Raw genomic sequence first — 72,089 nt, forward strand, 5'->3', positions numbered from 1 at the left:
GCCCAATCATGTATATACCACTTCCATTTAATGATGAAATGCTGCTGTGCACAACCAACTTTATGGCTAGATGGGTCAGAAAGCACCCAGTTCATGATAGGCAGTTCAGCTGTAATGGTGACTTAATGATCCATAATCAAACGTTCAGTTTCCACCAAAGCCCAGTAAGAGGCCAAGAGCTGTCTCTCAAAAGGAAAATAGTTATCTGAAGAAGATTGCAGGGCCTTGCTCCAAAATCCTAGAGGCCTCCGCTGTGATTCACCTATGGGGACCTTTCAAAGGCTCCAAACAGCATCCCTATCTGCCACTGACACCTCATGCACTATTGGATCTGCTGGGTAATATGGCCCAAGTGACAGAGCAGCTTGCACAGCAGCCTGGACCTGTTGCAGAGCTTTCTCCTATTCCGGACCCCACTCAAAACTGTCAGCCTTTCAGGTTACTTGATAAATGGGCCAGAGTAACATACTCAAATGAGGAAGGTGTTACCTCCAAAATCCAAATAGGCTCACTAGGCATTGTGCCTCTTCCTTGGTTATAGGAGGGGCCAAATTCAGTAATTTATTCTTCACCTTTGAAGGAATATCTTGGCAGGTCCCACACCACCGGACTCCTGGAAATTTTACTGAGGTAGAAGGTCCCTAAATTTCAGTCAGATTTATTTCCTGTCCTCTGGTATGCAAATATCTCACCAATAAGTCCAGCGTGTTTGCTACTTCTTGTTCACTGGATCCAATCAGCATAATGTCATCAATGTAATGGACCAGTGTGATATCTTGCAGGAGTGAAAAGAGATCAAGATCTTTCTGAATAAGATCATGACACAAAGCTGGAGAGCTGTTATATTCCTGAGGTAGGACATTAAAGATATATTGCTGGCCTTGCCAGCTGAAGGCAAATTGCTTCTAGTGGGCCTTATGAACAGGAATGGAGAAAAAGGCATTTGCCAAGTCAATGGCTGAAAACCAGGTACCAGGAGATGTGTTAATTGGCTCAAGCAATGAAACCACATCTGATACAGCAGCTGCAATTGGAGTCACCACTTGGTTAAGCTTAAGATAATCCACTGTCATTCTGCAAGATCCATCTGTCTTCTGCACAGGCCAAATGGGAGACTTGAATGGGGATGTGGTGGGAATCATCACCCCTGTGTCTTTCAAGTTCTTGATGGTGGTGCTAATCTCTGTAATCCCTCTAGGGATGTGATACTGTTTTTGATTTACTATTTTTTTAGGTATAGGTAGCTCTAATGGCTTCCATTTGGCCTTTCTCACCAAAATAGCTCTCACTTTACCAATCAGGGAACCAATATGGGGGTTCTTCCAGCTGCTAAGTATGTCCATGCCAATTATACATTCTGACACTGGAGAGATGGCCACGGGATGAGTCTGGTTACCCACTGAACCTACTGTATGTCAGATCTAGCTAAAACTCCATTAATTACCTGACCTCCATAAGCCCCTACTTTAACTGGAGGACGACAATGACGTTTTGGGTCGCCTGGAATCAATGTCAGCTCAGAACCAGTATCCAGTAGTCACCGAAATGTCTGATCATTTTCCTTTCCCCAATGCACAATTACCCTGGTAAAAACCTGGAGGTCTCCTTCAAGAAGGATGGGAGAGAGATTCACTGCATAAATTGTGAGTAATGTAGTGGGGTCCTTCCTCAAGGGGACCTGGCCTCCTCTTCATTCAGGGGGTTCTAGGTCTGTAAACTGGCTCAAGTCTGGAAATTGATTGAGGGGCCCTGATTCTCTGTTTTTATAATTCAAATTAGTCTTTGGCCCATTTGACCTAGAAGTTTTCTCCTTGTATAAATTAAGTAGGAATGCAGTAGGCTTCCTATCAATTTCACTTCTAGGAACACTGTGATTAATTAGCCAATACAAGAGCTCTACACGAGTCAGACTATTCTGGTTGCTCTTTTGTCTCTGTTGTCCTTTACAGTAGCCACACCCACCTTGCTTCTGATAGTTGATTGCCACCACTAGGCTTCTGCTACCTCATGATCCAATTTTTCCCATTGTATTTAGATTTTGTAGTTGAGTGATTGTGGTTCCCACTGTTAGATTTGACACACAGAAAAGAGCTTATCCCATATCCTTAATATTCATTCTCATGCCTGTTTTCCAGATTTCTGTTTATATAAATTATGGAACTCAAGCAGTTCTTTTCTAATGTGGCACACCTTCTCATGGGTCAACCTCATCTCTAGAAGTCCACCGGGACTTCAGTCTAGTTATAGGTCTAGAAGCAAACAGGGGTATTGGGGTGGCTCCTGAGGAAAATCAACATTATTTTGCCTGGCAACTGCCTCAGGGGAGGCCATCACTGTTGCTTCAGGCAGCACAGAGTTTATCTCCTCAGATGGAGAGACTGATGGAGGTGGAAAGACTGATGGCGGGATGAGTTGGGGAGGAGATGCTGCCTCTACTGGGGATGGGGAAGGTGTTCCTTCTGGCAAAAAAGGTTCATCAGAGTTTACAAACTCAGTGTCCCCAAGTCCATCAGGGTCCTCCCACACAGCCCCATTCCAATTTGCAGGGTCCCATTCTTTTCCAATCAATGTCCTCACTTTAACAATAGACACCTGGCAAGGCCGTGCATGCATCTTTCATTGCTGGTCAGCCACTCGCATAATAAGAGCTTGAGTCTGTTTTTCCACAATTTCAGCTCTTTCTCTACAGGAGATAAGACTCTCACTCAGGGCAATCTTAGCAGATTTGAGGCTCAGTATCTGCTTCTGAAGCTGGGAGACAGAATCCTCAAGTTCATCATTTTCTTTCATCACTTTGTTCACTGAACTTAGGAGCAACCAACCAGCTATATTATATTCCTTGCTTCTCCACATATGGTCAAAAGTATTATGTATAGAGTCACTAAACACTAAATTTCTTGCCTCTCATGAGCAGTGAATCAGAAGTGTCAAATGCATTTATTTTGCATAATTCTCCAAACAGTTTATGCCAGGTACTATCAGTGTTCTCTATACTATTAGAAGTAGAGTCCTTAGTATTTTTGGGTCTATTCATAAGCAGCCAACTCCAGAAACCCCAAAACCAATGAAAGAACTTTATCCTTAATATTCTGTTCCTCTAGAACCATTCCTAGTGCCAAAATCTGTATTAGTCAGGGTTCCCTAGATGGAAAGAACTAATAGAATGTATTTTATATATACATATATATATGTCTGAGTTTATTAAGTATTTACTTACACAATCACAAGATCCCACAGTAGCTGTCTGCAAGCTTGAGGAGCAAGGATAGCTAGCCTGAGTCTCAAAACTGAAGAAGTTGGAGTCCAATGTTTGAGGGCAGGAGGTATTCTCTGCAGAAATATGTAGGCTAGTAGGCTAGGCCAGTCTCTCTCTCTTTCATGTTTTTCTCCCTGCTTTATATTCGCTGGCAGCTGATTAGATTGTGCCCACCAGATTAAGGGTGGACCTGCCTTCCCCAGCCCACTGACTCAAATGTTAATCTCCTTTGGTAACACCCTCACAGACACATCAAGGATCAATACTTTGCATCCTTCAATTCAATCAAGTTGACATTCAGTATTAATCATCACAGGTATATACTATCGATGTGATTTATGATTATTGGTATTGACCCTGGACACATAACTAAAACAGTGTTTGTTGTGTTTCCTTACTGTAATCTGTTTTCTTTTCCATTGTCTAGGCTGTAAACTTTCTGTGAAAATCCCTATGAAAAGCCAACATTTATGGAGTGGGAAGCTAGGCTTCCCATTTTATGGGATGGATTATCTTAATAAATTATTTGGATTGTTTTCTGCAGGAAAGATTTGTCTTTTCTCTGACATTTATTAATTTATTCAAACATTTATGCCAATATGGACTGATATTTATTTTATACTGTGAGTTATGATACAACACTCTTTGATATATTGTTGCTCAGATTGTTTCAGCTTCAGCTATTGGGAACTTTTATAGCAGTTGGCTTCCTTTGACATAGATCTACAATGTATATGGTGTTTCTCGTTTGGGTTTTTAAGAATTCTTTTTGCATGCACTTTTTACTCTCTGGCATTACAAAATGCTCCAGGCTTATCTTGTATAGTTCCTTCTCTGGCCTAGAATTAGCCATTTATCCAAGTATCTGTTTATTTTTATTTTTTGAGAATGGTTTTAGAAACCAAGATCTGGACACTACCTGTGCTCAGTTACTGGACTGCTGTTTCTTCTAGGCCCTCTGATGTGGTTCATCTGTATCCCCACCCAAATCTCAACTTGAATTGTATATCCCAGAATTTCCACTTGTTGTGGGAGGGACCCAGGTGAAGGTCAGTGAATAAGTCTCATGAAATCTGATAAGTTTATCAGGGGTTTCTGCTTTTTCTTCTTCCTCATTTTCTCTTGCTGCCACCATGTAAGAAGTTCCTTTAACCTCTCACCATGATTCTGAGGCCTCCCCAACCATGGGGAACTGTAAGTCAAATTAAACCTCTTTTTCTTCCCAGTCTCAGGTATGTATTTATCAGCAGCATAAAAATAGACTAATATAGTAAATTGGTACCAGTAGAGTGAGACGTTGCTGAAAAGATACCCAAAAATGTGGAAGTGACTTTGGAACTGGGTAACAGGCAGAGGTTGGAACAGTTTGGAGGGCTCAGAAAAAAAAGGAAAATGTGGGATTTGTTGAATGGCTTTGACAATAATGCTGTTAGTGATATGAACAATAAAGTACAGCCTGACGTGGTCTCAGATGGAGATGAGGAACTTGTTGGGAACTGGAGCAAAGGTGATTCTTGTTATGTTTTAGCAAAGAGACTGGTGACATTTTGCCCCTGTCCTAGAGATTTGTGGAACTTTTAACTTGAGAGAGATGATTTAGGGTATCTGGCAGAAGAAATTTATAAGCAGCAAAGCATTTGAAAGGTGACTTGGGTGCTGTTAAAAGCATTCCATTTTAAAAGGGAAGCAGAATAAAAGTTTAGAAAATTTGCAGCCTGACAATGCAGTAGAAAAGAAAAACCCATTATTTTGAGGGGAAATTCAAGTCACCTGCAGACATTTGGATAAGTAGCAATGAGCCTAATGTTAACCCCCAGGACCATGGGGAAAATGTGTCCAGGCCATGTTAGAGACCTTCATGGCAGCCCCTCCCATCACTGGCCTGAAGACCCAGGAGGAAAAAGTGGTTTTGTGGGCCAGGCCCAGGGTTCCCATGCTGTGTACAGCCTAGGGACTTGGTGTGCTGTGTCCCAGCCACTCCAGTCGTGGCTGAAAGGAGCCAGTGTAGAGCTCAGGCTATGGCTTCAGAAAATGGAAGCCCTGAGCCTCGGTAGCTTTCACGTGGTGTTGAGCCTGTGGGTCCATGGAAGTCAAGAATTGAGGTTTGGGAACCTCTACCTAGATTTCCCAAGACGTATGGAAGTGCATGGATGCCCAAGGGAAAGTTAGCTGCAGGGGTGGGGCCCTCATGGAGAACCTCAGCTAGGGCAGTGTGGAAGGGAAATGTGGGGTTGGAGATCCCACACAGAGTCCGTACTGGAACACTGCCTAGTGGAGCTGTGAGAAGAGGGCCACCATCCTCCAGACTCCAGAATGGTGGATCCACCGACAGCTTGCACCGTGTGCCTGGAAAAGCTACAAACACTCAATGCCATACCATGAAAGCAGCCGGGAGGGAGGCTGTACCCTGCAAAGTCACAGGGGTGGAGCTGCCCAAGATCATGAGAACCCATGTCTTGCATCAGTGTGACCTGGATGTGAGACCTGGAGTCAAAAGAAATCATTTTGGAGCTTTAAAATTTGACTGCCCCACTGGATTTCAGACTTGCATAGGGCCTGTAACCCCTTTGTTTTAGTCAATTTCTCCCATTTGGAATGGCTGTATTTACCCAATACCTATATCTGCATTGTGTCTAGGAAGTAACTAGCTTGCTTTTGATTTTATAGGCTCATACGTGGAAGGGGCTTGCCTTCTCTCAGATGAGAGTTTGTACTGTGAACTTTTGGGTTAATGCTGAAATGAGTTAAGACTTTGCGGGGCTGTTGGGAAGGCATGATTGGTTTTGAAACATAAGGACATGAGATTTGGAGGGGTCAGGGGTGGAATAATATGGTTTGGCTGTGTCCCCATGTAAATCTCAACTTGAATTGTATCTCTCAGAATTACCACGTGTTGTGGGAGAAACCCAGGGTGAGGTAATTTAATCATGGAGGCCGGTGTTTCCTATGCTATTCCTGTGATAGTGAATAAGTCTCATGAGATGTGATGGGTTTATCAGGCATTTCCGCTTTTGCTTCTTCCTCATTTTCTCTTGCCGCTGCCGTGAAAGAAGTGCCTTTTACCTCCTGCCATGATTCTGAAGCCTCCCCAGCCATGTGCAGCTGTAAGTCCAATTAAACCTTCTTTTCTTCCCAGTCTTGTGTATGTCTTTATCAGCAGCATGAAAATGAACTAATACACCCTCTCAGCTGACAAAGCATAGATATATATGAGTATGTGCTAAGTCATTTATTTATATATGTATCCATAAATATTACACTATGTAACCATCTTTTAGTATACTCAGATTAAACTGATATGTTTAACTCTAATCAATTACCACATGGATTATTCTAGCCTCCTCCCCTTGTTTCCTCCAACACTGAGAAACCTGCAGCCATCCACCAGGCTTTTACTTAATTGTTCAAAGTCAATGTAGATATGTAGCAGTATTAAAATTGTTAACACCTACCTTCATGGGGAACAGCTTTATCTACTAGAGCCCCATCCTTATGTCCAGTTCTTTTTGTTTTTAGTCTTATGAAATCCTCTTATTTCTAAAGTTACTTAAGTCAGCACTTTTACCTCTATCTTCAGAGTTTCATACATTTGTAATATACTTAGATTCATTTGTCAGAGTTTGCATTCCTTCCTAATAACCTTCTAAATTTTTATTAATTTGCAAAAATTATAGTTTTTTGTTTTGTAAATCTTTATGAGTATTGACAAGTGCATAATGTCATCTATACACCATTATAATATACAGAAATATTTCGCTGCTATAGAAAACCCCTGTGCTTCACATATTTATCCCCTCCCGTGCCACCAAGCCCTGGTGTCTTTTTAATGGCTTTTTATTGACCCTATAGTTTTTGCTTTTTCCAGGATGTCATATAATTGGAATCATGCCATATGTGTCCTTTTCAGATTTGATTGCTTCACTTAGAAATCTGCATTTCAAGTTCCCCCAAATCTTTTTGTGTTTTGATAGCTCATTGTATGTATGTGTCACAGTTTGTTTATACCTTAACCTATTAAAGGATATCTTGGATGCTTCTAGGTTTTGGTCATTATCAATAAAGCTGCTATGCATATTTGCATGCAAATTTTTATGTAGACGTAAGTTTTCAAATCAATTTGGTAAGTACCTAACAGCGTGATTTTTAGATCATATGTCAGTCTGCGTTTAGCTTTTTGAGCCAAGAAACTGCCAAATTGTCTTCCAAAGTGGCTGTTTCATTTGCAATTCCACAAACAAAGAATAAGAATTCCTGTTGCTCTGCATCCTTTACAGCATTGGGCATTGTCAGATTTTAAGTATGTAGTGATATCTTCTTGTTGTTTTAATTTGAAATCCCTTAATAACAAATTATATTGAATTTTTTTTCATAGAAAAATGTGATGATCAATTTTATATGTCAGCTTGGCTAAGCCACAGTACCTAGATATTTGGTCAAACAATATTCTAGATGTTTCTCTGAAGGTATTTTTTTAAATAAAATCAACATTTAAATCAGTACACTTTGAGTAAAACAGATTGTCCTCCATAATGTGGATGCACCTCATGTAATCAGCTGAAGACCTTAAGAAAAAGACTGAGGTCCCCAAGGAAGAGGAAATTCTGCCAGCAGACTACCTTCAGATTTGAACTGCAACTGTTCTCTGGGTCTCCAGCCTTCTAGGCTGCCTTGCAGATTTTGGACTTGCCAGCCTCTGTAATAGTGTGAGGCTATTACACACGTACACACACACACACACACACACACACACATCGGTTCTGTTTCTCTGGAGAATACTGACTAATAATTAGCTATCTGTCCCAGTGATTAACATGAAAAATAATGTAATAATTTATTGGTAAACCTGGGTCAGTTTGAGTGACAATGACACTTAGACATTCATTATAGCACATTTTTTCCTTATCAGTGTTAATAGCTCTTGTTTTATCTTTGTTTTTTAGTATCTGACACTCATATTCATCTTGGTTTCAACTCAGATATTCACAGACTCCTATCACAGTTTTAGAGAAAGAATATCCTTGGTGGTTCTTAATTTATGGGACTTGTAATTTTCTTTAGAGTTCCCAGAAGTAATTACTATAAAGTTCAAGAGCAATTTTTTATTAGGAAAAATGTTTTGGGACATTACCTAATGCTGTCCATTAATATAATACTGCAAAATACCTAATTCTATTTGACTTTAAGGCAGAATGATGAAAAAGAAGAATTAGGAGCTTTGAGAGGTAAACCAGAGAATGTCTCTTGGATCCCTATTTTATGGTGTGGCCTTGGGTAAATTTCTGTATCTATGGGTACTCCAGCTTCTTCACTTGTTTACATGTTATAATGGTTATTTTTATGCAAATGGGCGCCCATATATCTGCCCAAACATTATTCTGGGTATGTCTGTATAAGGTCTGTTTCTAAATTTATTTATTTGCTTGTGGATACATAGTTGTTGCAGCACCATTTGTTGAAAAATACTCTATTTTCTTTATTATGTTGCCTTTGCTTCTTTGTCAAAGATTAGTTGATTATATTTATGTGAGTCCATTTCTGGGCTCAAATTCTGTCCCACTGACAGCTTTCTTTATTCTTTTGCCAATACCACATTGTCTTGATTACTGTAAGTCTTGAAGTCACATAGTGTCAATCCTTTTTTTTTTTTTTTTTTTTTGAGATGGATTCTCGCTCTGTGGCCCAGGCTGGAGTGCAGTGGTGCAATCTCGGCTCACTGCAAGCTCCGCCTCCCAGGTTCACGCCGCTCCTGCCTCAGCCTCCCGAGTAGCTGGGACTACAGGCACCCACCACCATGCCTAGCTAATTTTTTGTATTTTTAGTAGAGACGGGGTTTCACCATGGTCTCGATCTCCTGACCTCGTGATCCGCCCTCCTCGGCCTCCCAAAGTGCTGGGATTACAAGCGTGAGCCACCGCGCCCGGCCTCAATCCTTTAACTTAGTTCTTCTCATTCAATATTGTGTTGGCTATTCATCTTTTGTCCCCCTATATAAACTTTGGAATCAGATTTTTGATATCTACATAATAACTTGCTGAGATTTTTATTAAGATTGTGTCAAGTCTATAGATCAAGTTGGGAAAAATGGACCATTTGTCAATATTATCTTCGAATCTATGAACATAGTATATCTCTCCATTTATTTAGTTCTTCTTTGACTCTTTTTCATCAGTTTATGACCTTAAATGTATTTTGTATAAATATGTATTCGATCTTACACATATTTTGTTAGATTTGTACCTAAGCACTTCATTTTTGTGGGTGCTAATGTAAATGACATTGTGTTTTAATTTCAAATTTCATTTGTTCCTTGCTTATCTGTTTTCCTGTTTAGAAAAAAAAAAATGCAGCTCACTGCCAGTGCTCATTTAATTCTATATAAACACACTCTTTGAGGCTGAAATAAATCTGACTGATTTTCAATATGAAAAAATATAAAACCTGTTCTTGGATTTATTTCTAAACAGAGCTAACATCAGAATTGTCTGAATTATCAGAATTGTCTGTTTCACAAAAATCAGATTCATCAAATTAATCTTTGGCAAACTACAACTCAAGAACGATGTTAATATCATGTATAGGAATGCTATATTTTCTAGGATTTGACATTTTCAGTGATCGAGATATACTATATTTTGTAAGTGGAAATACCACTACTAAAAAGAGAATGCAATAAATAGAATGATGTCTTTTGTTTCCAAAGTTGATATACTCGAATGATGTGAAAATAATAAAAGCGAGATACTTTGTGGCAAAGTTAGCTTGGAGTAAATGCTGCAGCTGCAAACCCCACCGGTGAATATTCTTTGGGCAAATGGGAAAAGGGTTATATATAGGAAAGTGATTGACATTTGTATCTTAATCTTGTGTCCTGCAACTTTGTTATAAACACTTATTTGTTCCAGGAGTTTTAAAAGATACATTTAGATTTCCTATGGAAATGATCGTGTCTTCTGTGAACAAAGACAGTTTTATTCTTCTTTCCCAATCTGTGTACCTTTTTTAGAAAAAGAAAATTTTGATTCAGGGATTACATGTGCAAGTTTGTTATGTAGGTATATTGTGTGATTATTTCTGTCATTGTGGAGCTAATGGTAGTTCTGTTTTAAGTTCTTTAAGAATTCTTTAAACTTCTTTCCTAGATTATTGACAGAAATAATTTACATCCCCACCAACAGTATATAAATGTTTCCTTTCTCCACAGCCTCACCAGTATCCGTTATTGCTTGACTTTTTTATGATAGCTATTCTGACTGGTGTGAGATATTATTCCATTGTGGGTTTGATTTGCATTTCTCTGATGATTAGTAATGCGGAGAACTTTTTCATATGTTTGTTGGCCATGTGCGTATCTTCTTTTGAGAAGTGTCTACTCATGCCTTTTGTCCATTTTGAAATAGGATTCTTTTTTTTGTTTGTTTTTTGATTTGTTTAAGTTCCTTATAGATTCTGGATATTAGGCCTTTGTCGGATGCATAGTTTGCAAATACTTTCTCCCATTCTGTTGGTTGTCTGTTTGCTCTGTTGATAGTTTCTTTTGCTACGAAGAAGCTATTTAGTTTCATTAGTTAAATAGGATTCACTCTTCCTCAATATTCTGGAACAGTTTTACTAGCATTGGCACAAGTTCTTCTTTGCATGTCTACTAGAATTCAGCTGTGAGTCCATCTGGTCCAGGGCTTCTTTTGGTTGGTAGGTTTCTTTTGTTTGTTTGTTTGTTTTTTATTAGTGATTCAATATCAGTGCTTGTTATTGGTCTTTTCCAATTTTCACTTTCTTCCTGGTTCAGTCTTGGGAGTTTGTTTCAAGAAATTTATCCATTTCATCTAGATTTTGCTATTTCTGATTGTGTTTATTTGGATCTTTTTTTTTTCTTTCTTAATCTAGCCAGCTGCCTATCAATCTTGTTTATTCCTTTAAATAACCAACTCTTGGTTTCATTGATCTATTTTATGGACTCAATTTCATTAAGTTCTTCTCTAATTTTAGTTATTTATTTTTGTCTTTTAGCTTTGAGGTTGGTTTGCTCTGTTGTGTTTTCTAGTTCCTCTAGGTGTCATGTAAGTTGATATTATTCTAACTTCTTTATGAAGGTGTTTAGCACTATAAACTTTCATCTCAACACGGATGGTCATCTTGTATCATATCTTGCAAGGGTTCTCTGTATTTCTTTAATGTGCATGTCAACCTCTCAATCTAGTGAGACTGGGAAAATTTTCATGGACTATATACTCAAGTGTTTTTCAAAGTGCCTACTCTCTCTCCTTCTCTCTCTGGAATGCCAATGAGTTGTAGATTTGGTCTCTTTACATAATCTCATATTTCTCAAAGATTTTGTTTATTTTCTAAAAATTCTTTTTTCTTTGTTTTTGTCTAACTGAATTGATTCAATGAACCCATCTTTGAACACTCAGATTCTTTCATCAGCTTGGTCTCTTCTGATGTTAATGCTTCTGACTGTATTTTAAAATTCTTGTAGAGAATTCTTTAATTACAGAATTTCACTTTGGTTCTTTCTTAAAATGGATTTTTTTTTTTTTTTGGATAGTTTTACTTGACTCCTTGGATTCCTTGGATTGGGTTTCAACTTTCTCCTGCATCTCAATGAACTTCCTTACCATGCAGATTCTGAATTCTATGTATATCCTTTCAGTCATTTCAATCTGGTTAAGAACCGTTGCTTGGGGATATTGTGTTCATTGGGAGGTAAAGTGACATTCTGGCTTTTTAAATTGTAAAGAATTGTTGTACTGATTCTTTCTGATCTGAGAGGGCTGGTGTTCCTTTATGATGTAAAATGAATTAGAATCAGTTAGCTTTGTTTGTGGGTGTTTTCAGTTTGCTAAATCACTGTACAGGATCCTTTATATATGGCTGGATTTTTGCGACAGGTTTCACAGGCTTTGTACGCTGCCAAAATATGTTATTTTTTTTTAATTGAAGTAACACTTATTTTACTTAATAGTGAAATATTTTTGGTGTTGTAATTTGGGCTGAAATCCAGTAGATGGTGCTTAAGAGTAATGGCTGGCAGTTCTTAGGCAGCAATTTTGTATTTCAGCACATCCATAGTAGTGCTTTGTGGTAGTGGGAAGAGAGAGATGATGCCCTCACCAGATCCACTACTGGGCATCAGAGGAGCCCCTCCCCAATCACTGGTGCCATACCCGTGTTTCCTTTGTTACGTGTTCCAGGCCTGGGGACTTTCTCAGGCAGAGGTCACAGCTGGCAGATAGGCTGTTCCCTTCCCGAGAGAGGAGGCATGCCCTGTTCCCTGGCCAGCCCACAAACCAGGTCATCTCACCTCTCTGTGTTCTGAGAGTGGAGGCTCCTCCCCTGCATGGGCACCACCCAAATGGGCAAATCTTGCCTGCTAGGAGCAGTGGCAGGGTGAGGTGGGGGGCAGTCACACAATCTGCTGCCTGGGTGTTTCCCAGGGGAACACAGAGCTGTGCCCACCTGCAGAGTTCAAGCAGCGGCAGGGCCACTGTGCTGGAAGCCCAAGCCTGTGAGTCTGTCCCAGCTAGTTAGCAGCAGCAGGAGTGGGTGGAGTGGCACAGACTGACCTCCAGGTCTTTCCTGGGGGAACAGAGAGCTGTGCCTGTTGGCAGAGTTCAAGAAGGGGTGCGGCTACTTTGCTGGAAGCAGAAGCTGAGCCTTGTCTGGCAAGAAGTGTTGCAGTCTGACTGCTTCCTGGCACCGTGACTGTGGTCTCCATCAGGGCTATGGCAGCTGGTTTTGGGCTGCCCAGGGATCCAAGACCTGTGAGGCTTCCTGTGATTTTGAGTGGTGCCTCTGCAAAAAACTCCATGTGGATCTCTGTATCTGTCTGGAGGTCCAGGGGGCTAAAACTGGTTCGCTTATTCCCAGGATTGCACAGGTCCCTGTAGGGCATGTGAATCATCTGGGGATTCTTACTCCCTCACCCTTTCCCTGTGTTAGAGAGCTTCTCTTGGCTCTATGCTGGTCCCAGGTGGGTGACTGCCCAACTTCGGTCTTCTCTGTTGTCTGTGTCCCCTGGCTCCCTCGATCAATCCTAACATGATTTTTTAAGTGATCTACTTTAAGAGTTAGTATTTACTTTCCAGTTTGCTTCTTCTCCATGAGAGGGGCACACACTAGCTGCTTCTAGTTAGCCATTTTGAACTTCCCCTGTGTGTTTGAACTTTACTGTGTGTGCCTTATTTTCTTGTCTTATTACATTAACTAGTACATTTTCCAGTCCTTGTTCTCTTTGCTTTTCAGTTTTCGAACATTCTATTGATATATGCTGAAGTTCAAAGATTCTTTTCTGAGCTATATCCAGTCTACTAATCAGTCCATCAATGGCATTTTAAAATTTTCTGTTACACTGTTTTTGATCCCTAGCATTTCCTTTTGGTTCATTCGTAGATTTCCATCTCTCTGCTAACATCACCCATCTGTTCTTGTATGCTATCTACTTCATCTGTTTGAGTCCTTAGAATGTTAATCATACTTGTTTTAAATTACTGGCCTGATAGTTCCAACATCCTTTTCATGTTTGGTTTTGATGCTTGCTATGTCTCTTCAAATTGCTTTTTTTGTCTGTTTGTTTTTTGTATTTTAGTATGCCTTGTAGTTTTATCTTGATAGCCAGATGTCGTGTACTGGGTAAAAGGAATAACAGTAAATAGGCCTTTAGTAATGTGGTGTTATGATGTGGGGGAGGGGAATCATTGTACTGTGCTATGATTATGTATTAGTCTTTTAGTAACCTTATGCCTCTGACTGTTATCTTCACAAGTGTTTCTCAGCTTGCCACCCATCCTATCCCAGCCCTTAGGTGGAACAGGATTACTAGAGTGGACTAGAGTTGGGTATTTCCCTTCTCACTGGTAAGTTAGGCTCTAAGAATAGCCCAGCAAATCAGGCTCTGGTAAACTAATTCTCTTGAGGTCAGGCCTTGTTAAGAACAGAGTGCTCTGATGTATTAGTATTTAAACATGGTTTCATTTTTCCTCTCCATGCCCAAAGCATAAGGGGATTGTTCTCTGACATTTACTGTGAGAATTTGATTTCTCTCCTGGAGTTAAATCTTACAGCACTGTTCCCCTTCCCACCATGACAGGGTCCCCCTGGAGTTTTTGTTTGTTTTGTTTTTTCTCTTTAATTATACTTTAAGTTCTAGGGTACATGTGCACAACTTGCAGGTTTGTTACATAAGTATACATGTGCCATGTTGGTGTGCTGCACCCATTAACTGGTCATTTACATTAAGTATATCTCCTAATGCTATCCCTCTCCCCTCCCCCTACTCAGATGTGTCCACATTGAGTCTTCAGCAATTTATCAATTACAGTTCAGATTTTCCTACCCCAGGACTGTTTCCTGCAGTAGTTTCCACTGATGAGTCTTTGCCCCACTAGGATGTGACTGCCTGTTTTTGCCTGTCTCTTCAATTTTGGGAGCAGCAGTTAGCCCTATGTCCTTGCCTCTCTTACAAATGCAAGGAGAGTTGTTGATTTTTCTGTACATTCAGCTTTTTATTTGTTGTTGGGGCACAGTGGTGACTTCCAAGCTCCTTACATGCTGAATCAGAAATTGTAAGTCTCATTATAATTGTTTAGGATAATAAAGCAATCTATTTTATGGGTAATTTGTTTCAATTAAATTAACATATTTCTATTACCATAAATATAAAGACTGTTGTATCAGATATCCTTTTTTTTTTTTTTTGGCCAATAGCAGGTTAAATTTACTTATCCTACCTCAGAACCCACTGCAATATGTTGACATAAAATTGAACTGTGAAATCTGAACACCCCAGTTATAATGACAGTCAAAATCATATACCATATAATCAATAAATAAGATCAAGTTATCCCCTCCTAGCCAATACGTGCTTTGAGCACATCCCCTTCCTGTCCCTTTCCAAATCCCTTCACAAACTTACTACAATGCTTTTTGCAATGTGTGCAATTTTTGCTTAGAAGTTGTGAGGTGCAAATTGATATCTTCTATTGTATGTTATGCTATACTATGCTATGCTATACAGCTTATTCCATCCCATTCTATCCCATTCTATGCTATTCTGCTCTATTCTACCCATTCCATTTTATTTCAGCTCCATTTTTTAAAAGCAGTAGTCACAACTCAAATATATCTTATAGCCCATTAATTGCTTTTGATTTACAGTTTTAAAAATAACATGCTGTGTATGCTAAAATAATTCAAGCTGTTTCCAAATCTTGGAGTAAAAGCCATGTAATTACTTCTAATAGGAACTTTTCTTTATTATTAAAATAACACAGAATTATACCTTTACTATACAGGTATCAAAACAGCTCCAGTGTTTGTTTTATAAAAACTACTTTTATATGACTCCAATACGTATGATTGCTTCATTTCATTATACATTCTTTGATCTACAAAATTTTTCTTCGAAATTTAAAAGAAGATAGAAAAAGACTGTTATTATACTGTCCTTGCCAGTTCTAATATGAATTGGACACATTATGCCATAATTCTTTTTTTTGTAGATCATGTATTATCTTATTCATATCTATACCAATTAACTAGCCCCTCTCTTTGAACATACACAATGTTCTTAAAAGGGCGTCATATAAAATTAAAAGAAAAAGTCTTGCTCTGTGCTCTGAAGAACAGTTCTGGAAGATAAATGTCAGCATGTGAGAAATGATTTTTCTAACTGAATTATAAGATACACTTGCTGAAAGTTCTCTGAAGATTTATTTACAATATAAGAAGATAGATGCTTAGTGAAGAGATAGGACCTATTTGTCCATGGATTGCAGATTTTGAAATCAAACAAACTGGTTTATTTAGGTTATTTCCTTAGCATATTTTATTAGCCTGTGTAAAAAATAATATAGGATATTTTATTGAAAAGGGAGAGTTGAGGCATACTAAATTAAAAGGATTTGTTAAATATCTTTTGATAATACTTTTATTAAAATTATCACAAAATTAGCTATTCTATCATTAAAATTATATAACAAATTGTACTGTTATACTTAGAGGTTTTTTTCAGGGAGTAGTTACTTTCTGTGGTTAAAATCTTAAAGAAAACTAAATAAATAATAAAGCTTATATGAGGAAAGAAGCTGTGAGTTCAGCTAATAGTGGAAGAATTACTTTATTTTTACATTTTTCATTCATTTTTTTTCTTTTCCTGACAGCTTGTGGTCAGAGTTGTACTATTGTTTGTAAATGTTTTTTTTTTTTAATTTTAGAAGCAAGACTTGTTGAAATAAATTTCCTACGAAGTGTAGTTTCCATGGCAACTGTAACTGTCTTTTATTTTCACATGTACCATTTAGAATTAGTTGACAATAATTATAGACCACTTAAGCTAAAACATTTTCTGTACAGCAGAGACGTGTATAAAGGCAGGGTTTCAGAAAAATCGTTCTGGTTTAGAGAAACTTAAATTACTTGTTAAGAAAGACTTGATTTTCTTACTTAGGTAGATGACTGAAATTCTATCTAAATATCCAGTGTGAAGTTTGAGATGACTGTGTCAAGGGACATTTTCCCTACTATAATTTTAAAATTCCATTTGTTACCAAAACTTTTAATTTCTCTTGTGCTGGGTATGTTTACATGCACATTCCTGACTTCTCAAATCTTCTTTAGTTCAATTAGTACTTCTTTGAAACAATTTGGGTATTGGGCAACAGAATAATGTAGAAAGTGTATGCATTAAAATTAACTTTTTTATTTACCAAACCTCTTAGACCATAGTTTTCTAAAGAAGGTAAAGCAAGGTTTCATGTAATTGGAAGAATTGCCAATTAACTTGACAAGGAAATCCATAAGTTAATCAATTAAGCTGCATCATGCTATTGAAAGTGAATATATTTATTAATCTCAATGGCCTTACGGAAGTTAATTTGTAAACATGAAATTATTTTTCAGTCATTGGACTATTAATAGTGTCCATTAAAACTGTATTTCTCTGGGTGAGATGTTACTAGTTTAGAAAAGAAAAAAATGAGATTTAGATGGTTGTAAAATCTCCCCCTGAAATACCTTTACTCATGCCATTTCTTTGTTCAATAATAAAGGTAAATAGCATGACAATGACAATTTTGTGCAGGAAACCTATGCTGTGCTTTAGTACACAATAAAAAGTGTGTTCTAGCATGTAAAATTATTCTCTGAGGTTAATAATGGCAGGCTAAAATTTTCTTTATAACTTTTTTAGGAAGCTGGGGTATAGTGGAAGCAATTATGTGCTTTGATGGGGTACTGTGGACAGTGGAAGAAGGAGCAAATGACCACAAGCTGCTGTCCAGAGACTAACTGCAACAGTGAGGGCTCTAGTTTATTTCACAAGCTCTTTTACTAAGTTTCCTCTCAGAAGAGGCCATGGGATTCATGGTGGGGCTACTTCTGAACCTGCATTAGCTCTATGGATTACCTGTGGTGGCAATAAAAAGATACTTTTCGTATCTCCTCCTGAATGAAGTATAATTGACTGATGGCCTGAGCTGTAGACATTTGGAGTATTAATGTAGAGGCATACCTCATTTTATTGCACTTTGCTTTATTGATATGTCAGCAGCATGTGATCACATCAGGTCTCAGTGTCCAATTTTGGTAACTCTCACGATATTTCAATTTTTTAAATTATTATTATATCTAATACAGTGATCTCTGATAAGTGACTTTTGATGTTATTATTGTAATTGTTTTGAGGTTCCACAGACCTCATCCATATAAGATGGCAAACTTAATAAATGTGTGTGTTCTGACTGCTCCACCGACCAGCCGTTCTTCTCCTTAGGCCTGAGGAAATGACAATATTAAAATTAGGTCAATTAATAACCCTAAAAGGGCCTCTCTAAGTGTTCATCTCTCACTTTAAGTCAAAAGCTAGAGATGATTAAGTTTAATGAAGAAGGCATGTTAAAAGCTGTGATGGGCTGATAGCTAGGCCTTGTGTGCCAAAAAGTTAGCCAGTTGTGAACGTGAAGAAAAAACTATTGAAGGAAATTAAAAATTATATCCCTGTGAACACACACATGATAAGAAAGTTAAACAGCCTATTGATGATACAGAGAAACTTTTAGTGGTCTAGGTAGATCAAACCAGCCACAACATTCCCTTAAGCCAGAGCCTAATCCAGTGCAAGGCTCTCCCTCTTTTCAATTCTATGAAGGCTGAGAAAGGTGAGGAAGCTGCAGAAGAAGAATTTGAAGCTAACAGAGTTTGCCTGATGAGGTTTAAGGAAAAAAACTATCTCCAGAAACTTTAAAAACTTTAATATAAAAGTTGAAGGTGAAGCATCAAGTGCTGATATAGAAGCTGCAGTAATTATCTAGAAGGTCTAGCGAAGATAATTGATGAAAGTAGCTACACTAAACAATAGATTTTCAATATATGTGAAATAGGCATGCATTGGAAAAAGATGCTATCTAGGACTTTCATAGCTAAAGAGGATAAATTAATGCCTGCCTTCAAAGCTTCTTAAAACAGTCTGTCTTTTTAGAAGTGAATGTAGCTGATGATCTTCAGTCGAAGCCAGTACATATTTACCATATGAAAAATTGTAGGGCCCTTAAGAATTACGCTGTATTTATTCTTGCCGTGCTTTATAAGTGAAACAAAAAAGCCTGGATGACAACATGTCTGCTTGTAGCATGGCTTACTGAATATTTTAAGCCCACTCTTGAGACCCACTGCTCAGGAAAAAAAAATCCTTTCAAAATATTATTTCTCATTAACAATGCATCTAGTCACCCAAGAACTCTGCTGGAGATGTACAAAGAGTTTAATGTTGTTTTTATTCTTGCTAACACAACACTCATTCTATATCCCATGGATCACGGAGTAATTTTAACTTTCAAGTCTTATTACTTTAGAAATACATTTTATAAGATTATAGCTGTTATAGTAATTCCTCTAATGGGTCTGAGCAAAGTAATTTGAAAACCTTCTAGAAAAAATTCACAACTTTAGATGCCACTAAGAACATTTGTGATTCATAGGAGGAGGTCAAACTATCAATTTTAATGGGAGACTGGAAGAAGTTGATTCAAAACCTAATAGATGACTTTAAGGGGTTCAAGATTTTAGTGGAGGAACTAACTGTAGATGGGGTGGAAATAGCTGGAGAATTCAAATTAGAAGTGATATCTGAAGATGTGACTGAGTTGCTGCAATCTCATGACACAGCTTGAATTGATGAGGAGTTGCTTCTAATGGATGAGAAGCAAAGAAAGTGGTTTCTTGAGATGTAATTTACTCTTGGCAAAGATGCTCTGAATATTGTTGAAATGACAACAAATGATTCAGAATATTACAAAGATATAGGATAAAGCAGCAGCAGGGTTTGAGGGGATTAACTCAAATTTTGAAAGAAGATCTACTGTGGGTAAAATGCTATCACACAGTATTTCATGCTATGGAGAATTCTTTGTGAAAGAAAATGTCAATTATCGATGTACATACTTCATTGTTTTCTTATTTAAAGAAATAGCCACAGCCACCCCAAGCTTCAGTAACCACCACCCTAATCAGTCAGCAGTCATCAATATTAAAGCAAGACCTTTTATCAGTAAAAAGATTACAACTTGCTGAGGTTCAGATGATTATTAGCATTTCTTAGCAATAAAGTATTTTTAAATTGTCAATACATTGTTTTTTAGACCTAGAGCTATTGCACACTTAATATGCTATAATATAGTGTAAACACAATTATATATGCAATGGAAAATCAAAACAATTTGTGTGACTCGCTTTATTGTGATAATCACTTTATTGTGGGTGGTCTGGAAATTAACCTGTAATATCTCCAAAATATGCCAATAGTCCCATTTCTAAAAAAAGTAGGACTCCTTAATGGGCTACTTTTTCTCAAGTATTCTCCATCAAACTGGCTGAAGTTTCTTAGGAATGGGATGTAATCAGTGCCTTCCCCCCCCCCCCAATTGTCCTCCTTCTCCCTCTTCTTCATTAGCTGTCAGACCTGCATCGTGGTCTGAAGATTCTTCCCACCTTCTCTAGATTCCTTCTCTTTATTATTCATAAGCATTTTTCCCCAAGTAAATATCTTGTACATAATCAATATTGTAAAAATCACCTGTCTTGGCGTCTGCTTCTCAGAGGACTTGAACTTAGAGTTTGGGGAAAAGATAAATAATTTGATATTGGATGTGTAAATTGTGAGATGTTTATTAGACATCTTTTGAATAGGCAGTTAGTTCACAAATCTGGAAATACAGTAAGTGAGAGGAAAGTTCTAATCTGGGTGTAGGAATTTGGGAATTGACCAAGAATCAATGATACGTAAGCCATGAAATCAGATGATTTTTGTCAAGGGAGCAGAATAAAGGAAGCATAGAAGAGGACTGATGATTAAGCTCTGATTTATGACCTCAATTAGAAAAGATGACTGAACAGTGAAGTGGGGATTAAATTAGGAAGGCATGAAGGGCTGGAAGTCAAGTAAAGGAAGTGTTTTAAGGAAGAATCTGTAATTAATCTTGCAAAATGCTGTTGATGAATCTGGCAATATGAGTTCTAAGAAATGATTGGATTTGGCAATGATGGACTCACTGCTGACCTTAAGGAAAAGTTTTACGGGAGTTGTAGGGGTGGTAGACTTATGTGAATTTTCCAGAAAGAATGAGAAGATAAACAGTGAATACACCAAGGGAGAGAGTGAGTATGGATACTGCTGTCAAAGAGTTTTGCCATAAAAAAGAGAAGAGAATTCTATGTTTTCAAGAGGATGAAATAGATTCAAGGAATTTTGACGGCTTGTTTTTTTTTTTGAAATTTTAAGATGGGAAAAAAATGTTTGTGTGCTGACAGGAAGTAGGGAGCGGAAAATTTGATAACATAGTAAGAAGAGGGGAAAAGCTCTCTGTAGCAACGTCCTGGAGTCGGAGATAAAGTGTGGATGGACGATCCAACCCTCGTAAAGTGAGGAAAGGCAGAGTTAATAGGCACAGATGGAGGTAGGTGGATAAATGTGGGTGATGACTCTTTTTAAAAAAATCCCTTCTGATTCTATTTTCTGAGTAAAAGCGGAATCCAAGGGAGGTGTTAGAGGTTTTTACTTGTCTCCAGAGAGTGAATGGACTCAGGAATTGCTGTATGAGGTTGCCTGGAAGCTTTAAGAACCCATTTGGGATTGTAGGCATGAATGTAAAGTGAGAGCAGTCTGCAGGCATTGTGTTTTTCTCCGTAGGGCATGATCTGCTCTACAAGGGCAGGCACAAGAAGGCATTGGATTGAATTTAATTAGGGTCAGGGTATTGCCAATTTAATACCAGGAAGGAAGAAAGGGGTACTAGAGTTGGGAGGGCAAGCAAGGGAGTGATTATAATATAATACAATACAATATAATATAATATAAGCACAGTGAGAACATAAGGATGGTGAGTATCCAGGTTTTCCTATCATTCCTAAAAATGTACCATGTAAGCAACTGCCTGTTGATGAGTAAAGCTCTCCCTGTGTGACATTTGTCTTCCTTATATGAGTATGGCTTGGAGAGAGTTCTGGGGTGGTGATGCTTTGCAAAGAAAAATCATGAAATCATCAGAACATATCATTTGCCTGCTATCCAATATCTTGTTGGATCTGAATTGAAGGATTCATAAGACAGTTATTAATGGCTAATATTTCAAAAGAAGAGACTTTTCTTGTTAACATAATGTATCAATAAAAATATTTCTCAAAGTAGTAAGCTTATCCAATGACAATGTTTTGCTTAGATAAATTGGGTCAGCATATGTATTTTCTGCAACAGCTAATCCAAATATTTTAATAAGCATAAGAATTCCACATTAAAACACAGAACTGAGATTCCTACCTCAGTTATTTGTGCATCTAATCCATTATAGTTGATACTACATTGCATTAAAATGATAAATGCAATAATTTCTTGTATGTTATAGAAATAATATATACATAAAATAAAATATGAATATGTCACTCTTAATAGAGATACTTCAGTAATTTCTTAAAATTGCATTTTTAGGTACTTAAGCATTGCCTATATGCATTTAAATGTCTGAAAGTGGTGTTTTCCAACAGGCAAAGATTTCATGATGAAGACACAAAAGGTGGTTGCAACAAAAGCAAAAATTGACAAATGGGATCTAATTAAACTCTAGAGCTTTGTCAGAGCAAAGGAACCTATCAACAGAGTGAACAGACAACTTACAGATTGGGGGAAAATATTTGCAAACTATACATCTACAAAGGTCTAATATTCCAGCATCTATAAGAAACTTGAACAAATTTTCAAGAAAAAAACAAATAATCCCATTAAAAAGTAGGCAAAGGATATGAACAGACACTTTTCAAAAGAAAACATACATGCAGCCAACAATGATATGAAAAAAAGCCTCAATATCACTGATCATTAGAGAAATGCAAATCAAAACCACAGTGAGATGCCATCTCACACTAGTCAGAATGGCTATTACTAAAAAGTAAAAAAAAATAAAAAATAAATGCAGATGCTGGGGAAGTTGTGGAGCAATTGAAATGCATATACACTGTTACTGGGAGTGTAAATTAGTTCAACCATGTGAGAGTGTGGCAATTCCTCAAAGACCTAAAAACAAAAATACCATTGGATCCAGCAATCCCATTAATGGGTATATACCCAAGGGATATAAATTGTTTTATTATAAAGATACATGCACACGTATGTTCATTGCAGCATTATTCACAGTAGCAAAGACATGGAATAAACCTAAATGCCCATCAATTGTAGACTGGATAAACAAAATGTATGTATACACCATGACGTACTATCCAGCTATATGAAAGAATGAGATCATGTCATTTGCAGGGACATGGATGGAGCTGGAGGCTGTTATCCTTAGCAAACTAATGCAGAAAGAGAAAACCAAATACCACATGTTCTCACTTATAAGTGGGAGCTAAATGATGAGAACACACGAACATATAGAGGGAAACAACACACATTGGGGCCTATCAGAGGGTGCTGGGTAGGAGGAGGGAGAGAATCAGGAAAAATAACTGACGGGTACTAAGTTTAATACCTGGGCGATGAAATAATCCATGCAAAAAAGCTCTCATGACACAAGTTTACCTGTATAACAAATCCACACATGTATCCCTGAACTTAAAATAACAGTTAAATTAACAAAGAAAGTGGCTAACACGGTGAAAACCGTGTAAAAATACAAAAAATTAGCCAGGCGTGGTGGCGGGTGCCTGTAATCCCAGCTACTTGGGAGGCTGACGCAGGAGAATGGCATGAACCCAAGAGGCGGAGCTTGCAGTGAGCCAAGATCACGCCACTGGCACTCCAGCCTGGGCGACAGAGCGAGACTCCTTCTCAAAAAAACAAACCAAAACAAAGAAAGTAGTGTTCTCTAAATAGCTTAGAGAAAGACAATAATTCAATTATTTTATATTTTAAAAAATTAAATATTGTTTTATAACAATAATTCTTAGATGTTTAAGAAGTGTTAACTGTTTTAAAATCATGGAATATAAAATTGGCAGATTTCCTGCCTTGATTTTTTTACTGAAATGAAGTTTGGTTTGCTTATATATACATTCATTGAATAAATAAACTGATATTTTATTTAAAAGCAAAATTGAGTAAGCAATGATATTTTAAAACTTCTTTCTGAATACCTACATCTTGACAACATTTATATAGCTAACAGCACATTTGTAGAGAAGATGTTTAGGATCCTCCATGATAAAAACATATATACATAAGTATACACATAGTTTTTAATTTTTTTATTTTCCAACTACTATTTACTCTAAAGATAATATATTTTTAATCTAATAATGACTATAAGGTGTCACCACAGCCTTTTCTTAAAAGCACCATTCCACCTCTGAGAATAAGCTGATATTTTACTTAAGGCATATTGAACTTCTCCATGCACAAGAAGTTGGCTTGCCTGCTTAAAAAATAAATTTCTATGCAGAGCTTGTGTGGGAAGAATGAAATCTGCAATTTGACTTTTAGGAGTGTCATTTTCAGGGTCAGGCAGATTGGTGTTCAGTGCTGGCTCTGCCGTCTATAGCCTGTGTGAATTTAGACAAGTTTATACCTTTTAACGCTTCAGTTTTGCTGTCTTTCCCTCACACACCTTTGAACAGAATATTAATTACAAGAAAACAGGACCTAGTCTTGTTTAAGAAACATTCCCTAGTCCCCGGCACACCAAAGATCCTTAATAAATATTTGTTGAGTTAATAAATATATAAAATATGTATTTTGAAGAGTATAAGAATAGTAATTATATAATAGGGATATTTTGAGGATAAAATGGCATAATACATGATGAATACAGAGCATAGTCCTGGATCAGAGTAACTATTCTTATTAGAGAAAGTTCTAGAAAAGCTGGAGTAAGTTTACCTTCTGCGTCTAACTTCTACTTTCCCTTCAGATTGTGGAAGGGATTTATACTACGACTAGTGGCCCTGTGCCACAATCTAGCACCCATGTATGTGTGTAAGAAGGAAAATATTTATCTTATTAATATTCATATCTCCTGAACCTTTTATAATATTTAGGAGAAGTGGAAACAAGTTAAATGAATTAAAGTACTTTAGCACGCAATCTAAAACTCATGCCATCAGTGAAAATGTTTTCAGAGCTTAACCATGCATACCAGAAAACAGGAGGTAGTACATGCGATATTTCATTGATTTTAAGGTGCTTATTTTAAATTTTTACATATCTGAAATCCGGATGCATTTTACAGTTAATGGCATCTTACAATTGACTGGCGTCTTTCTTTCTTGGTAGTGCATAGCATAATAGGATCTTAAATAGAGTTTATGAAATACGTTATAGCTATATATTAAAGCAGCCCTCAATGTTTATTTCTTATCACCATTCACCCCTGGCAAAGAGCCTTCTAGGCTTTTTTCCCTAACATCTCGCCCCCATGAAATGTTAATACCACAGATATACTCAATATGCTTATCTGTGTTTTGTAAATGAAGTGATAAGATTTTTTTTCCTCAAGAACCAATTTTCTTCCCCTTGGGGGTTCTATTATATTGGAAATGTAGGTATTAAAGTGATGCATTCCTTGTTATTCTTAGGTTGTAGAATCTCGTTTACTAAAATAATGGGAATCATGAGCTAGTTCTTAGCTTTAGAGGTTTTGGCTTTAATTATATAATACAATGTCTAGGAATTGTGTTATTATCATAAATGTCAAAATGCCTGCAAAGTTTGAACATTTGCTATTTACCCCAACAATCAGAAAGCTGTTCATAATATTTTTTTTGTTAACAAATAAAAGATCTTCAAGTTCATCCAGTGATGTCATTTAACATATATTTCCCATTTTATGAAATAAGATTATTTAATAATTTCAGTGTAGAAATTTAGGATGTTCACTACCTCACTTTTACATATTCATTATTTTAAAGCCATAACGTGAACAATACATCCATAAAGAGACATTTAAAGACCATCTGATATTCATAAAATACTAAGAAAAATGCTGTTTTATGCTCCACATATTACACTGAGTTGGGAGAATGAAGATGTGCAATTGTTGAAGTGTTTGTGTAGACTCATGTACTGCAATCTAAGCAGTTTTGGGATTCCCACCTCTTATAGTAATAATGGAATACAGAGATCAGTTCACTTGTGACCAGTGGTTTACATGAAAAAGAAGATAGGGATACAATCTCTGCCCATCAGTAATGATTTTCTCTTGTAAAGCTAAGTATTATATTCAATAGCTTTAACTGATAGAGAAAGGAGTAATTTATGTACTTGGATAAAATCTTTAAATAGCAAAGTTGTTCAATATGTTCTTAAATATTTACTTATCTTTCTTTGGGCTATGCAGTTTGCCTTCCATTTTTAAAAAATTAGTGGTGCAAAAAACTTGTAATATTAGTGATACATAAAATCTTTAACTTTTTTGTATGTATTGCAATAACATTATTTTATATTTGACAATTCAAACATGTTTATATTGGCCCAGTTGTATTTGGTTGTGTTAATTGGCTATTTTGGACACTCAAATGTGTCAGAACACTGTGCAGTTGTTATAGGTGATGTGAAATATTCTAGTAGACGAAGCAATGTATCAGCAAAAATTAATTAAGATGAGCAGTACTCTGAAGAGACTCATCATCAGAATACAGAAATTCACATCACTGCTTTATCATTTTAGTTAATTGTACATAGCTTTTGTAAATAAATTGAAAATTAATTCAAAACCAGAAATCATCTCCCCCGCTGCTCCTAGTACTTGCTCTTTCTCTGCCTTTCAGTCGCAGCATCTCCATGATACTCCGGGCATAGACATCTCTCAAGTTAACACTGATATATGAGTCAGTGGCTATATTCTTGGTAAGCTTCTTTAGGGCTTCACGCTGTCTAACAGCTGCTTCCTTGAGTTTCAAGGTGAAGTAGCAAGCAGAGAAGCGATCGTTAATAATAGCAATAGGCAAGGCCAAGACAAGAATTCCCGATAATATACACATGAAGGCCACGATTTTGCCTGTGGTGGTGTCTGGTCTAATGTCCCCATATCCCACAGTAGTCATAGAGGTGGTGGCCCACCACCATGCACAAGGGACACTTGTGAAGGTTGTGTCAGGAATGCTTTGCTCAGCAAAGTATTCTACAGTTGAAAATATAGAGATTCCCACGGATAGAAATAGGAGCAGTAGGCCGACTTCTTCATAACACTGGGTGATTGTCATCCCAAGGGAACGTAATCCTGCAATAGAACAAATGCTGTCAGTCATTGGCATCCATCTTCTCTCTCTTCCTTCCCTCCCTTCCCCTCTCCCTCCTTGCTCTCCCACCCACAAACTGCACTGCACACTTAAATGTCCCCAGCACTGGGCAATGTTCTGGGGATACAAAGTTGATTAAATCATAATCCTTGTGCTCAGGAAGTTCACAGTCTAGTTGATGGGGCCAGGTTGAGAAGGCTAGAGAGAAATATAATTAGATTCATTAATTCACCTGTAGAATTATTGAACTTCTACTATTAAAAAGAAGGCGAGAGGTAAGACTGAAGGCAGGCAGGGGTGGTATGATAGGAGTTTTGTACTTTAGTCTGTACAATAAGAGGCCTTTGTGGTGTTGCATGTGGAGGGCATATTTGGTCACACCTGCATTTCAATGCATCATTTTAGCACTTGTTTCAAACGCCAATCTTATGTTATCTTGTATTTTATGTGTCTGTTTTTCTCGCCTTCCTTGTAAAGTTTAACACAATTAGGAACCTGATTACTGGAAAGCCAGAAAAAGTAAACAATGGGCACCATAGCAACAAAGTGAAGCAGCAGAAGCAAGTTAGGCATTGGTGATAAAATTGACATGAGAACATCACATGTCTATTCAGGGGACATTCTCGCGGTATGTCAGGAGAAGGTCTGAACTCCCAAGACACCCACTGAAACCCTAGTCCTTAATACCAAAGCTGTAGGAAATTATCTCCCTTGAGTACATAAAATTTCTGCTTTCCTGTAATAACATAGACCTGAATACAGAATATTCCTCCATTGCAAAAAGGTATGGGAAATGGAACCACTAGAGAATTTACTCTTTATGAAGCATTGGCTGCTTTTCCATTCCTAGATCTGAGGATTTATTAAACCCCAGGGAGACAGACCCACGATAGTCCAATTCTGTCTCTGAAGACACTAGGCCTAAGGCGAGTAAGAGCCCATTATAGGCCGGGCGCGGTGGCTCACGCCTATAATCTCAGCACTTTGGGAGGCCGAGGCAGGCAGATCGTGAGGTCAGGAGTTTGAGACCAGCCTGGACAACATGGTGAAACCCTATCTCTACTAAAAATACCAAAATCAGCCCAGTGTGGTGGTGCGCGTCTGTAATCCTAGTTACTTGGGAGGCTGAGGCTGGAGAATAACTTGAACCTGGGAGGCGAAGGTTGCAGTGAGCCAAGATCATGCCATTGCAATCCAGCCTGGGCAGTAGAATGATATTCCGTCTCAAAAAAAGAAAAAAAAGAAAGAAAGAAAGAGAGAGAGAGAGAGAGAAAGAAAGAAAGAGAAAGAAAGAAAGAAAAAAAGAAGAAAGAAAGAAGAAAGAAAGAAAGAAAGAAAGAAAGAAAGAAAGAAAGAAAGAAAGAAAGAAAAAGAAAGAAAGAAAAGCCCATTATGGAACCAGGCTTTGAATGAACCATAAGATTTATTCCCTAATACTAGAGAGGTGGTTATTAAAATTTGTCCATATTTTGAAATTATATCAACATGATATCAAAATGATATTGCCCCAGAAGTCCAAAACAATACCTCTTAGAATCATTTTTTGTTTTTATTCACTCACTAGAGACTATTTCAAATGCATTAGCATACTAATCATACTCTTAGGATTTTGAATTTTGCTCTTCAAATTTTGAGATATTCTCGAATTATTAACCAGCTATTTTTAAAGATCATTGAGTATTTTGAAGTTTAACTTCAAAAGAATATCTTTCAGAATACCTTTATAATACCTTTACTTTTATAAAAAACTGGCCTTAATGTGTCTACATGGAATTATGTTCCTTAAATAAATTCACAACATATGAGGAGATGCATAGCATTTGTCTGGGAACACTGTTTTAATTTAAAGGCAAAATGTTCGAAACAATTTTGTAAAGGAAAACAAATTGGGTGGAATTTCTAGCATGTTATCTCTGTTAACTCAGAGAATCCTCAAAAGAAAGGATATAAGAGGGACATGTTAATTGTTCTGCCATTATACAGATGAGGAGGCTGAGGCATAAAGAGATAGCTTATCTAGTAGAAAGCTACAGAGCCAGGATTTAAACCTAGTTGTCTGGCCAAAATCCCATTATCCTATAACATCTCTCAATTTGAACTTATAATTAATACATGGAGAAATAGGTCATCTATGTTTACATTTTAATAAATGTAGTGTTGAGGCAAAATTGTCAAATATGCAAGTCATATATTTTTTAATAATTAAGGGTTTACTAAAACTTTATACTTATTTTAGAATGGAGAAAATCTTCGAAGAGGTGACATTGTGGAAATTACTGTTATTTTCCTTTTCCTTTCTTTTGGAAAAAAATGTAGTTTTTACTGGGTGTTTTTAAATTGAGTCTTGTGAAGAGTTTATAAATACTTGAAGAAAGCATCCCATTATCTGTGTCAGAAAACAAAGAGTGGTACTTGTAAAAGTTGTTGGAAACCCCGTTATCAAATTCCTGGTATGTGAGACTAGCTAGGAAAATACACTACCAAAATTACATTATAATAAGTTCCAATTACCAGAGAGATGTTGAAGAAAAACATATCAGAAGTTAATTTCACCCAAAATTTATAGGAAGGACAACTACCATCAACCTTTTTTAGGTGGTCAGTCCAGGCATATATCTAGGGAAATAAAATAAGGATAGTGATCTCTAGCCAATTTGTTTGTGCTAATACATATTTGTATCAACATATATAAAATTAATATGGCATCATACTCCAGTGTTTCTCAAGGTTTGGTCCAAGAACCACGTATATCAGAGTCATTGGTGAACTTATTATTTATAAAATGTGTGCTCCTAGATCTGATCTCAAGCTTTCTGGGGGTTGGAGCCAGAAGTTGTATTTCAACAAGCTTGCCTGGGGATTCTTATTTTCATTAAGGTATGTCATAAGGAAACTCATATACTCCAGAACATCTGACAGCTGCAGGGCCAGCCACGGATAACTACTACTGTTGGGGGTGCAAGAATCATTTTTAATCAGTTCCTGTGATTTTCACTGGTATTGATTATAATTTTCACGTACCTTATGTGTTTGTGTGTGTGTTATATGGAGACACTTCTAGGAAAATATTAATTAGATTTTCAAAGGCTCTATGACACACAAAAAACTAAGGGATTTCTGTATTCCCCTCTCTCATGCATCCCAGGTTAGGGACAAGAAAACCTTCAGATACTAGATAAAGCATTTAATTAGTTTATTTTGCTTTCTCCCAAAGCAAAATATTTTCATTGCTTCTTCGAAAATTTTGGAAAGGCCACCTGCACCTAGTCATTTCTCTTTCTGCATGGCCAGAGATGGCTCTGAAGGGCCGACTTTCCCTTCTGCCAAGGAGCATATGTGGCAAGCACTTCTTGGATACTGAAGAGATATTGGCTTATGTCCCTATATATCATATATATATAATTTATGTGTATCTTTTTATGTGTCATTTATGCCTGTTTTGTCTAGAATCTTGAAGAGGCAGAGTGCCTTTAATTTTTGTATATCTTCTGGGCAATGGTTTCAAATAAACTGAGGTTAGCAAATGGTCAAATTTTCTCTCAACATTTCTCTTATGGAGAGGAGGTATAGGAGAGCTCACTTCTCTATACCTGTGATAACAACTTCAAGGTTTTGCTTCCCAGTGTCTCCTTAGAGGTCATGATCAGGTAAAGTATGGGAGTTGGTAATTTTGAATATCAGTTCAGCGTTATTTTCCTTGTACTGTGGTCAAATAACGAATGCTTACATGCAATGGCAAATTAAAAGGCATCAATGAAATCTGAATACCTGTGGAATGTCTGCCCAGCTTTAGCATGCGCAGAGCCCTGAGCAGCCTCAACACCTGGACGATGCGCCCCACGTTCTCCAGCTCCTGCGTGGTCTGGCTCCCACTTAGGCTCTCTACCAGAAGAGTGATGTAGAAGGGCAAGATGGCAAGGAGGTCTATGATGTTTGGCACCTTTCTTAGGAAGCGACACCTATCCCGCACACACAGGAAGCGGAGGATAAACTCCCCGGTGAACCAGCTAATGCACACATACTCCAGGATTTCCAGCAGCTGCAGGTCCAGCCAGCTTAACTCAGCTGACATCAGGGCCATGTTAATGATGGACACCACCACGAAGATAATGGAGATGACCCCAAAGATACGGGCAGCTGTGGAAGATCCAGGTTTCTCCAGGATATTCCAGAGCTTCTGGCGAACAGTGGGACAAGGTCCTTGGGAGAAGTCCTGTTCACTCTCATGTTGACTTTCCTGGTCTTCTGTGTCCTTCTTGAAGTCTAAAGTTTCACTCAGCTCTTTTCTTCTGAAGTATCTTTTAGAGAAAACAATTTGGTGATTAGTCTAACTTTATTAAAATACAGAAGTATAAGATAATTAAACATGACAGCATGACAGGGAGGTCAGACTTTTTCGTTCAACAAAATGCAGAAAAATGTCTATTCATATTTTACTTAGGTTGCGTCTTACCCACAGTATTCAGAATTTCTCCCTTTGGATGATTTATTTTTTTTTTTTTTTTTTTTTTTTTTTTTTTTTTTTTTTTTTTGAGACGGAGTCTCTCTCTGTCGCCCAGGCTGGAGTGCAGCGGAGTGATCTCGGCTTACTGTAGCCTCCGCCTCCCAGGTTCAAGCGATTCTCCTGCCCCAGCCTCCTGAGTAGCTGGGATTACAGGTACGTGCCACCACCCCCAGGTAATTTTTGTATTTTTAGTAGAGACAGGGTTTAGCCATGTTGTCCAGGGGGGGTCTCGAACTCTTGGCCTCAAGTGATCCACCCTCCTTGGCCTCCCAAAGTGCTGGGATTACAGGCATGAGCCACCATGACTGGCCTGGATTATAATTTTTAAAATGACACTTTCTTAGTAGAAGTTTATACATAGTAAAGCTACTTTGGATTAATACATTTTATTACCCATTTTCTGGTAGCAAGAACAGATGTTTGGCAGATGGAACTTTTTTTTGTGTGTAAAGGACATGTATTCATGAAGAAATGGTAGTAATAGCAAGGTAACCTCAGAGTTCCACAATCATTCAATCAAGGGACCAACCTTTTATCTTCTATATTTAAAACAATTCTCCATTCAAGTTTTTCAAAGTCAGTGTTCTAGGTTTGATAAATGATAATGCTGCGTGCCAAATCTTTTATCCCTATGCATGCATTTTTGGAGCATGGCTTTTGTGATTCATTTATTCAGTCACCAAATATTTATTGTGGGCCTTAAGTCCCTTGCCTTATACGTTAAATTAGCATACTCAAAAAAGGGAACAAAGAGATTCGAAAAGTTCTATTCAAAAGTTGGCGTTGATGCTTTCCAGTCCCCCACCCCCACCCCACCTGTAAGCCCAGAAGTGGCCACACCTTATTGCTAGGCCTGGCTCCAGCGAAGCTTGCGTAAAGCCTGAAATCTACCTGTGCCTTCCTCTCTTTCTCTGCCGCGCCCGCCTCCCCGCCCAGCCGCCGCGTGCCTCCGGGGTACCTGTCCCTGCAGCAGGAATCGATGCTGAGCTCATCGATGCCCCAGTACTGGATCTCCTGCAGGAAGGAGAGAGCGCACAGCTGCTCCATGACATGCAGGCGGCCGGTGCGGTAGTAGTGCAGGACATATCGGAACGCCTGCGAGCTGCGGTCGAAGAAGTACTCGTTGTCCACGGGGTTGGCATCGTCGCAAAGCTCCAGAGGGCTGGGCACGGCGGCCAGGGCCCCGGGGCGGCGGTAGGAAGCCACCACCACGGCCAGCTTGCCAAGGCGCGTGTGCGGGAAGCAGGACAGCGCCTGCTGCGAGAGCACGAAGCGGCTGCCGCCCACGTTGACCGTGAAGCAGTCCCCGAGCGCCAAGGGCTCCCCTTCACCCTCGCTGCAGAAGACACTAGAGTCCAGGGAGGTCAGGGAGCCGCTGTCCAGCGGCGAGTCCAGTAGCGCTCTGCCGCTGGAAGGCATCTCTATCCCAGTCGCCGCGGCCTGAGGGCGCCACAAAGTTGGGGACACGCCGGAAGCGTTGGTCCCGCGAGGGCGGTGGCACGGCCCCTGGTGGCGGCCGGGATTCCCCGGGCTCCCGAAGGGGTTACCTCTCCCTGGCGCACTCTCTCCGCCCGCTGTGCGCCTTCCTCCTCCTGCCGCTAGGGAGCCGCGAGTGCGCGGAAGCAGCGCACAAGTGGCAGAGAGAGGAGACTGGGAGCAGAGGAAGGGTCGCGCTAAGAGAAAGGATCAGGTGAGGTCCAAGCCCGACACAGTCCCTGTGCACACTGCTGGTCGCCCTGTCCCTTCCCTAACGTTGTCACCCCGCCTCCCAACTTCGCAATTGCGATTCCCAGCCCAGGAGGTGTACAGATTGAATGACTCGCTACTTGGTGGGTGGAGGGGTTGGGGAAGGGAGGAAGGAGGGAGATGTGGGGCGGAGGAGGAGGAAGAGGAGAGAAGATGACTCTTAGCTGAACGCAAGCAAGCAAGCAAGCAAGGGGGATGGCGAGACTCACTCCTGCCTGCAGGAGACCAAAACAAAAAGTTCAGAAAGCGAAGGAAGTGGTAACCGGGTCCCTTCCAACTTGAGAATTTATATTCCTCCCTTTTCTTTTACTGCCGCTTCATAGGCCTCCCCGGGGGTGTTCGCTGGAGGTGTGAGCAGGTGGGGGAGGGTTCTCTGGGTGAGGGGGCCGCACCATTTTCTCCCAATTCACTCTCATTCTAGTCTGATGATCACTGACGCTCCATTTTCTTCTCCCGTCTCCCTTGGGTTCTGACCTCCTGGTTGAGAAACAAGAATAATTAATGATGACTTTTTATGGAAGACCCAGTGGGTCACTAAGAACCAGGAGTGTCACTGTCAGCTCCCACCCTGTCGAGGGTCCACCTCGTGTTGAGGCACTTTTTTGAGGCACCCTTCCTTTTAGCCATTTCTGTCCCTACAAGTTTCCCGGAGAGCAGGTGTTCTGAGCACAGCGGAGCTCTCATTTTAGAAGGAAAGGCAAAAAGACAAGGAATAGAACAAGCGTGGGCTGGGGCAGGAATTTAAATAGTAACGACGGCCTCCCTCGGTAAAGGGAGAAGCCGAGGCCAGCGCCCAGGTGAGACTAGAAGTGTACCCACGGGGCCCCTGGAAGCTGCGCTCGAGCCAACCTGTTGGACTCGAGGCGAGGAGGTGGGGGCGGGAGGGAAGAGCAAGTGACTCACCTGCAGCTCCCGGCACATCTGGTCTGCGCACAACCGGCGCCGCAGGTAACGTACTCTTCCTTTGATTCTCTTGGTTTACACGTGAGGTCTGACTCGACCGGTCCAGGAGGGAAACTGTGTTCCCGCTGAGCTCTACCCAGCGCCTGCTGCCTTGCCTCGCCTCCACCTCCCTCCGGGCTCCTGGCCCCTGGGCTTAGGCTAAGCGTGTCCGCCCCGCCCGCTCTAGCTCTGAGAGCCACTCGCCCAGTGCTTCCAGCACCAGCAGAGGGGAGTGGCAGGATCTAAGGGAGGGAGGTGAGAAGGCGGGGGTGGGGCGGGGGGTAGTGAGGTGCCCGGTGACACTCAATATTATATTCATCCTGAACATACTTGCAGAATTACTGCATTTGATTCCCGTTTCCCTGGATCTGTGCCTTTGCAAATGCTCCAGAACAAAATTTCCAACTGGATCAGTGTGCTAAACTTGAGGTTAGGGTATATTAACTTCTTCGTTTGGCATGGTTCAAGGTTTTCACATTTTCAGCAAGCATCTCAGAATCATGCATTTTTCAAGTCTTTGCCAGAGAGAGTGAACCACACTCATCTTCGTTGTTTTCTAGTACGTATATATAGAATACATATTGGAAAGCGTATATTATGGATACACTTACATATATAAGTATATATTAGAAAGCATACACACACACACACATATTAGGTAGTATATATAAAGACATAAGCAGGCAGCCTGATGTAGTAGAATAAGCTTTTTCATAGATTGGACGGAAACGTGACTGTTTAGTTCTAGCTTTGCTAACTGGCTGTGGGACGTCTAGCTATCATTTACTTCCGAGGGTCTCAGTGCCTTCCTCAGTGAAATTTCAAGTTTTAATAAAAACACCCAACATTTAATGGGTGCTTACTTTATGCCAGGAAATTTGTAGACTCTTTATTCATGCAATACCTTATTTAATCATAATGACAACACTATGAGGTAGCATATATCCATTTGACAGAAAGGAAAAGTGAGGCACAGGGAAATTAAGTGATTTACAAAACGCCACACGGTTCAAATCAAACCCAGGATTACATGTCAGAGGCTGCCTTCATAAACAAAATGCTAGAAACGTTATTTTTTGTTGATAAATCAGTGTGATTGTTTTTATTTTCTTTGCAAGTTTCTAATGAAGGACAGGAGTTTAATGAGGTATTTTCATCACTCTTTCAACAAAAGTTTACTGAGCATTCACTATATACTGGCACTATTCAAGGTACTTGCGATATATCAATGAAGAACAGACAAGATCTCTGTTGTTGTGGAGCTTATAGTAATCCTCTGAGAATAAATGGGGGACATCAAGAAACTTTTTTAAACTATAATATTTATAAGCATGGTTCTTTTGACAGCCATCCATTTGGTTAACTTCTCTCCGTAAAGAACTCTTCCATACAGTAAATATAGAGATGCTAGAATTATCCCAGTCAATAGTTCACCATTCTGTATAGGTACCGCATTGTTATTATTTTTTAATGTAGCAGAGCTTTCCCCTGCACAGCAAGAAAACTCCTCCAGCATCTCATTGTAGATTATTTAGGTATTGAAAAAAAGCAAAATGCCATAGTTCTGTTAAGGCTTATTCATACCATGATTAGCAATGAAAATCTATACTAGCTTTACAGATTATGGTGAGGAAAGGGGAAAGCATTCAAAGGAGAATGACAGCTTTAGGTGAGGAGAGAGATCTTGGACAGGTAACCAGAGGTTAGTGAAAGATGACTGAGGCTTCCATGTCTCCTCCCCTGCCACTAAGCCACTGAACCTCAGTTATGATGAACGTTGTCCTGTAGAAGTAATTATAATAACCTCTCCTTAAGAGTCAGGCTCTCTGCTACACATCTGACTTCTCACAATGATCCTATGAAGTAAGCATTGTAATCCTTAGTTACAGATTTCAGCTTGGATGCTCACAGGCACTAAGAAAGTAACTTTCTACCTTACATAGTGAATATGTGAAGGGGTATGTGAAAGGCTTGAAACAGGCCCTTTCTGACTCCTGACTCGATCTCAACTGCTAACAGCCTAAATGTTTCAATTGGGCATTGATTGTAGTTATAGCAATTTACACTAATCAAGGCAATCATAACTAGAGGGATGATTAGTCAACATGGACTATATAAATATAAATGACCCCTTTTTAAAATATAGAGTCTTGAGTAATACAAATCCCCACCTGTGCTCTGTGCCTTTCCCTTAAGTCTGTTGATTTTCCTTCCTTGATGGCCCAGGTTTTAGTAAGAGACTCCAAGGAAGAGCATACCATAGAAGGGAAATGTGTCCACTTGAAAGATACTTCTTTTAGCCCTAATCCTGACCTGAGGTATAACCTGAGGTATGTCAAAGGAGAACTGCTGATAAGTAGTTGGGGGTGGTGAGGTCTTGCTTTCCATTTGATTTCTACATAGCATAGGAGGAATGTGATTGTCATGTGGGAGGTTGCTCAGTACTGCAATGTGAAAACTCGACAGTCTAAAGGCTTTGGGTATATTTCCTAGTCATCAGATGTTATATTCGAGTGATTTTCCATTAAGACTCTTGTTATGAAATACTCTACTTGCTTTTGGCTTCATCTATCAATTCTACATGTATTGACTTGAATATGGAATCTCCAGTGACAACTAGTATTTTTAATTCTTTCCATTTTTATGAGTATTTTAAGTTTATTAATGAACAGTGTATATTCTTAAAAGTTACAAATAAGATCAAAAGAAAAATCATGGCATACTTTAAATGTCTAACTCAATAACAGTTATGAAAATAAAAGTTAAAAGTCATTTTAAGCTTATTAGAAAATCCTAGTGTTAAAAATATGTAACACTTCATTTAGGTTATGAAGAAATCATGAGAATATTTGTGTTAATATCATATTCTGTTTAACTGTGATACTTTTGAACAATATATTATAATATTTCTGTGAAATCATTAATGCTTATCTCTAATATGAATGTTTAAAACAATTACACAGATATAAGTCATTAAAATTTTTTAGGAAAATGTACATTCATTATTAATTTATATCCAAAATACTGCAACCTTTTTTTTATAATTAGATAGACATGGGAAATATAATGAATGGATAATCTTGAATAAACAGCTTTATAAAATTCAACTTAAATAAAATCTAGATTTTCATTTTTAATTCCTTCACTGTAGTTTCATACATTTACACTAAATTCCTTTAATTTTTATCATTCATCAACAATGCAGACAATGTTTTGTGTGAAGTATGCATATCTTTGGCTCTGTCTTTGATTTCTCAGGAACTGACAACCAGATAGATGTACCAATTTTGATGTTGTTTAAAAATGTCTTTGTGTGTGAACAAAATGGCTTTATCTTTTTTTCCTTCATTGCATTGGGATATGTTTAAAGGTAAAAGAAAATCTGACAAATTCTATCTATTCATCTTTCATGTGCCTTCTAGGTGCTTGGAATAAATCCTTCCAACTGTATGACAGCCCACTCTAATGCAGAATTTAGCTTAATGTGGGCTTGTTCTGGATTTCTTCCAAGGGAAGGCAATTATCTTTGGAAGTACCCAAGAAATCATTTTTATAGCCTAGTCTGCTACAGAGATAGCATGATGGGTTGATGACGGTGATGATGAGGATAATAATACGATAATAATAGCTGTTGCCTTTATGTATTTAGTCCCTGTTCTGCCTTCTATAGGCTGCATGACCTTAACAAGTTTCTTAAACCCTGTAAGTCTCATTTTCCTCATCTGTAAAATGGGGATAACAATAGTACTTTATGTTATTGTTTTAAACTTAAATGAGATAATCCATGTAAAATGTATAGTGCAGTGCCATTCTTATCACTTTTATTATTGTTATGTTTCAGGAATTTTTTTGTACTTCCCCCTACCCCCAAGGTCCTAACTAAAAACCTGCAAGATGATAGGCATTATGTTAAGAACTTTACAAACATTATCTCATTTCCTTTATATTTTACATAACCCAACAATGAAGGTAATATTATGATTTTGGTTTTCCAGATGAGAAACCAGGATCAGAGTGTTAAAATAATTTTCCAAGTGTCAAACAGATAGTAGATGTAGATTTGAACACATTTGTTTGACTCAAAGCCTTTATTCATTGAAGGTCATTGATATAAAAATAATGTGATGATGAGAAATCACTGTTGGACATTTTCCTCTCTTCTTTACAAATAATTTTGAGAAATGAACATTTCTATTATATGCTCCAAATAATTAAGAAATGACTATACTTATCAACAATAATCAACATATGACTGTGATTTCACATTTAAATAATTTGATTTTTTTATCATCATTCTCCAAAGGAGATAGGCGATTGGACTGATCATTAAATGATTTTTCACTTTGTCACTACTATATACCAAAGACATTTTGGATTTTTCTTGAATTATCAAGAAGTGCATAGACTCAGGACACTTATTGTTCATCAGATTAATTATTATAATTATGTTGAAATTAAACTTTTATAAACAATATCTAGAAGCAGTGGAGCAAAAGCATCTCAAGTTCTCTGCTCATCATGTTCTGGGAGCTGTTATGTGAACCCAATATTGAAGTTGAAAATTCCAATTAAACACTTTTTACTCAGCTCTGTAGAATTCCCTTGTGTTGACAGAGAAAGGTTGAGTCATATGGAACCATTAAAAACTGTGCCTCTCATTTGAGTGTATATGATTCATTAATACTAGAAGTAAAATTGCCTTTAGACTTATTCCTTATTCTATTTAGTACTTTCCTTCATTATTAAGGAACTCATTAAACTTGAATTTCATCTTGTAATTGGAAGAAAGGCAACCTTTGCACTCCACTGTTATGAGGTTTTTGTAGTTGTTGTTTTGAGACGGAGTTTCATTCTTGTCGCCCAGGCTGTAGTGCAATGGCGCGATCTCAGCTCACCGCAACCTCCGCCTCCCAGGTTCAAATGATTCTACTCGCGAGTAGCTGGGATTACAGGTGCCCGACACCATGCCCGGCTAATTTTTTGTATTTTTTAGTAGAGACAGGGTTTCACTATGTTGGCCAGGCTGGTTTTGAACTCCTGACCTCAGGATCCGCTCGCCTCAGCCTCCCAAAGCGCTGGGATTACAGGCGTGAGCGACCGCGCCCGGCCTGCGAGGTTTTTAATGTTAATTTTCCTTGGTTTTCGCTATGAGAAGTAAATATTTATGGACATGTACTTTTACAATATTCAGGGGGTAGTTATGAGAATACACAGATAAAATATGTGTATAACGTATCATATATCATGTATACAATACATATGAATATACACATTCAACACACATGAAAAACTAACACTGCAGTTTATAATGAATACTAGTTTGGTTGATTACATTTTCTTACTCTATGCAAGAAGAGTAATGAGCAATCATTGACAATGTAAGGAAAATAGTAAAGATAAGCAAGAGGAAAGGCAATTTTTCTCTGCAGAATGGTTCTTAGTTACATGGTATAGTCCTTTTAAATATCATCCTCATGGCATTTTAAACATATAATCTAATAAAAGAAAAAACATGAAGTAACTTTTTAGGACACATATGCTAAAATCTGTGCCGAAATATTTTTGTTAAACGAATTGTGAAACTGTATAGAATACCTATTATTCTAATCTCAGTTTAAGCACATAGAACACTAATGTAAATATTGTACATATTAAATCATTGCACACAAATGGGATAACCTCAATTCTGTTCTAACTCCCAAGTCAATGCTTTTTAAACTTAGCAGCATGTTCTACTTTCTTACAGTTTTCTCTTTGGTACCAAAAAAAAAAAAAAAAGGAATGTGCACATGAATCTTGTTTTGTTGTTTTAAAAAAGAGCCCAGAATCAGTGCATGTATTCCAGAATATATTTTCTCTACGCCATATAATTATATTGATGGCAAGTGAATATACAAATTTGTCATTCTTGCAACATGAAGAGTAGCAATGAGCCATATGGCTTCTCCTTTACACCACTGCATCTGATTGACATCTCAGTTAGAGACTCAGCCTCACAGTTCTCCCACAAACAGATTTCCCGGAAATCTAAACCAAATGAGAATCCAGAGGGAAGTCAAAACATAGTAAATTTGTCACAGGCCTACTTTTTTGTTTGATTGCTGTAAGGTCAAATTTATCCATTTTAGTACAAGTGAATGTTTTATTATTAAGGTGACAACAAGAAATATCATTTTATACTTATAATTTTTTCAAAAATGAAAATAAATCTCAAATAATTTGTAAAAGAAGAGAAAAAATAGATAAGACTTTTTAAATAAATTTAAGAAATCATCAACGTAGTCATAGGTTCAATATTTATGATGACTCTGGGCCACTTTTAATAGCAGAAGCTTATGAAAAATTAAAAACAGATAATTACTGACTAAACAAGTAGAAAATTTGAGTATGTGTTATATGTGTGTGGAGAGCAAGTATTTTAATTTGATTTTTAAAAATTAAGGCATTGCCAGGTGGAGTGACTCACACCTGTAATCCTAGCAATTTGAGAGGCCGAGGTGAGTGGATCACTTGAGCTTAGGCGTTCAAGACCAGCCTGGACAACATGGCAAAACCCTGTCTCTAAAAAAAAATTTAAAAAATTACCTAGCCAGGCATTGTGGCATGTGCCTCTAGTCCCAGCTACTTAGGAACCTGAGGCTGGAGGATCACTTGAGCCCAGGGCGGTCAAGGCGGTGGTAAGCCATGATTGCACCACTGCACTACTGCCTGGGCAAAGAGCGAGACCCTGTCTCAAAAAATAAATAAATAAATAAATAAATATAGGTATACTAAAATTGTGTTTTATCACTTAATATTGTTCAATAAATAGGAAAGTATCAAAACAATTTTAAGCATAAGTAAGAAAAAAACACTTCCTATTTGAAAATGGTTAACTTTTGGCCTGCTTCACTTTTTTTTCATAATAACGTGTTAATAGCTGGCAATGTAGCTGTTTGTAAAATATTTATTGATGACTAGATGTAAAACAAAAAGCAGGTTTGGGTGTATTTGAACATACAGGTGCTTGGATAAGACCGTGAGAAAGCAGCGTGTGGCCTCTGTCAATGTCAGCATGGGCAATCATTGCCTGACATGGAAGCCATGTTTGCTTGTGAAATTATGATCCACTTTCATCATTTTTGAATCATATTTGAATCAGCACTTGTCCCCGGAGCAAGAAGACTCCTAAAGTAAGCGAGCCTCTCTCCCATAAAGTGATAGAGATCACTTTCTTATAGAAGAAAAACTGGATGAAAACAACCATTTTCTTAACATCAAAGACCCCTTAAAGGGTCTAATCAAACCCCAGGGTCTATAGAGCACACTTTGAAAGCTATTGTTATAGAGAATATACTTATTTTGACAATTTAAGTATAGGAATTATAATGTTTACATTGTTCAGGAATGAAAGAAAGAAGTATAGAACTTGTACTCTACTAAAAATGTTATTCTCATGGCTTTAGGTTTTGAAATGATGGTTGTTATAGAAAGCAGCAGCGTTGGGACCCCTTTACCCTCTTAAAAATTATTGAGGGCCCCAAAAAGGTTTTATTCATGTGAGTTATATCTTAATATTAACTATATTCAAATTAAAACAGAAAAAAATTAAAATATTCATGTATTTAAAAATAATAGTAACAAAACCAATACCTGTAAAGAAAACACATTTTTGAAAATAAATGTATTTGTCCCCCCTTAATTAGTGAGAAGAGTAAGATTGTTTTACAATTTTTCATATCACTTTCATATTTGACTTAATGTCTGCTTCTGTATTCAAACTGTTGCAACTTGGTATTTTGGTTGAATCTTATGCAGAAAACCAGTGTCACACAGATATGCAGTTAAAAAAGAGAGGGTATTTTGATAACTTTGGCATATATTTTACATAAATTTCTCTTTGATACTACTCCAGAACCTGACAGATTAGTTACAATATGAAGTCTGAAACTGTATCAATGAATTTCTCATACCCATTTACATTAAAATCCATGATCTATCCTGTCCTTGGAATGACTTCTTTTGAATCCGTACGTGATTTTGTTATGTCGTGCACTGGTCACTTAGAAAATGGTTGTTTCTTAGATATGCAGACCTTCCCAAAGGTGACATATTTTACTAAACAACAACAAAACAATCACTTTTGTTAATGTTACCACCAATTTAATCAGACAATTTTTTAATGATTGGGAAGTTATCAAGCATATGGTAGTACAAATGTGTTTTCCAAAACTCAAATTTTCACTTGGAAGCTCAAATTTTATCATCAGCAAAAAAAATATTGTTAGGTTTCCTTGACAGTGACAGGTTCCATGCATTCATTTTTATGAAATTATTATAAACCTCTGAATAACCGTAGTTCATCTACCAGCCTTTTGTTTTTTCAAGTGAAAATGGTGATCCATGGAAACAGTGGCTAACTCATTGTGCAAGCCAAAACAGCCACACTAATGCTTTGTCGGGAGATAAGCATGTTACCGAGATATGCTGCAGAAGGCCTCCAGTGTCCTTCCAATTTAGTCAAGTAAAACATTAAAAAGACATGTACTCCATTATGAAATGTAATAAAATTTATTTTTCTTATTGTTCATTGGTAATGTTGTTAAGTGAAACTGGAATTTTATTTCCTGAAAGTATATGCAGAACAGAGTGGCAGCTAGTGTAACTTGGTGCCACTGCTTTGAGGTGTGCTAAAACACAAGCAGTTGTACCAATCACTGATTTTCATCATCAGTGAAAACAGACTCAGTGAAAAACACAAATATTGTCTTAGAATAAAAAAAACAACCATTTTCTTAACATCAAAGCCCTCTCAAAGGGTCTAATCAAACCCCACGGTCTATAGAGCACACTTTGAAAACTATTGTTACAGAGAATATACTTATTTTTACAATTTAAGTATAGGATTTATAATGTTTACGTCATTCAGGAATGAAAGAGAGATGTTTAGGACTTGTATGTTTTTCTTTGCATGGTTTCAGCAAAATGTTTCTTGCATCTAATATATCTTATTTAGAGATACACAGAGAGAGAGAGAGAGAGAGAGGTGAACATATGAATATTTACATATTGTTAGGCAGGCAGAAAAAATATGATTAATTTTACCTCCAATTGATCAGCTATTTCTTATAAATTTCTTCACCCTAGATATCAGGTAAATCCTACATTTTTAGTATAATTAAATAAATATAATCTAATCCAATAATTTAAATATTTCCTTTAGATAATGCATAGTCCTGTGGGAAAAAAATGTTCAGTCTCTCAGATTTTTGGAATCCTTTCTACCCTTCTCCAAATGGGCAGTGAGTGGCCCAAAGAGATAATGTTCTCCAGTCTAGTCTAAGTGGGGTCAGTTGGATCACCGGTTAACAGGACTATTAGTCCAGGCTTCCTGGACTAATAGCTACTGGGGTATTCATGGGTATGAAGTCCAGAGGCCATTAGCTTTTGGTCTCTACATTCTTCCTCACTTAGGCCTGTTCCCATCGGCTTCAGGTTATAAATGGTTTATCAGGCCTCTCCAGCACCTCAACTCTGTATCTCCTTAGCAGTGTAAAGGGCCACTTCTATCTATCTTAGGTTTATCTATCTGTAATCTACTATTGCTTCCACAAAATGACAACTGCTTCATTGTGGCAGGGTATGGAGCATCTCCTAAAGCTTACAGCTTTTCACTAACACCAATTGCAAAGTGTTAACTCACATGTTTCTGGGCTGGCCAGTACCTTCTGGAAGTTTCTGAAAGCCCCTTCCTGACTTGCAAGGGTTTCTCATCCATGTATATTTGTATTTATAGAGGATACATAAGTCCTGTAGCTGAGCTATAGAAAGACAAGTCCTATACGTCTTTCTTTCATTCCTGAACAATGTAAACATTATAAATCCTACACTTAAATTGTCAAAATAAGTATATTCTCTACCTCTTCCTATCACCTATTTTTTTAAATAATTATTCACGTGTTTTTCTTTCCCTCTGCTTCTAAATCAGGGGTCCTCAATCAGTGTTAGTACTGCTGTCTTAAAGACATATTTGGAAATGTGGTCATGGTGTTGATGGTGGGTGGTATCTTTACCTGTCACAGTGATTGGAGAATATTATTGACAAGTACTACCCTGGATCTATAGATGCTAAACATCTTTTACTTTATGGGCAATAAAGAATTGACATTTCCCAAATGCTAATAGCACTCTCATGAGAAACACTGCTCTAGGATACAAATTCCTGAGACTTCAGGAAAGAAAGCCTCACAGCTTAGCCATGGTCTCTATAACCAAAGCAACACTAATTAGTCAAACCTTCCCACAACCCACCAGATGAAAGCCTTAGACTGACTGCAAGAAAAAAAAGTCATGAATCAGAAAAATGAAAGGTATTATGGTCATTTTATAAAGTATGTACATACATTAGACTTTTGAATTTGTAATCTTTTTTCTAGTATCATTGCATAGAGATGACACATTAAGCACAAGAAATAATATATATATATATATATGCATATATTTAAAATCTACAGTAAAATAACATTGTTTTATTGTGGTAACTGTTGAGAAGGTACAGACCTGGCTTCACTGAAGTAGACATGCTAATGGGTGGACGGTGGCACACATTATAGAGACAATATGTCATACATACTCCGCAGCTGAACTTTTATCTAAAAATTCCGGGAAGACTTCATAAAAAGCTTAAATAACTTTTAAAATATCTTTGGTGAGCCTTCTCAGAGACAGAATATCTTGAATCATCTCCTTGCTAGTTGCCAGCTTTATGTCCAAAAGGGCAAACAAGATTCACTGTTTTCAGGATGGCTTTGCAGCGCTTTCATATCCACTTCTCTATACTTTATTCATCTGGTTCTTCTTTTATTGATTTAGTTTCTGACCCCCTTGCATGTGAGAAATTTGCATGTAAAAATAACTAAACAGAGTGCAAATAATTAATAAAATGTCCCTTAGTTATTTTTTGATATAGTTCATTCAGAATATTCCAAACCTTACTCTGTTTAATAAAATGTATATCATATGCTTAATAGTCATATACAAAATTCCTAGAACTCTATTGATAAGCTTTGTGTTTTGGAATCAGAATTCTCTATAACTTATATAACATTGATTCTTTAGAAAATGTGTAATATTGAAAGAATTCAAATTGCATATTTTTCACTGGAATGTGAAAAATTTGCCAAGGTAGACCCACCCATAACTATCCTATAGTTTGCATTTAATTTTACTATTTTTTTCTTAAAAATACGTTTAGTACTGGGCATATTTCCTGTCTGCTGAGAGCAACATATTTAATTTGACTTTTTCGTGGTAGAGAAAAATTAAAGAAGTTGCATAATGAATATTTCTTGAGTTGTGAATTAATATGGAGTGATTCAGAATCTGTGAAAGCTTTGGAGATGTTTTAATTTCAGAAAAAGGCAATGATGTGTGAGTTATCACACAAGTTACAAAAACTATAACAATTTCCAGTACATTGTGTATACTCTAAATGTCTTCTGCCTCACAGCATGCTTGAGGTGAATTAGCTGTTTTATTGACACCAGTATCATAAGAGAAGCTCACGTCATCTTTTAGAATTGTTGTATTCGATTGATCTCTTTTTTAACTTTTGTAAAATGCCAAATTGAAAATAAAGATAGCCTCTGCCAGAAGTTGCCTTACTGTTGAAATTTGTTTTGAGTCCGTAGTGTAGTTTTTCTTTTGTTTTCAGTATTCACAATTTTGGTTACTATTTTACTGTTCATGCTCTGTCACCCTTAATATGAATTTAGTAAATTTTGTTTGGCATTTTGGGTTCAAACATACTGGTAACTATGTAAAATGATTTTTTTTTTAGTGTACTCTGAAATTACAACATACAGTTCAAATTTTTCATGAGCAATGCAGAACTGGAAACTCGTTCGTATATTTTGCTCCCTGACACTTGTTCAGTAATCTGCAGTGAGAGACAGATTAGATAGTTGAATCAGAAAAGGCATAGAAGTATTAAAAACTGACAAAAAAAGGAATGATAATCTAGCAAAGTTTTGTGTATTCACTGGAGTACAAGGACCAAGCTTAACGGACAGATGAAAAGGTTAATAGTTGAAGACTTAGATGGGGTGCTGCGAATAGGTTGCTAAGAAACAGCATTTGTAGAATGTTCAACTAAGTATCAATCTATGAAACAAAGGAGATAGGAGTGTTTTTCCTAAAGACAGGTAAGGAGGAAAAGGCAGAGAGCAATAAGGCCTATAAATTAAGACATCCAAACTTTTTTGTGGTGAAAGTTTGCTGTGTTTTTGGGAATCAGAATATCGGAGGATTAAGTGAGATAATTTGTGAAATATTTTGAGATGTAAGATTTATTTCCATTTTTACTTATTTATTTTTGTTTTCTTTCCTGGGCATAAAATACAAAGTGTTACTAATATTTAGCAATTGCTATTTGTGTGTTTGACTGATAAGAAAAAGAAGCAGTAAATTCTCAATAGTCATTTCTTCCTGGAACACATTGTAGACACAAAAGAGTCATTTTCATGATGATTTCATCCCCTATTCCAGAGTCTGTCTTTCTTTAAATTGATTCCTAGACACAAAAAGAGCCAGTTGGTCTCTGATTACTGCACACCTGGCATGCTTGATTGTGTTTCCTTGTAAGCATTCAGCGAATCTTATTTATTGCTTGAAACAGCTTCAGCACACTCTTAACAATATCTGTTCTCCATTTCTTACTTCGGCTCTTGCTGTCTCTGCTTCAGTTTACCATAGATATCACATGTCTGGGCATCCTTACCTTACCCATCATTCTCATATTCTTAACCCAGTGGGGTTTGAAGGTAGATCAGAGCAGCCTAGCTTCTAATTTTAGTAACAGACTATTTTATTATTGATGAGGGTTATTTTCAGTATGTAGAATGTGTTTGGCAACGACAGTCCTTCCTACTTGTTTTTGCTGCTCAGTGGTATGAGGTGGAAAAAGTTTGGATGAACTGCTTCTGTTAACATTTCCCAAGTCTTCTGGAACTCTCTCAGGCTATTAAAAGATGTTTTGTAAAATATTTTCTTAAAAAATCAAATGTGTGTTTTCATTAAACAAAATTAAAGAGCTTTGTTTTCTCTCCAAAATATTTTTCTAATCCATCCTCTTCTCTACTTCCCCACTGTTATTCTAGTCTGAGAATCAACTCTTCGTGTCCATTAAAAGCTTCAATGCTTCCACTCTTGATATCTATCATATTCCCATAGGCTGCATCATGACATTTGCACAACTTAAATTATGTAACACTGATCCCTACTTAAAAGCTTTTAATTCCTTTTCATTGCACACAGAATAAAATTTAAATTACTTTCCATGACCTTCAAGGCTTCTGCTCTTCTCATTGACCTGTCCCACCACTTATTTGTAACCACATGGGCTGGTCATTTTGATCTTCTCCTGCCTGTCCCTTCTGTCTTATTTAGGATCAGTTATAAGGTGGGGAAGAAAAGGGTATTTTCAATACCTAATGCCTTCTCATCTCTCACCAACACAACTCTGTAAGCTCCAGGAGGATACTGGTCTCACCTTTATTGTACACCACTGTGTTCTCAGAGCCTAATACAGGGCCTTTCACATAACTGGCACTCAATAAATGTTTACTGATTGCATAGACAATTATTTATTACAATTTTAATATGTTACTCTGCAATGTAGCAGTTCTTAAATTCAGGATTGGAGATATTTGTTTATGTGTGTGTGTTTATGTGTATATATGTATAAATACAACTATTTACAAATAGCTAATTCATATATATGTGTATATATATATTTAAATAAAATGTATAAATACAGCTATTTACAAATAGATACTTCATATATACGTGTATATATATATATATATATATATAAATATATATATATTTAAATAAAAAATTGCAGCTATACCAGGGGCTACTGTCTTCTTATCGATAGACTGGTTGTTAAGACTTGCTTATTGTTCTCTCTAAGAATATTGCAAAGATATTCTCTTCCTAGCAATGCTTTTTTTCTGGAGTAAATAATCTCCAGGAGGCTTTAAAGATAAGATTTATGTTATATCAATTATAATAGAATATAATCTGAAGCTCAGTGCTCTTAAATATCTTTCAGATGCTTAGCAATACTGAGAAAAGTATTTCTGGAAATTTTCTTGAAAAATATTCAGCCCATTGTTAATCTAGTTATTCCATATTTTATACTTTGATTTAGTCAGGTCATTATCAAGACATTCACTGGGATCATACCAAATTGGTCTGATGCAGAATTTATTTTTAACTGAGTTACATTTGGTTTATCATTGCTGCCCTATGTCAATGGGCCTTAAAATACAGAGTCTTAAGCAGGTCATTGTTGTATTTATGAAATGATGTTGTTGAGGATGAGACCCATTACACTACATACTGTCCTCTCTGTTAGGATCTCCACTATACAATTTTCTTCACTCTCAAATAGAGGAATACTTGTTATCAATGGATTTGTTTTGCTCTATGAACTTTGGAGCCTAGAAGATTTATTCATGGAGGTTTGCTTTTTAAACATGATTAATATTTATCAAGTGCTTACCACAAGGTACTGTTGTAGAAAAAACAAAAACAAAAACGGGTTCTTGTCACGTGACAGACTCACAGACACTTTGAAGGACAAGGAGAAATGGAATTTATTTGGCTAAGAGAAAAAAACTCAGCAAAGCAAAAGCGGTTCCTGTTAACAGGCCCCCATCTCACAGACTGAATCCCAGGTTACCACACAGGAATAGGAGAGGCCAGCCTCCTCCCCCATGCAAAGGGAGCAAACTTCCTGAGGCTCCACCCCATCCTCTCAGTGCATAGGCTACTGGGAGATCCTCTGGGGACTCCTTTTTACTTAGCTGTCTCACTAGTATCCTATAAAATATTTTATATGGACTATTCCATTTAATTCTCAGAATCCTATGATATGCATATTGTTATTAATCCTATTTTACAGATGAAGAAACTAAGAACAGAAAGAATAAATAATCATCCACAGTCATACAACTAGAAAACATTGGAACCAAATTGTGAACACAGCCGAATTCAGTAGATTGCCTTCCACCTGCATCTAGCTTATTTTTCTAAACTTTTTTTCTTTTGTCTTATTTTTTATCTGTTTAAGAAATCTTAAATATTTTTTGGAAAATGTGAAGTATAATGAAATAAAAAAGTGAGATACTAATCTGCCTTACCTGATGAGTATTATGTTCTATCACAATGCTCAAATAAGTCTATAGGTAGGAATCGAAGGAGGAAGTATGAGAAAATACATCTTTGTTAGAATAAGCTATTTATCAACTATTATTCTTTTCTACATTCATATTTCAAACTTGACTGTGTTGTAAATTAACTTTCATTTCTCTTGGATTGCTTTTTCAAACTATACCCATAGGAAATCTAACTTGTTATGTTAGTAAAGATTAAACTATGCCTTATAATCTTTCATATTTAGTCAATTATGATGAATGTTTGGTTTTCTACAGACTTTATTGAAATTAATAGTAACAAGATGTTCTAAGACATACTAGAGAGTTAATTATCTTTTCGATTTGTATCTACAATTAAGGCTTGCATTGACATTTAGGACTTCTTGTTTCTCAGTTTGCAAGTCACAAATTTTAATTGTATGTATTATATAGGTAATTCAGCCTCAGTTTTGGAATATAAAAGCATTGCATTAAATACATGAGTCATTATGGTTCAAACTGCTCAAATTATGGCTAGAAAACTTTTCTAATTTATCGATAAGACACCTACTATTTAAAAATTTGAGAAGGTCTATATGTACATAAATCCCACTAAAATTCACACTATTAAAAATTCCAGCTACTGCGTATTGAATATTCATCTTTAATAATAAAATGTATACCCTTTTGTCTGAGTGCGGTGGCTCATGCCTCTAATCCCAGCACTTTGGGAGTCCGAGGGGGGTGGAACAGGAGGTCAGGAGTTAGAGACCAGGCTGACCAACATGGTGAAACTCTGTCTCTACTAAAAATACACAAATTAGCCAGGTGTAGTGGCACGTGCCTGTAATCCCAGCTACTCAGGAGTCTGAGGCAGGAGAATTGCTTGAACCCGGGAGGCAGAGGTTGCAGTGAGCTGAGATCGCGCCATTGCAATCCTGCCTGGGTGACAGAGCGAGACTCTGCCTCAAAAAAAAAAAAAAGTACACCCTTTCAAAAGTTCTATTAGTTATGTTAATATCTGACTAGATCCACCACAACAGCACAAGAAAAAATGAATCAAAGATATAGTAAATTTATCTTTATCTTAGGGCTCACTGCCAACCTTCTTCCTTTAAGCTGCTACTATATTTTTCATGGATTACCACAAAAGTTTTCTAACTTCCCTGTCTAAAATTTCACTCTTTGCCAATTTCTAACCCATTCTTTGCTTAGCAATTAGAGCAGTCTTTTAAAATGGTTTATCTGGCGATGCCATTCTGCTTAAAACTCTCCAAGGGCTCTCCATAACTCTCAAGATTCTTGCTTAATTTCTTGTCAAGGCTCAAAGTGGCTTAGGATCTAGAGTCTTCCCCCAGTCTCATCTCTTACTCCTTTTTTTTTTTTCTGCCATCCTAAGCTGCCCCAGTTCTGAGAATGAGTCCTGTTGTCTTTTGCGTCTAGGCCTTCACACGCTCTAGGTAGAGCAACTTTCCTCTTCATTTTTACCTACCTGACTCTTTATGTTTCAACCTAGGTACTTCCTCCACTCAGTCTAAGCTAGGTGCTCCTTCTTTGTTGTCCCATATCCCCTGTGAGTTTATCTCACCAGTGATTGCTTATTTACCCATCTGCTGTTTTTCATGGGAGCCTGAGGTCCACTGTGGAGTCCTGATAAGATAGTTAAGCAACAACAAGGAAGGGGTCCCAGGTAAGGGAAAACAAATGCCCTGAGAAATGGCTAATTGCAAGTAACCTACTGGCACAACATCCTGTTCCCAAACACCTCTTTCCGCACATAGCCTCTTTAGCATAGGCCTAGAAAACTTCCCTCCAGCCCCTGCCTCTTTGCAGACAGCCCCTTCTCTGCTGTGCTGCCTGTTGCTTCCCTTCAACATACTTTCCCTGTAATAAATCTTCCTTTCTTCACCTAGGAATATCTTGGTAAAATCGTTTACCACCCACGATGACACTGGCCCCAGCCATTCGCACCCGCAACACCCACTTTAAAGGGAATGAGTGTTTTTAGTTCTTATTCTTTGCCTTTACTCTGGAGACAAGCACTTAATAGGCACTTAATAGGCACCCAGTATTTTTTCAACAAATAAAGGGATTTTCCGATATTATAAATAGTATTTTAATACCTCCTTAATTTTTTTCTCTAAATGTATAAGATTATTGATATAGCTGCCACTTGTACTGTCTCAACTGGAGTTCAAATCCTAATTCTTGTACTTACCAGTTGTTAGGAATAACGCTCAAAATCCTAAGGAAATTGAACACTCGTTCAAAGGATTCTTAGCAAAGCAATTTTACTTCTGCGCAGAGGGGTGCCTCCTTGGCCAGTCACCATGAGAGCGCACCTGAACAAAGGGGCACGAGAGCCTTTATTCCTGATATAAGTCCTGCCCCTGTACCCTTTCCCCATTGGCCGGGGTCGGATCGTACAATCTAAACTAATCCCGGTTGGCTAAACATTTGATTTTTTTTTTTTTTTTGATAAGGTGGGCATGTAAAAGAAAGTGGAGAGGAAGGGTTAGGGGTGTCTGTAGTGAGCTAGAAGTTAGTCCTCTTTCCAAATAGGGAAAGGAAGGTGAGCTGGTACTGATAACGTCTGGTACTGTGGTGTGCCTGGGCATCTAACAAAGGAAAAAAGGAGAAAAAGGAGAAAGTGGGGAATGAATTAAAGGATAAAAGATTGATCAGATTATTTGAAGAGAAACCTCATCATATCCCACACATTTCTGTATCTCTGGGCAAATCAACCAGTCTTAGTATTCTCATTTTAAATTCTAGAAAATAATGGTGCTTCCATATGTTAAAATAAAGTTTAGCAAAAGCTCCTGTCTTATATATTTTAACTGGATGATGCTATGTCACATAAATTTTTAGTCCAAAATTTTGGCCTAGTGATTTCTCCATACATAGTAAACTGTAACCTAAATGGATATGTAAAGAGCCTGTAGCTTACTCTTGTACCAATCACAGAGTTTCAGTTAATCACAGGTATCCACCTGTTCTAAGCATATTCGATGATGTCAAATGCTGAACTGTAACCATCCTAGATGTTACTTTACCTAACTTCACTCTCCTTTCTCTGCCCTCTCATGTTATCTGATCATGCAGTAGCCCCAGAGTCATTCTGAACCTGTTCTTGTTCTGGGGACTGCCTGATTTGAGAATTGTTCTTTACTCAATACAACTCTGTTAAATTTGTCTTAAGTTTTTAACATATAATAGGGTTGCAATGGCTAGTGCTTGTGATAAGATAAAAACACTTAGCACACTACTTGGCAACTACTAAGCATTTCGTCTTCTTATTATATCAGTTTTATTGTATGGCAAATAGTATATCACAGGCTTTAAGAACTCTGACTCTGAGAACAGATGCATGTAGGTTCAAATTCTGGGCTGGCTTTCTACTAGATATGTGACTTTACTCTTTGGAAGTTTTCTCTTCTGTAAAATGGGAATAAAAATAATGCCCACATTGAGGGGTTGCTGTGAGGTTTAAAAAACGTAATACAAAGAAAAGCTTAGCACATTGCCTCACACACAATAGAGGCTTAATAAATGCTCGATACTGTTATTATTGTTAACAAATTGATGTCTCTCCTAAAATGGGGAATTCATTGAAGTCACAGATTTTTGTTTCATTCATCTTTGAATTCCTGGTGTAAACCCAAAATAAAATTCTAAGGCACCCCAACCATCTGAATGGACTTCCCCCTCGACCAGGGCACTTTTAGAATTTAACCTGAGAGACTGGTTCAGGCCATGATAGGAAGTGGGGTTCAGACAAGCCTCGTTATACTACTCCAGTGTTAACATCAATACAGACTTTTAAGTCTGATAAGAAGCATTTACAATCTATTCTGTATGATGCCCTTACCTGAAGGCTTCATCTGCATGATTAAACTTTGCTCTCCACAACCTCTTATTGCAACCCAGACATTTCCTTTCTGTTGATCCCAGGTCTTTAGATAAACCCAATCAGTTGTCAACCAGAAAATTTAAATCTACCTATAACCTGAAAGCACACCACCCCTTCAAGCTGTCCTGACTTTCTGGACCAAACCAATGTATTAAACCAAGCTGCTCCCCAACAACCTTCGTTCCATGTTCTCAGGATCTCCTGAGGGTTGTGTCATGGACCATGGTCTCTCATAGTTGGCTCAGAATAAATCTCTTCAAATATTTTACAAAGTTTGACTCTTTTTGTCATCGCTAGCATCAGTATTTCACATTGGTACCTTGCATACAATAATGTGTCTACTTAAATAATAAAAATAGCCCCAAGAAGAGGAAAGCACTGAAGTGTCATTGTCCATGTACAGCTTTATGTGACATAGCATCATCCAGTTAAAGCTGGGATACCCTAGAGATGGAAGCAAGATGTGGAAATATAATTTTGGAATGTAGAGACATTTCCAGTTAAAATAAACCTCTCTGATGACATTATCTTTAGAGAAATGAGTGTCAGGAGTTGAGAAAGAAATACAGTGAGGTTAATTGAGAGAGCTCAAGGGCAAATTTAATCTAATTCAAAATTTTAGCTATGATTAACCTTGGTGTGTAGTTTCAGTGCTAATCAAAGGAAACAGAAAAAAGGAATTGTCTAAGTGGCTAGTTTGGCTGGTATTATTGTTTGATGACAGGAATTTCGTAGAATAAGATAGTCTGGCAAATGGGCCCAGTATGTTTTTCAGAGCTGAAGTCTATCTGATAGACTAGACGCCCCGGGGGAATATGACTTAATTAGTAAGCTATTAGTGGCAATTGCTGCTAATTTGAGTCTTGTAATTGAAAGACTACAGAATGGTGTTGACAGCACTTTGGGGTAGGAGGAAATTTGAAACAGCTTTTCTATAGCTCATCTTTCTGTGATAGGAGACATGGTTATTTCACTTGAATGCATTAACCTTGTGATGGAAACTTCCTGTCTTCCTTTAAAAATGACAATCATGTATGGGCAAGAAATTAGTGAGAGATCTCTTCATAATTCAGTTTTGAATTTCCCATACATTTGTATATAAGAATACAAAATATACTTTTTTAATGCAGTGAGGTAAAAACTGAAGTTTTTTTTGTCAGTTGAATCACATAATTACAAAAAAAGAAAATGTGCTTCTTTTTTTTTTTGGTGAGCTGACAGAGGAAAAAACACAATAACTCAACAAGGATACATGATTTTAAAAATCATACCTATAGATGTCATTCTTGCCACATAATGAAAGAGAAGGTGAGTTCTAATTCACAAATGATAGTATGAGGAGCTCCATGGATGACTTCTAGGGAAGCACCAAGAACAAGTGAAAATTATTTTAAAAATCAAGAATTCAATGTCTATGGAAATTGTCTTAAGTTCAGAAAACAAATGAAGAAATATTTATTGAAAAAAATCTAAATCTTTGTAACAACACTGTGAGTCTGTGGCATTTGAACCACAACGCCCTTCCTCTCTGTCCCTTTCCAGTCCAGTGTGATGGAGGCTTTACTCTGGCGGGTATGGCCAACAAGATAGGGGCCCTCTGTACTGTTAGGTTCCAGTCAAGGGCTATGGTATCTCTCCACGAAAGGCAGGGCACCAGCATTTCTCATTAACCACAGCTCTGTGTTACAGAGGCCAAATTCCAGGTGACAGCGTAGTCAAGAGTTCAGGATTTCCCTTCCTTTATTCCATCCCCACTAATAGAAGGGAAGCTTCACCTTAGCTGCCCCTGCAAAGCAGATTGAGAACACTAGAACCCCAGACACCCTTGCCACAGCTCACTTGTAGGTAGAGGTTTCATGCTGGGAGATACAATCCTAGAAGAACAAGGCTACTACCCCTGGATCATGCCCTGCTCATAAAGCAAGGATGTTGCTCTGAGAGAAGCAGGCTGTCTGCAGCAGTGATTCAGAGAGGCAGTCCATAAGAATGTTATCTTTAGAGAAGATGGAAGAGATCCGAGGTACCCGGAGTTACTGGCAGGTCTGAAGCAATTTCACTCCTTGCCTCTCCGGAAGAAAAATTCACCTGAGGGGCATAAAGCAGAAAAAGAGACCAAGGCAAATTTCAGAGCAGGAGTGAAAGTTTATTTTAAATGGCTATATATATATATAAATATACACGTTTTTATATTTTAAATTTTTCAAGACTAAATCTTCCTCTGTTGCCCAGGATGGAGTGCAGTGGCACCATCTCAGCTCACTGCAAACTCCGCCTCTCGAGCTCAAGTGATTCTCTTGCCTCAGCCACCTGAGAAGATGGGATTACAGGTGTGTGGCCACCACACATGGCAATTTTTTTTTTTTTTGTATTTTTAGTAGAGATGGGGTTTCGCCATGTTGGTCAGGCTGGTCTTGAACTCTCGACCTCAGGTGAGCCACCCACCTTGGCCTCCCAAAGTGCTGGGATTACAGGCATGAGCCACCATGCCTGGCTATATTTTTAGTTTTTTTTTTTTTGATGGAGTCTTGCTTTATTGCCCAGGCTGGAGTTCAATTTTTGTATTTTTATTTCATTATTTTTTGACTACATTCCTTATAACTTTTTAAATTTTATTTATTTATTTACTATTGATTATTGGAGTACAGGTGGTTTTTGGTTACAAGATTAAGTTCTTGAGTAGTGATTTGTGAGATTTTGGTGCAGCCATCACCTGAGCAATATACACTGCACCCTATTTGTAGTCTTTTTTTTTTTTTTTTTTTTTTGACAGAGTTTCACTCTTGTTGCCCAGGCTGGAGTGCAGTGGCGTGATCTCGGCTCCCCGCAACCTCTCCCTCCCAGGTTCAAGTGATAGTCCTACCTCAGCCTCCCAAATAGCTGGGATTACAGACAAGTGCCACCACACCCTGCTAATTTTGTATTTTTAGTAGAGACGGGGTTTCTCCATGTTGGTCAGGCTGATCTCGAACTCCAAACTCCCAACCTCAGGTGATCTGCCCGCCTCAGTCTCCCAAAGTGTTGGGATTACTGATGTGAGCCACTGCGCCTGGCCTGTAGTCTTTTATCTCTTGCCCCCCTCTCACCTTTCCTCCCAAGTCCCCAAAGTCCCCATCATTCTTATGCCTTTGCATACTCATAGCTTAGCTCCCACATATCAGTGAGAACATATAATGTTTGGTTTGCCATTTCTGCGTTACTTCACTTAGAATAATAGTCTTCAGTCTCATCCAGGTTGCTGCAAATGCCATTAATTCATTCCTTTTTATGGCTCAGTAGTATTCCATCATATATATACACACTATATACGCTATATATATATATATATATATATAGTATATATGATATATATCATATATAGATATATATCATATCTATCTATCTATATCTATATATATATATGTATACACATATTCCACAGTTTATTTATCCACTCCTTGACTGATGGACATTTGGGTTGGTTCCACGATTTAGAATAGGAAAGAAGGGAAGGTATGCTTGGAAGAGACCCAAGCAGGCACATGAAGATTAAAAAGAAAAAAAGATTAAAAAGATTAAAAAGAAAAAAAAAGAGGTGTTCAACCTTGATCCTAAGGCATTATAGGCTCATTTATTTCCCATGATTCTTCCCTTAGGGTGGACTTCCTGCATGTACAGTGCTCTCTTTACTCTTGGGAATTGAGCTCATGCAGTGTGTTTAGGAAGTTGTACACATGCCTGTCTGAGGCTTTCTTCCTTAAATCTGGTGGAATGCACCCACAAGGTCATACTTCACCATTTTATCTCTTAGTGCTCATGCCCAGGAAGTTTTTTCTCCCTGGTATCTGCATTCAGTTAACGCTTTCATGTTAATAGCTGTGGATCATCAGGAAATGGCCTCTCTCTGGCACCCTGGGTGGGCTGCCAAATTATCATTTTTAGAGAGGCAGTGTGATAATTATCAAACAGTAACCTGACATTCCTAATGGGTTGGGGGAGAGCCCTCTCCTGCCCAGCTCGTGCCTATCTACTACCTGTAACAAGAACAGGGAGCTCCAAAGCTCACACAGAGTGTGAGAAAATTCAAACATAAAAGTACCTTAAAAAATAGTTGTGGGAATTGAGATGAGGCTGGTAGATCCAAGAGAGAAAAAACCTAAACCTAAGGCTCGCTAGTTGACCAAGGAGAACCAAAGAAAGAGAAATTGGACCCCTCATTTGTGCTGGTGGGAATGCATAATGGCAAAGTGCTTTGGGAAACAGACTAGCAGTTCCTAAAAAGATTAACAGAGTTACCCTGTGACTCAGCAAGTCACTGTTGTTATAGATGAAAAGAAAGAAAAACATGCCCACACAAACATTTTCATGTGTATGCTCATAGACATAAACAAAAATCAGTTAATCAACTGATGAATGGATAAAGTAAATGCAATATATCAATACAAGAAAATATTATTCAATAGCAATAAGGAATTAAATATTAACATGAATGAGCCTTGAAAACATGCTAAGTGTAAACGTAGTCACAGAAGACCCTGTATTGCATGACTCCATTTGCATGAAATATCTACAATAGGGAAATTTATAGAGACAGAAAGTAGATTCTTGCTTGCATAAGGAGGAGAAATAGTGGGGAAAATGGGGGGCAGTTGATTTCCAGAGAGAATGGGGCTTCTTTCTGGGAGTGATGAGTATGTTCTAAAATAGTCTATAGTGATAGTTGTACAACTCTAAAACCCATCGCAGTGTATACTTTAAATGAATGAGTTGTAAGTAATAGAATTGTATCTCAAAAAAATGTTATGAAAAAGAAGTGGAAACATATTTTTAAAGACAAAATGAGTTAAAATGGCTTTTTGTTTTTTTTTTTCTTACCTGGTCAATAATTAATTGAGATACCTTGTTTTTTCTATAAAATCACATTGCTGAGGTCAATTTGTTTTTGTTTTTGTGGTTAGGGTAACTCTACAACTTGATACACCATGTGTGTGTGTTTCTATTACCATAGGTTTGTTTGCATTTTCTAGATTTTTATATACATGGAATCATACAGTATGCATTTTTTGGTTTGTTTGGCTTCATTCTATAAACATACTGTTTTGAGATTTGTCTATTTTGGAGTGTGTATTCACAGTTCATTTCAGTTTACTGAATAGTATGCCATTTTATGGATATACGATTTTTTATCCACTCACATTTTTTTTTTAAAAAAGGTTTATCTGTTACTGCTGTAATAGCATAAGCATGAACATCCTGCAGTTGAAATTGCAACCTTGTGGTGTGGAATACCCATGTGCTTACAATAGTGTTGCTTGGCCATATCCACTCACTTTCTGATGAACATTTAGATTTTTCTGATTTTTTGCTAATATAATTAAAGCAGCTTATGAGCAGTAGTGTACAAGTCTTTATGTAGCTATATGTTTAATTTCTCTTGTTTCTGGAAGACATTCTACATAGATAATGTTACTTATGAATAAAGAATGTTTTTCTTTGCTGAAATGGATGTCTTTTCCTTTTTCTTGACGTATTGCACTGGCTAGAACCTCTTGCAAAATACTCAGGAGAAACTAAGAGTGTAGACATCCTTACATTTTTCTTGATCTTAGGGAGAAAGCATTCAGTATTTTACCAATAAGTGTGTGATAACTGTAAACTTTTATTTTTTTAATTTATGTTTTTATCTTTAATTGATACATCATAATATTTATGGGATACACATGATATTTTGATACATGTATACAATGTGTAATGATCAAATAAGGATATTTAAGATATCTATCACCTCAAACATTTATTGGTTTTTCTTGTGTTGGAAACATTTCAGGTCTTCTCTTCTCGCAATTTTGAAATATGCAATATATTATTTTAAAATATAGTGTACTATTGAACAGGAAAACTCATTTCTTCTATCTAACTGTAATTTTATACCTATTAACCAACCTCACTTCATTCCCACTCTGATAATTATTATTCCACACTCTATCTCCATGAGATCAATTATTTTAGCTCTGATATATGACTTAAAACATGTGCTATGTGTTTTTCTGTGCCTAGCTTATATTCTTTAACATAATGATGTCTAAGTCCATCCATGTTGCTACAAATGACAGGATTTCATTAATGTTTATGGCTGAATAGTATTCTATTGTGTCTACATACAACATTTTATTTATCCATTCATTGATGGACACTTAGGTTAATTCTATATCTTGGCTATTGTGAATAGTGTTGCAATGAACATGGGGGTGTAGGTATCCCTTTGATATACTGATTTCCTTTCTTTTGGACAAATATGCAGTAGTGGGATTGCTGTATTGTATGGTGATTCAATTTTTAGTTTTTGAGATGATGCCATACTGTTTTCCAAATGACCTTATTAATTTATAGAGTATAAGAGTTCTCTTTTCTCCATATCCTCACCAGTATTGGTTATTTTTTGTCTTTTTGAGAATAGCCAGGTAATGTGATGCTTCTCCCTTTGTTCTTTTTGTTCAGTACTGTTTTGGCTATTTGGGGTCTTCTGTTGTTCCATACAAAGTTTATAATTGTATTTTCTATCTTTGTGAAGAATGTCTTTGGTACTTTTATAGGAATTGCATTGCATGTATAGATTGCTCTGTGTAGTATGGCTACTTTAGCAATATTAATTGTTCCAATCCATGAGCATGGCATGGTCTTTATATTTGTTTGTTCCTCTTCAATTTCTTTCATCAGTGTTTTGTAGTTTTCCTTGCAGAGGTCTTTTATCTCCTTGATTAAATTTATTTATAGGACTTTTTTATTGTAGCTACTATAAATTGGATTGCTTTCTTGATTTATTTTTCAGCTAGTTTGTTATTGGCGTATCAAAACACTACTGATTTTTGGATGTTGATTTTTTATCTTTCAACTTTACTGAATTTGTTCATCAGTTCTAAGAGTTTCTTGGTTGAGACTTTAGGGTTTTCTATATAAAAGATAATGCCCTCTGTGAAGAGGAACAACTTTAATTTCTCTCTTCCAAAGTGAATGCTTTTCATTTGTTTCTCTTGCCTGATTGCCCTGGTGAGGACTGCCAGTACTATATTGAATAAGTATGGTGAAAATGGGCATCTTGTATTGTTTCAGTTCGTAGAAGAAAGACTTTCAGCATTTCCCAATTCAGTATGATGTTAGCTGCAGTTTTGTCTATATGGCCTTTATTATTTTGAGGTGTGCATTTTCTGTGTCTAATTAGTTGAGAGTTTTTTTATCATGAAGTGATATTGAACTTTATTAAATGCTTTTTCTACATCTATTGAAATGATCATATGGTTTTTGTACTTCATTATGTTTATATGATGTATCACATTTATTGATTTACATATGTTGAATCATCCTTGCATTCCTTGGGTAAATCTCACTTGATCATGATGTATTATCTTTTTGATGCTGTGTTGTCTTCAATCTTCTAGTATTTTGTTGAGGAATATTTTGTCTATGCTTTTAAATTTCTTTATGGATACATAGTATGTATATCTACTTATGAGGTATGTGATATACTTTGATACAGGCATGCAATAAGTAATAATCACACAGTGGGAAATGGGGTGTCCCGTCCCCTCAAGCATTTATCCTTTGTGTTACAAACAATCCAGTTATATTCTTTTAGTTACTTTAAAATGTAAAATTAAATTAGTATTGTATGTAGTCACCCTGTTGTGCTATCAAATAGTAGGTCTTGTTCATACTTTCTAACTATATCTGTGTATTTTTGTGCCCAGTGACCATTTTCACTTCCCTCTCACCATACCACTCATCTTCCCAGCCGCTGGTAACCATCCTTCTACTCTCTTATCTCCAGGAGTTCAATTGTTTTGATTGTTAACACCCACAAATAAGAGAACATGTGAAGTTTTTCTTTCTGTGCCTGACTTATTTCACCTAACATAATGACCACCAGTTCCATCCATGTTATTGCAAATGATAGGAACTTATTCCTTTTTATGGCTGCATAGTCCTCCATTACGTATATGTACCACACTTTCTTTATCCGATCATCTGTTGACGAAATTTAGGTTGCTTCCAAATCTCGGCTATTGTGAACAGTGCTGCAACAAACATGGGAGTGCAGATATCTCTGATATATTGATTTTCTTACTTTTAAGTATATACCCAGCAGTAGAATTTTCAGGTCTTATGGTAGCTCAAATTTTAGTTTTCTGAGGGACCTTCAAACTGTACTCCACAGTGGTTGCACTAATTTACATTCCCACCAACAGTATATAAAGGTTCTCTTTTTTCCACATCTTTGCCCAGCCTTTATTACCTGAGAGATTTCATCACGAAGTGATTTGAACTTTATATTAAATGCTTTTTGTGCATCTGTTGAGATGATATGGTTTTTGTCCTTCAATATGTTGATATAATATATCACATTTATTGATTTACACATGTTGAGTCATCCTTGCATTCCATTTTAACTGGCACCTTTGTCAAAAATAAGTTTATTGTAGGTGTATCAGACCATTATTGCATTGCTATAAAGAAATACCTGAGACTAGGTAATTTATAAAGAAAAACGTTTTAACCGGCTCATGGTTCTGCAGTGTATGTGGGAAGCACAATGCTGGCCTCTGCTGGGCTTCTGAGGAGGCCTCAGGGAACTTACAATCATGGCAGAACATGATGTCAGAGCAGGCTCATCTTACGTGGCCAGAGCAGGAGCAAGGTGGCAGGGTGGTGATACATACTTTTGAACAACCATATTGCATGAAAACTCACTCACTATCAGGAGGACAGTACCAATTGGAAAATCCATTCCCATGATCCAGTCAACCTCCCACTAGGGCCCACCTCCAGCATTGAGGATTACAATTCAGCATGAGATGTGGGTAGAGACACAGATCCAAATGATATTCCACCTTTGGCCCCTTCCAAATCCCATGTCCCTCTCACAGATCCACTAGGCAGTGCTCCATAACACCACAAGGAAGACACCTAGGCTATGGCTTGCACCTCTGAATCAGCAGCTCGAGCTGTACCTGGGCCCCTTGAGCCATGGCTGGAGCTGGAGTGGCTAGAATATAGAGAACAGTGTCCCAGAGCTGTGTAGGGCTGCAGGGCCCTGGGCCTGGCCCACCAAACCATTTTTCCTTCCTCGGACTCTGGGCCTGTGATGTGAGGGGCTGCTGAGAAGGTCTGTAAAATATCTTCCAGGACTTTACCCTGTTGTCTTGGTATTAGCACTTGCCTCCTTCTTTTGACTTATGCAAATTTCTGCAGGCTGCTTGAATTCCTCTCCAGAAAATGGGCTTTTATTTTCTATCACATGGCCAGGCTGCAAATTTTCCAATCTTTAATGCTCTGCTTCCCTTTTAAATATAAGTTCTAGTTTCAGATCATTTCTTTGCTCATGTGTATGAACACAGGCTTTTAAAAGCAGCAGGCCATATCTTGAATGCTTTGCTGCTTATAAATTTTTTCTTCCAGAAAACCTAAATCATCACTCTCAAGTTCAAAGTTTCACAGACCTCTAGAGCAGGGGGACAATGCAGCAAAGCTATTTGCTAAAGCATAACAAAAGTGACTTTTGCTCCACTTCCCAATAAGTTCCTCAACTCCATCTGAGACCACCTCAGCCTGGTCATCTCTGCCCACATCACTATCAGCATTTTGGTCACAACCATTCAAGTCTTTAGGAATTCCCAAATTTTCCCTCATCTTCCTGTCTTCTTGTGATCCCTCCAATCTGTTCCAACCTCTGCCCATTACCGAGTTCCAAAGTTGTTGCTGCATTTTCAGGTATCTTTATAGCAATATTCTACTCCTCAGTACCAATTTTCTATATTAGATCATTCTTCCATTGCTATAAAGAAATGCCTGAGACTGGGTAATTTATAAAGAAAAGATGTTTAGTTGGCTCATGGTTATGCATGGTATACAGGATCATTGCTAGCATCTGTTTGGCTTCTGGAGAGGCCTCAGGAAACTTATAATCATGGTCGAAGGCAAAGGGGGAGCAGGCTTATCTTATATGGCCAGAGCAGGAGCAAGAGAGAGGAGGGGGAGGTGTCACACACTTTTATACAACCAGATCTCACAAGAACTTACTCACTATCATAAGAATAGTACCAAATGGAAAATCCACACCCATGATTTAATCACCTTTCACCAGGCCCCACCTCCAACATCAGGGATTATAATTTGACATGAGATTTGGTTGGGGCCACAGATCCAAAGCATACCAGCAGGTGTGTGGATTTATTTCCGGGTTCTCTATTATGTCATATTCGTCTGTGTGTCTGTTTTTATGCCAGTCCCATACTGATTTGGTTACCATAGTATGAACATTTTAACAATACTGATCCTTCTAATCCATGAACATGAAATATCTTTCCATTTTTTTTGTGTGTATGTCCTCAATTTCCTGCCCAAGTGTTTTATAGATTTTATTGCAGATATCTTTCAGTTCTTTGGTTAATTTTTTGCGTTTAATTTTATTTGTGGGTATTGTAAATAGGATTGCTCTTTTGATTTCTTTTTCATATTGTTAACTATTGTCAACAAATATGCTTCTGATTTTTGTATGTTGATATTCTATCCTGAAACTTTACTGAAAAGTGTTTATGAGTTTTAATAATTTTTTGTTGAAGTCTTTAGGTTTTTTCAAATATACCATCATATCGTCAGCAAACAAGGACAATTTGACTCATTCTTTTGTCTGATTCTCTTGTCTGATTGCTCTAGCTAGGACTTCCAGAACTATGCTGAATAATAGTGGAGAAAATGGGCAAGCTGGTCGTGTTCCAGATCTTAGAGGAAGGGCTTTCAGATTTCCCCTGTTCAGTATAATACTACTGTGTGGCAGCTACATATGTATTGTTGCATTTTGTTGGTTAGTATTTTGTTGAGGATTTTTTTTTTTTTTTTCTGAGACAGAGGCTTGCTCTGTCGCCCAGGCTGGAGGGCAGTGGCTCAATCTTGGATCACTGCAACCTCTGCCTCCCAGCTTCAAGCAATTCTCCTGCCTCAGCCTCCAGAGTAACTGGGATTACAGAAACCCACCACTGCACCAAGCTTATTTTTGTATTTTTAGTAGAGACAGGGTTTCACCATGTTGGCCAGGCTTGTCTCAAACTCCTGACCTTGTGATTTGCCCACTTCGGCCTCCCAAAGTGCTGGGATCACAGGCATGAGCCACTGCGCCCAGCCCTATTGAGGAATTTTGCATCAATATTCATTAAAAACATTGGCCTGTAGTTTTTTTTTTTTTGATGTGTCATTGTCTGGTTTTGGTATCAGGATAATACTGGGCTTGGAGAATGAGTATGGAAATATTCCTTCCTCTATTTTTTGGAATAATTCGAGTAGGCTTGATATTAGTTTTTCTTTAAATGTTTTCTTTAATGAAAGACCTTTTATTATGACTTTGATCTTGTTAGTTGTTATTGATCTGTTCAAGTTTTGGATTTCTTCCTGGTTCAATCTCGGTAGGTCGTATGTGTCTGGGAATTTATCAGTTTCCTCTAGATTTTCTAATTTGTTGGCATATATTTGCTCGTAGTAGACAGTAATAATCTGTTTAATTTCTGTAGTATCAGTTTTAATGTCTCCTTTTTCATCTCTGCTTTAAATATTTGGGTCTTCTCTCTTTTTTCTTAGTCTGTCTAAAGGTCTTTCAATTTTATCTTTTCAAAAACCAACTTTTAATTTCATTGACCTTTTGTATTGTTTTATTTCAAATTTATTTATTTCTTCTCTGATCTTTATTATTTTCCTTTTACTAATTTTGCATTTGATTTCCTTTTGCTTTCCTAGTTCTTCAAGATGCATCATTACTTTATTTGTTTGGAGATTTTCTTCTTTTTTGATGTATGAAGTTATAGCTATAAACTTCCTTTTATTACTGATTTCACTGTATGCTATTGGTTTTGGTATGTTGTGTTTCCCTTACCATGTATTTCAAGAAATATTTCAATTGTCTTCTTAATTTCTTCATTGACCCACTGGTGATTCAGGAGCATATTGTTTAATTTCCGTGTGTTCATATATATTCCAAAATTCCTATTATTGCTTTCTAGTTTTATTACTTTCTGTTTAGAGAATATGTTTGATACTGTTTCAATTTCCTTTGAATGTTTTAAGACTTGTTTTTGTGGCCTATCATATGGTCTATTCTTCAGAATGATCCATGTGCTGAAGAATATATATTTTGCACATTCTTTGAATAAAGAATGATGCTTGAATAAAATGATCTGTAAATATCCATTGGGGCCATTCGTTTTATAATGCAGATAATGTCTGATGTTTCTTTGCTGATTTTCTGTCTGGAAGATCTGTCCATGGGTGCTTCAGTGTTGCACGCATATGTATTTACAATTGCTATGTGCTTTGGCTGAATTCACTCCTTCATCATTATATAATGACTTTCTTTCTCTCTTAGTTTTTGTCTAGAAATCTGATTTCTATGATATAAGTATAGCTACTCCTGCTCTTCTTTTTTCAATTGGCATAAAATATAGTTTTCCATCTCTTTATTTTCAATCTATGTGAATCTTTAGGGATGAATTCTGTTTCTTATAGGCAACAGGTCATTAAGGTTTGCTTTTTAAAAAATCTATTCAGTCACTCTATGTATCTTGATTGGATAGATTAGACCATTTACATTCAATGTTATTGTTGATTAGTGAGGACTTATTTCTGCTATTTTGTTATTTGTTTTTGGGTTATATTGTGGTCTTCCTTCCTTCCTTTCTTCCTTTTAGGGATGGTGATTTTTTCTGGTGGTAAGATTTAATTTCTTGCTTTTTATTTTGGTGTGTTATGTGTTTTTCAATTTGAGGTTCCCATGACACTTGCAGGTACTATCTTATAACCTATTATCTTAAAGTCATGACAAATAAACACTGATTTCATAAACAAACATGTAAAAAGAAAACTAATAAAAACTGTACATATTAACTTCATTCCCACACTTTTTAACTTTTTGTTATTTCTCTTTATGTCTCATTGTACTATCTATGAACTGGAAAGTTGTCATAGTTGATATTTCTTCTTGGTTCATCTTTTAGTCTTCCTGCTTAACAGTATTTTATACACTATGATTAGTGTTATAATATTCTGTGTATGCTATTACCAGTGAATTTTGTACCTCCATATGATTTCTTAATGCCCATTAATGCTGTTTTCTTTCAGACTGAAGAACTCCCTGTACCATTTTCCATTTTTTTTTTTAAGACAGATCTGGTGGTAATCAAATCTCTCAGCTTTTGTTATCTGGGAAGGCCTTTATTTCTCCTCATGTTTAAAAAATTTTTCATCAGACTATTCTAGGCTAAAAGTTTTTGCTTTTAGCACTTTAAATATGTCATGCCACCCCTGGACTTAAAGTTTTCACTGAAAAGTTCACTACCAGATGTATTGGAGCTCCATTGTATGTTATTTGTTCCTTTTCTCTTTCTGCTAAGATTTTTTTTAACCTTTGACCTTTGGGAGTTTGTTTATTAAATGTCGAGGTAGTCTTCTTTGCGTTAAATCTGCTTAGTGTTCTATAACCTTTTTGTACTTGGATGTTGATATCTTTCTCTAGTTTTGGGAAGTTTTCTAGTATTATCCCTTTGAATAGACTTTCTATACCTTTTTCTTTCTCTACCTCCTCTTTAAAAAGAATAACTCTTAGATTTGTCCTTTTGAGGATATTTTCCAGATCCTGTAGATGTGTTTTATTCTTTTCTATTCTTTTTTTAAATTTCCTCTGACTGTATTTTCCAGTAGCCTATCTTCAGGTTCACTTATTCTCTCTTTTGCTTGATCAGTTCTGCTATTAAGAGCCTCTGATGCATTCTCTAGTATGTCAATTGCATTTTTCAACTCTGCAATTTCTGCTTGATTTTGTTTAATAATTCCAATCTCTTTGTTAAATTTGTCTGATAGAATTCTGAATTCCTTCTCTGTGCTATTTTGTGTGTCTTCTTTTGAAAAGTGTCTGTTCATGTCCTTTGCCCACTGTTTAATGGGGTTGTTTGTTTTCCTTTGTAAATTTGTTTAAGCTCCCTGTAGATGCTGGATATTAGATCTTTGTGAGAGAGATAGATTGCAAAAATTTTCTCCCATTCTGTGGGCTGTTTACTCTGTTGATAGTTTCTTTGGCTATGCAGGAGCTCTTTTTAGATCCCATTTGTCATTTTTTTATTTTGTCACAACTGATTTTGACATCTTTGTCATGAAATCTTTGCCCTTGCCTATGTACTGAATTGAATTGCGTAGGTTTTCCTCTAGAGTTGTTATAGTTTTGGGTTGCACATTTAAGTCCTTAATACATCTTCAGCTAATTTTTGTATATGATGTAAGTAAGGAAGGTGTTATGGTTTGGCTCTGTGTCCCCACCCAAATCTCATCTCAAATTGTAATTCCTGTGCATCAGGAGAGGGCTTGTGGGAGGTGACTGAATCATGGGGGCACATTTTTCCTTTGCTGTTTTCATGATAGTGAATACGTTCTCATGAGATCTGGTTGTTAGAAAGTGTGTGGGACTTCCCCCTTTGCTCTCTCTCTCCTGTCACTATGTCAAGAAGGTCCTCGTTTCCCCTTCTTTTCATGCCATTATTATAATTTTCCTGAGGCCTCCCAGTCATGCTTCCTGTTAAGCCTTTGTAACTGTGAGTCAATTAAATCTCTTTTCTTTATAAATTACTCAGTTTCAGGTAGTCCTTCCTTCCTTCCTTCCTTCCTTCCTTCCTTCCTTCCTTCCTTCCTTCCTTCTTCCCTTCCTTTCTCCCTCCTCCCTCCCTCTCTCCTTCTCTCTCTCTTTATTTCTTTCTTCTTTTTTTTTTTTTTTGACAGAATCTCGCTCTGTCACCCAGGCTGGAGTTCAGTGATGTGATCTCAGCTCACTGCAACCTCCAACTCCTGAGTTCAAGAGATTCTCCTTCTTCAACCTCCCGAGTAGCTGGGATTACAGACATGGACCACCATATCTGGCTAATTTTTGTAGTTTTAGTAGAGATGGGGTTTTGCCTTGTTGGCCAGGCTAGTTTCAAACTCCTGACCTCAAGTGATTCGCCCATCTTGGCCTCCCAAAGTGCTGCAATTAAAGGCATGAGCCACTGCACCTGGCCCAGGTAGTTCTTTATAGCATTGTGAAAATGAACTAATACAGAAATATGGTACCAGGAAAGTGGGACACTGCAATAAAGATAACTGAAGATGTGGAAGTGACTTTGGAACTCGGTAATGGGCAGAAGTTGGAAAAGTTCGGAGGGCTAGGAAGAAGACAGGAAGGTATGGAAACTTTTTAGAGACTTGTTGAATTGTTTTGACCAAAATGCTGACAGCGATATGGACAGTGTAGTCCAGGCTGAGGTGGCCTCCAATGGAGATGAGGAACTTATTTGGAACTGGCGTAAATGTTATTTTAGTTTTGTTTTAGCAAAGAGACAGGCAGCATTTTACTCCTACCTTAGAGATTTGTGGAACTTTGAACTTGAGAGAGATAATTTAGGGTATCTGGCAGAAGAAATTTCTAAGCAGCAAAGCACTGAAGATGCGACCTGGCTGTTTCTAAAAGTGTACACTTATATGCATAAAAAAAGATGGTCTAAAATTGGAAATTATATTTAAAAAGGAAGTAGAACATAAAAGTTTTGAAAATATGCATCCTGACCATGTGGTAGGAAAGAAAACCCATTTTCTGGGGAGAAATTCAAGCTGGCTGCAGAAATTGGTGTAAGTAAAGTGGAGCCTAATGTTAATAGCCAAGACAATGGGGAAAATGTCTCCAGGTCATGTCAGAGACATTCATGGCAGCCCCTCTCATCACAAGACCAGAGGGCTAGGAGGAAAAAATGGTTTCATGTGTCAGGCCCAGGGCCTCACTGCTCTGTGCGGCCTTGGGACATGGCGCCCTGCATCCCAGCCACTCCAGCTCTAGCCATGGCTAAAAGTGGCCAAGGTACAGCTCCAGCTGTTGCTTCAGAGGGTGTGAGCCTCAAGCCTTGGTGGCTACCATGTGGTTTTGGGCCCGCAGGTGCACCAAGGGCAAGAGTTGAGGCTTGGAAACCTAGATTTCAGAAGATATATGAAAACTCCTAGATATCCAGGCAGAAGTCTGCTGCAGGGGCAGAGCCCTAACGGAGAACCTCTACTAGGGCAGTACAGAGGGAATAGGTGGGATTTGAGCCCTCACACAGAGTCCCCACTGGGGCACTGCCTAGTGGAGCTAGGAGAAGAGGAACCACCATCTTCCAGGCCCCAGAATGGTAGATCTACTAACAACTTATACCCTGCATCTGGAATAGCTGCAGACACTTAATGTCCACCTGTTAATGTAGCTGTGGGGGCCATACCCTGCAAAGCCACAGGAGTATAGCTATCCAAAGCCTTGGGGGCCCACCTCTAGCATCAGTGTGCCCTGGATGTGAGCCATGGAGTCAAAGGAGATAAAATGAGATTATTTTGGAGCTTTAAGATTTAATGACTGTCCTGCTGGGCTTCAAACTTGCATGGGAACTGTGGCCCCTTTATTTTGGCCAATTTATCTTATTTGGAATGAGATCCTTTACCCAATGTCCAATGTCTATACCCTAATTGTGTCTTGGAAACAACTAACTTGCTTTTGATTTTATAGGCTCATAGGCAGAAGGGTCTGGCCTTGTCTCAGATGAAACTTTGGGGGACTGTTGTTAAGGCATGATTGCGTTTTGAAATTTGAGAAGCACATGAGATCTGGGAGGGGCCTGGGGCAGAATTATATGGTTTGACTCTGTGCCCCCACCCAAATCTCATCTCAAATTGTAATCCACTTGTGTTGGGGGAGGGGCCTGGTGGAAGGTGATTGAGTCATGGGGGTGGACTTCCTCCTTGCTCTTTTCATGATAGTGCTTATATTCTCATGAGATCTGGTTGTTCAAAATTGTGTGGCACTTCCCCCTTTCATCTCCCTCTTTCCTGCCACCATGTGAAGAAGGTCCTTGCTTCCCCTTTGCCTTTTGTGTGATTGTAAGCTTCCTGAGGCTTCTTAGTCATGCTTCCTGTTAAGCATGGAATTATGAGTCAATTAAACCTCTTTTCTTTATAAATTACTCTCTCTCACGTAGTTCTTCATGAAAGTGTGAAAACAGACTAATACAGAAGGCGTCTAATTTCAATTTTCTGCATATGGCTTGACAGTTATCCCAGCACCATTTATTAAATAGGGAATTTTTTCCCTCATTGCTTGTTTTCATCAGGTTTGTCAGAGATCAGATGGTTGTAGGTGTGCAGTCCTATTTCTGGGTCCTCTATTCTGTTCCATTGGTCTATGTGTCCTTGGAGCAGTATCATGCTGTTTTGGTTACTGTAGCCCTATAGTATAGTTTAAAGTCAGGTAGCATGATGCTTCCAGTTTTATTCTTTCTGTTTAGGATTGCCTTGGCTATTCAGGCTCTTTTTTGGTTCCACATGAATTTTAAAATAGTTCTTTCTAAGTCTGTGAAGAATGTCAGTGGTAGTTTAATGGGAATAGCATTGAATATATTATATAAATTGCTTTGGGCTGTATGGTCATTTTTAACATATCGATTATTCTCTAAACATGAGCATGGAAAGTTTTTTTCATTTTTGTTTGTGTGTCATCTCTGATATTTTTGAGTAGTGGTTTGTAGTTCTTGAAGAGGCCCTTCGCTTTTCTTGTTAGTTGTATTCCTAGGTATTTTATTCTTTTTGTGGCAACTGTGAATGGGAGTTCATTCATGATTTGGCTGTCAGCTTGCCTATTCTTGGTGTATAGGAATACTAGCAATTTTTTCACATTAACTTTGTATACTGAGACTTTGATGAAGTTGCTTATTAGCTTAAGAAGCTTTTGGGCTGAGAAGATGGAGTTTTCTAGATATAGGATCATGTCAGCTGCAAACAGGGATAGTTTGAGTTCCCCTCCTCCTATTTGAATGCCTTTTATTTTTTTCTCTTGCCTGATTGCTGTGGCCGGAACTTTTAGTACTATGTTGAATAGGTGTGATGACAGAGGGAAACCTTGTCTTGTGCTGACTTTCAAGGAGAATGCTTCCAGCTTTTGCTCATTCAGTATGATATTGGCTGTTAGTTTGTCATAAATGGCTCATTTTGTTTTGAGCCATGTTTTTTGAGTACCTAATTTATAGAGAGTTTTTAACATAAAGGGATTTTGAATTGTATCAAAAGCCTTTTCTGAATCTGTTGAGATAATCATGTAGTTTTTGTCTTTATTTCTGTTAATGTGATGAGGAATGTTTATTGATTTGCATATTTTGAGCTAGCCTTGCATCCCGGGGATGAAACCTACTTGAAGCTTTTTAATGTGTTGGTGGATTCAGTTTGCTAGTATTTTGTTGAGGATTTTTGCATCCATGTTTAACAAGGATATTGGCCTGTAGTTTCCTTTTTTGTTGTATCTCTGCCAGGTTTTGTTATCAGAATGGTTCTGGCCTTATAGGATGAGTTAGAGATGAGTCCCACCTTTTCAATTTTTTGAAATAGTTTCAGTGTGAATGGTACCAGTTTTTCTTTGTACCTCTGGTAGAATGTAGCTGGGAATCAGTCTGGTCCTGGGCTTTTATTTTTCGGTTGGTAGGCTATTTATTAGTGCTTCAATTTCAGAACTCATTATTGATCTATTCAGGGATTCAATTTCTTTGTGGTTCAGTCTTGGAAAGGCGTATTTGTTCAGGAATTTATCCATTTCTTCTATATTTTCTAGTTTGTAGTGTATAGAGGTTTTTATATTGTTCTCTGATGATTGCTTGTATTTCTATGGTGTCAATGGCAGTATCTCCCTTATTATTTCTGATTGTCTTTATTTGAATATTCTTTCTTTTTTTCTTTATTAGCCTAGCTAGCAGTCAATCAAAAAATCAGCTCCTAGATTCATTGATTTCTTTGAAG

At 37.5% G+C, this 72,089-nt stretch overlaps 1 protein-coding gene across 2 annotated transcripts; it reads right to left on the reverse strand.

The window, feature by feature from the left end:
- Positions 1-21,990: 21,990 nt before the first annotated feature.
- Positions 21,991-34,345, reverse strand: KCNV1 (potassium voltage-gated channel modifier subfamily V member 1). 2 transcript variants are annotated; one of them, XM_030795140.1, is made up of 4 exons: positions 34,122-34,345; positions 32,431-33,695; positions 30,737-31,266; positions 21,991-26,949 (listed from the first exon to the last, which is right to left on the reverse strand). In XM_030795140.1, exons 2-4 carry the CDS (start codon positions 32,889-32,891, stop codon positions 26,438-26,440), a joined length of 1,503 nt encoding a protein of 500 aa, XP_030651000.1. In that variant the 5' UTR covers positions 32,892-33,695; positions 34,122-34,345; the 3' UTR covers positions 21,991-26,437. The 2 variants fall into 2 exon arrangements, with proteins under 2 accessions (XP_030651000.1, XP_003256180.1); XM_003256132.3 differs by lacking the exon at positions 34,122-34,345 and having other exon boundaries at positions 32,431-33,786.
- Positions 34,346-72,089: the final 37,744 nt, after the last annotated feature.

This window comes from Nomascus leucogenys, chromosome 16 (genome assembly GCF_006542625.1).
Source record: "Nomascus leucogenys isolate Asia chromosome 16, Asia_NLE_v1, whole genome shotgun sequence".
Classification (NCBI taxonomy): domain Eukaryota; kingdom Metazoa; phylum Chordata; class Mammalia; order Primates; family Hylobatidae; genus Nomascus; species Nomascus leucogenys.

Bases quoted from the DNA above. Each gene is read 5' to 3' on its own strand.
- KCNV1 (XM_030795140.1), bottom strand. From the start codon at position 32,891: ATGCCTTCCAGCGGCAGAGCGCTACTGGACTCGCCGCTGGACAGCGGC. The intron at 31,267-32,430 runs GTACCCCGGAGG...TTTCTCTAAAAG, and splicing joins GATTCCTGCTGCAGGGACAG to ATACTTCAGAAGAAAAGAGC. The intron at 26,950-30,736 runs GTATTCAGATTT...GTTCTATTGCAG, and splicing joins GCTGGGCAGACATTCCACAG to GATTACGTTCCCTTGGGATG.